Source organism: Uranotaenia lowii, chromosome 2 (genome assembly GCF_029784155.1).
Source record: "Uranotaenia lowii strain MFRU-FL chromosome 2, ASM2978415v1, whole genome shotgun sequence".
Lineage (NCBI taxonomy): Eukaryota > Metazoa > Arthropoda > Insecta > Diptera > Culicidae > Uranotaenia > Uranotaenia lowii.
In genome coordinates this window covers 269,573,841-269,645,929 of record NC_073692.1, presented here as the reverse complement: position 1 = coordinate 269,645,929, position 72,089 = coordinate 269,573,841, and the positions used below count along the sequence as shown (strand labels likewise).

Below are 72,089 nucleotides of genomic sequence, written 5' to 3'. Positions count from 1 at the left end.
TCACGTTTTTCGAGTTTTAAACCACTGTGCACTGGTAACTGAATTATAAAAATATTTATTTAAAAAAATTGAGTGATTTTTCGAAAACTATTATTACATCGATAGTGTTGATATAGGATGAGGAAACCAGTATAAAGTTTGTAGGTGATATTATCAAGCCAATCCTTCATACTGGGTATAGTGTTTTACGGCATCGAAAAATGTTAAAAATTGTACATTTATTGTTCGATTTTTTAAATTTTATATGAAAATCAAAAACTTTAAAAAACTATCTCAGGATGCTAGAAATTATGTCATCATCATGTTGTAATCATTAAAAGATATCTTTATCTCATTACATTAAATTAAAAATTGAATCAGTGTGGTGTTATCTAAATGTTGCATCCAACCCCACTGTTGCATGATGCCCCGTTTGACGGTATGTGAATCTTTTCCTCTTGTAAAGTGGTCTACCACCATCACTGCTATAAAGTGTCAAGATTGAACTTGTAACACATTTTCACCTAGGTTGAGTAGTTAAGGTTACTCGGTCCTTTGCAACGTGGAGACAGGCAGGCTACCAAAGTGCTGCGATACTTTACAAAAATGTAAATTGTGTCTCGTATTTTGACAATCTTAAAACGCATAAATATGCCAATTTACATAAATTTTTCAATTCTATTTTTAAAATTTATCTGGTGTGACTTAAACAATTTTGACCATTCATTGATAAAAGTACGGTTTATACACCACATTGTTATATTTTTTGTGGTCATGGTCTTGCCAAAAATATAATATAATATATCCTTGTGTGCATGGTATAGCTTCTAACTTTCTTGGACACTAAGTGAAATTTTTTTTTGACACTTTCTTAGCTGATCTGCAGTCTTTTTCCAAAGCTTTCCTTTTTTTTAGACTTTGTGCAACGGAAAACTGAAATGTTGTATGCGAATAATGTCTGAAAAACATATTTGAGTTACGAGGTTTCCAAAACTATAAATTTTGTAAAAATCGGTTGGGAAACAAGAAAGATATATTGGTTTTAGTCAGGGGTGCCAAATTGACACTCCAGGGACTGTAACGGGTAAAAAATTCTGGGACGGCTGAGGGTTATCCACGTAGGTAACTCGATTTGAACCATTTGTTTGCTTATGTTCACTTCTATAAATTTTATTAATTTCCAAAAATGCAAAAAAAACTATTGATTTTTCACTCGCATCATTTGGTTACTTTCAATAATAAGAAAATTGTGGTCTCAATTTCCTCTAAATTCATATTTTGTCATTTAATAATGGAAATGAAATAAACTGAAAGGTTTTAAATCAAACTGAAATCATTTCTAACTTTTCTATAAATTATATCTTCAAGGTAAGGTAAAGGTCAAGTCTCTCATGCAAACAAAGTAATTTTCTCATAGGAGCTGGGAATATTCAATCAACGCTGTTATGCAACTTTTCTTGAACCTTTGATTCGATTCCCTTTCAGCAGGGTTTTCTTTACTCTTTGGAGGTATTCGCTAACTCGCTAATGGGGTTCTATGCGTTGATAATTCAAACGTTTACCTTAACCCATGAACTTCACACTCTGTCCGTTAGAATTGTGACAGCCGAATCGGAGTCAAGATCAGAAAACCACCTGGCTGGCTGGCTGGTTGACTGACTGGTTGCAACGACCACATCTCAAACGTGGTCCGTAAAACTGCCCGAATCATCACCTTGAGGCTCGTTTGTCACCTAAACAAGGCGTGCAAATGAAGGGCGCTCCAAGAAGCAAGCGTTCATCTTCGTGTGGTGCAATCTCTATCTCAGCTTAATAGACCGTTGGCAATTTCAGTCATCCGGTGTGCGCACTTGTCAAAAGCCGGTTAATGGCGGTTCTTCATTGAGATGTTAATTGACCGGAAAGACGCCCCGTCACTTTATCTACTGCCCGAACCGACAGTTATCAGACAACTGTGGCTGAGAGTAGAGTACAGGAAAAAAATGTATGCCGATAAATGGATACAATTTGTCTCGTGCTGCAAAACGCACTCCTAAACGGAAGATAAATGTCACATTTTACTCACTGATGGTGGCAAACAACACGCGTTCCATTCGAAGCTCGTTAATGTACACGCCAAAACATTTAGCGTTGTGCCCAAATAAGGGAAACTTTTTATACGAGAGCCACCAGCATGCATGCGCGCATTGATAGGGTCCCATGCGATCTGTAGCGTGACCCCCGACAATCCGACTCCCAGTCCTCGATCATGAATGATTCGGTAGTCAGTCAGTCACAGTTCCATTTATCACCACGACGGAACGAACGATGACGAGACGGCCATGTCAGATGATCGACAATGGCACAAATTACTGCCGTCCGTGAAATATGGCTCAGTGCAATCAACTTTCAGTGAAGCGAATGATAAATTATGAACGCTGCTTCTGCTGAGGCCTCCTCTTGTCGTCAATGCATGCAAATCACTCAAATCTGCATTTTCGAGAGCAGCCAACAGGCGAGGATGAAAAACCAGACAAGTTCCCAGTCAGAGGAAATGTTCTCCACCTACCCGCTTTTTTTTTGTTCAGTTCTGACGCCGGTTGATGTGATCGTAAAGTATCTAGCTAGTTGAATCCTCCACTACCGGCTGCTGGGAGCTGCTGAACTACTACTATTTAAGTATAGGTACTGATCGAGATACAACAGCCAGCCTATTCATGAGGAAACAATAATTCATTCCACCCAGTAGCGTAACTAAGTGATTGCTGGAAACGATCCACTCGGTTTCCGCTCTGGATGGTTGAGATTCTTCGTGTCAGAATTGAACATGTACGAATTAAATTGAGCTTAGTTTGGTCACTATGAATGGGTACCATTCTTGAAACAAGATAGCGATGGATGATAACTACCTTAGGGGGCATCCATAAATTACGTAACGCTCTAAGGGGGGGGAGGGAGTAATCTCGATCGTTACGAATTGTTACATAGGGGAGGGGGGGAGGTATGCTCATCGTTACGTAACGATTTTTTCCTTAAAAGTTTCAGTTTCATTGCAGCTATTTTGATGTCACGCAATTTTGGCAGAATGATATGCAAACCAAAATCAGCTTAAAATATGTGAGCTTCAATATGATTGAAACTGGATTGTAAGCTTTCCTTTTTAAAGATTCTGAGATAGATTCCTTAAAATGTGTATTGGATATCCGTGAAATTACCGTTGGAAAACAGAATATTGGGTACATTTATCCCCAAGAACTCAATTCAATCGTAAGGCGGAAATTTTACTATTTTTTCTCAATTGATTTAAAAAAAATCAATTTTGATTATTCTGACGAATATAACTAAGTGGAGTATATTTTGCAAAACAAGTTATGCACTTTGAACAAAATTAAGTAAACAAGGTAAATCATCAGTTTACAAGCACAGAGCAACTCATTCAATTTATTTTATCCGAGATTTATATCATTAATGAGTACTAAGAAGCGATTCTAATCGATATTAATTCCGTTATAAAGAACGAAAAAAAAAATTAGGTTAAAATCTTTTTTGACCTTCGCAAATCAGTATTTAAAAACATGAGAAAATCGGAGGAGGGGGGGGGGGGGGTAATTATCAGCGTTACGTAATTTTCATAGGGGGGTACGTCGAAGCGTTACGATTTGTGACATACGGGGGGGAGGGGGTAAAAAAAGTGCATTTTTTGTGTTACGTAATTTATGGATGCCGCCTTAGCGAAGATTTCTGCGACACTTTAATGTTGTTTTAAATCCAGTCACTTCGTGTTTTTATGAGACCTATAAAGTTGGATTCCATAAGCGAGTGAATAAAGCACATTTCCGCACTATAAAATCAGAAAAGCATGATTGGTGAAGTTTTTTTTTTTTTTTTATTAAAGGAGTATTCACACCAAAGGTCTACATCACATCAAATAATAAAAATGTGAAATTGTAGACATCAACAATAATTACTCTTTCATCCTTTATTATTTCCCAAAAATGCACCATTTACTACTAAATTTTAGTTTTATAAGCTTTTCGATGAATAATAATACACTGTCTTTTGTGATTATAATTATTTTTACTACATAAACTGCCGTTCTAAGCAAGAAGGTCCCATGTGACTTTTGGGTCATTTTCACTTTTTTGCTGGAAACGGTCTCTTTTAGTGTTAGCTTTAGAATAAAAACACAAACAAGTATACTTTGTTCTGAACTTATACTACTACTTATAGGGTCTACTACTTTCAAAAAATCGATTTTTTTATTTTTTTTATTTTCTTATTGTAAAACATTTCAAGAATGTTGTGTCAAATTTTCAAGTCAATTGAAGCAAAACTGTATAAATTATAGGCCTTTATCACCTCCTATCTAATACTGCAAGAAAGCAAGAGCAGAAACTTCAAACGCGTTTTTCTCGAAAGCACATTTTTAAAGTCCGTGGACATCGTCATTTGAAAACTACTTATCCGATTCTTTTCAAATTTGGAACATATTTTCTACATATAAGATACCAGGTCCCAACGTTTTTCTTTTTTGTTTTTTTTTACTTTGGGGAGATTTAACAGGTGAAAAATGGCGGATTTTTTCGTGAAAAATCGTAGTTTTTACTTCAAACAGCCACAAAAATTTCATAAAAAACTTTTTAAGTTAAATAAAAACGTTGGGGTCCAGAAAAACATCTATTAAAATTATTTTGTTCTGATTTTTTGACTTCAGATGATTCTGTGCTGAGATACAGTGTCCACCGCAAATCCTGTTTTCTAAAAGGCATCCTCGAATATGCTCCGTCACCGGCTCATTTTTCAATATTTTTCTACGAAAAAATTACTAAATGTTATTTTAACAATGCTTTGTATAATGCAAAAAAATTAAATACATTTGTTTGAACGATAGCTCTAGAAAAAAATCGTGAAAATGGTGTTTTTTTTTACCCGTTAGACCCTACCCCCCCCCCCCCCCCCTCCCCCTTAAAACCTTTATATGGTGTTAAAATATATTACTTGAATTTCTTATCATTGATAGCACTGGCTCTTAAATTTAGATTATTATCGATGAAATAGCATTTCAGTTTTTCTGTTGGACTAATGAATAAATACAAATTTCAAGAACTTTTGAATTCGAATTTATATAATGTATTTTAATACGGTAAATTAAGAAGCTCCAAATTTTATAAAAAGCGAGGTATTCTATTCTTCACTCAACATTTGAAATTCGGAACCAAATTATGATAAAAGAGTAAGGTCAATAAAAGTAACAATTCTGCTACACTTTTTCAAAATTTTCTCACTTGTTCATCCACAATTTAGGTCTGAATATTGAATTTCAAATTAAATTAAACCCATTTCGTGGGTTCCGATTCCATATTTCCCATAACCAAAATTGTATTTCTATTTTCGTATTTCGGATTCCGTATCCAATTCAGGATTCTGGATTTCAGTTCGAATAATCATAAGAAGTTGGAAATTAAAGCTGCTTTGAAATCCTTGTTCAAATTAGGTTTTGCATTTCCCATCAAATTTGAATTGACATGATTTTCAAGATAATATGTATTTTCAATTTTTTAGTAATTGTTTTCCGATTTATGAAAAAAGAGAAATTTTGTTTTATATTTAAATTCGAAGTTCTCAAACTTGATTCTTAAACTAAATTCAAACATTTGGAGCTTCGAAATGACGATCCAAAATTAAAAACTCAGATCCAGATTATTGTAAATTATTTTTTTAACTCTGATTCACAATGCAGATTAAAAATAAACAATTAAAATAGTTTATTTAGATCAAACCTGAACTACAGAATACAAATAATAAATTCATGAATCAGGGCTCAAAATCAAGGCTCATTGAATTCTAATCTGGACTTAGATTTGGAAATCGTATTTTTTGTACATTTCAGAAATCGTTTGGAAATTCGGATAGATTCAAAGTGCAATTTTTCAATTACGGTTCAGAATTCAGATTCAGAATGCAGATTTGAAATTCTGGAAAACATTAGTTTGTAAATAAATTTTACAATCAACATAAATTGTAGAGGAATTCAAAAAAATATTAACTTAACACATTGCGGACCAAATATGAGATATCTCGTTGTTTCGCTGCACTTTGAAGTAAAACTTGAATGGACTGAATTTAATTGTTTTTTTTCGCCAAAAATGCTAAATTTGAAAAATTTAATCCATGGTTTTTTAAGACATAGAATGCCGAATTTCGGTGTTTCTCGTCATAGATTTTTTCGCGATCCTTAATGTGTTAAGATTGTTTGTCAATTCAATTTTCAGATTGCAAATTATCAATCAAAATTAGTTAGTAAACACAATTCAGCTGAAAATCACAAATATAAGGTAGAATTTGAGTTTTTTGTTTTATCCAAAAATCCCAAGGATACTTTCTGAAAATATTTGCTGTTAAAAAACATCTTCACCTACAAAATTTGCACAAAATTCTATATTTTCTCGGTGTATTGTTAAGCATTTTTAACACATTAAGGACACCAAAATTCGACATTTTGTGTTTCAGAAACCAAAAGACAAAATTTTGCAAATTTAATATATTTGAGTAACCGGAAGTGTTGTTGAACATACTAGCGGCAACCGAAATAAACGAGATATCTGTGTTAATATTGCAGTTTTTTCAAAGCCATGTTTCATATTAAAATCATTATTTTGGTTCAAGTTTGCATCAAGCAAATTTGATCCCAAAGTCTGATGATTGTTATCATTTATTTTTTTTTTTTTGAAAATTTGATTTATTTTCATCAAAGGTTAAAATCTTTGCATTTGCAAAATAGTTTGGAAGATTGGTCTTATTTGATTTGAGTAAAGAATAGATTTTTTTTAAGAAATGGAAGGCTCTCCTAAAAAAAGCTTTTTTTTATTCTCAAATCAATTATGTTAGATCTTCCAGATTCGTTAACAAATTCAAAGATTTTATCTATCGATGAAAGCGAATTTAGCCCACCTTTTAGATTTAAGAGCAATTTTCTAAAGTTACGATTTAATACGAAATCATTTGTTTAATTTTTTTTGTATTCATGCCTCCATAACGAAATTTTTTGAGCAAGTTTTAGAAAAAATAATCTTGGAAGATTTTTTTTAAGTCGATGAGTTTTGATACAATAAAATATTTTTTTTTCAATTTTTTCTTGATTTTTGTTGAGTAAGTGATAATGCACACCGATTTTGCATACAGCTGTTGATCATAAAATTTACGAGCAGCTTGTTTTATGGAAGCAGCTTGTTTTTGACTCGGCTTCGGCTTCTTTTGCTTCTTATAATATGTCTTTCGACCCAATCTCACCTTGGTACGATGGACGGTGCTACGAGTGGATCCACGTTTTTGGCCACATCCTGAACAGAAGCAGTTTTTTAACTGCCATAAACATGCACGACTTTCCGGTCCAAAGTTTTGTCCACCGAACCCGGTTTCCATCCAGATTTTTTTTTCCGCAAAAATGCTATCCTTTCCATTCTTTCGAATTGAATTTCGGACCGCTCCAGAAGTAAGCACTTCTTCCATTTTCTCCAACTGACTTGTGCGAAATATTTGGAGTAGTACACTTTTTGTGCATGATACTTTTGAAAAAAAGTTATGAAAAGTGGAGCTCTCGAGACACAGAGTTTAAACAAAGATATTCTATTCTAACAAGATACCCGGCTGAATAGTTTTTCGAACAAGTAGTCTGGGACATCAACTCTTTGTTTACAGTGCTGCCACCAGCGAAAAAGTCTTCAAGCTTTCAACTTGCATTCAAGCTTGCAAACACCAATACCAAACAACCAAGGTGTGTATAGGTGACACAAGGTGACACCGTATCGAATTCCCGAATCATGTTGGTTTTGCAACTGTGAACTTTATGGAGTTTGTTTAAAAATTGATCTGTTTAGTTTAAGGCCGATAATCATAGAATCTCAGATTCAAAAAGGAGTACGGTCAGACAAGCGGCCATCAGAGCAAAACTAACTAATTTAGAATTATTATCATGTTTTAAAGCAGTCATTGGTCATAGCATACACCGCAGAATTTGTGTGACTACAATTAACTAAAATAAAAATTCTTATTGAGGGTCCTTTCAACTAAACAAATATAATTGAAGAACCAAGGAAGAAGTTCTTGGGATCATTCCGACCGGATGTTCCTGCAGATGGTTTTTCATTGATGATTGATCATGTTGATGTAGGCAGCTCCAATTTGCAAACTAAATTCAAATTAATAAGAATGGAATAAATGGAAATGCTGCATCGTCAGCTGCAGTTCGGCAGAGAACGAATCCTTTGGTGGCTTATCACAGATAAGCTCTTGTAGGTGTTTTATAATATTTTTTTTAAGGTTCTTTATACCGGCGACGGCATATAGGTTTCCGAGAATTTGAACGAATGATGTCCGTGAGCAAATACATTCGGAAGCAGTCCTGCATTTGGAACGATGTTCCAGGTAAGGGTCGTCGTCACGTTCTAGTGGTCCCTGAAAAACAAAATTAAATTTTCCGATCATAAACCAAAATTTTTTTAAAAGTTCAAATTTCACCTGAACCATTGCCATCGTCCCAGAAGTAGTACCTGGTGATCATGTTCTTGAAGTCCAGCAGAGCGTTTTCGCCTCGCAAAATGATTTTGTTCCACAGGACCACCTGATTGAGCTCCTTCTGTTCCGTCTGAGACTCGGCCGTCAGATAAAGGAATCGCTGCTTCTCACTTTAGTTGAACAATCTATTTAGAACGGTATTGAGATCGAACGTCAGGAAGCCCAGATCATTATTTTCCCGGGAAGCGCTGATCTGCCAGATCTAATCGACACTCGAATCACTCCCACACGAAGAAACGAATCACGACACGGAGCTTTCATCGATTGTGGTGTAAACAAAAAATCCAAAGCATGCTGTTAAAATTTTCGAATTAATGGTTAAAGTCTTATTCGTCCATACTATTTTGGCGCTAGTGTTTTGTCCCAAAAATTTGTCAGAAGTAGTACCTGGTTTAAAGTAAAACTGTAAACACTAACAAACATTAGGAATCAGCTGATTAAACGTCATACGGAATGAGAAAAGCTGTATCAAAATCGTGCTTAGACATAATGGGACACCCATTGACGTATTGAAACCTAGATGTTTGTTTATGTGTTTATAGTTTTCATTTAATTATTTATTTTAGTATTATCTAGGTAAAATAAGTGTTCTTCTTAATAGGCGCTTGCAGCCAGCAACTTCTATCCTTTTTTTTACAAACCCTTAGGCTGAAACAAATATCAATTTCTTCTTTTGTCCCCACCCCCCTTCGAAATTTCCAAAATCCCGAAGGGGGGAATAAATAAAGTTTGAAATATTTTAAGTAAATTTCAAATTAAAATTCAAATATCCGAAAGATTACAAGACTAAGACCAAATTTTGGAAGATGGATGTTAATTCACATTTTGTATTCTTGATTTTATTGAATTTTTCGATAAAAAAAAACTTGATTTATAGGTTTTATACAATAATATAGTATGTAATTTGGTTGTATACAAGCTTTCGTGCAATTTATTCCAATTTATTTGTTTTTCGCATTATTTTTTATTGTACCCCCCCTTGCGATGTTCCAACTCCGAGTGACAAAAGAACGATTTTAAATTTGTTCCGGCCTTATGAGGAAGATTAAATTGTGTATTTTAAACGCAGTTGTAGCTGTTCTATACTTTATACATGATTTCTATTGAAATACGCTTTATAACAACGAATACTCTCACCATTAACGGATGAAAAACCCTATTTTTCTTGATAGAAGACTTGATATGAAGACATATTGAATTGCAATATTCATTGCTTTTTAAGGCAATCATTTTAAACAATCGAATTAAAATTCACAGATACCTTAAACAAGGTAAATATGTCGATCATTGACACAATTCTCAAATTGCTTAGTCTACACCCTAAAATTAATTCTAGATTGAGCAAAATTTTCGCCTTGCGTGGACTTTAACAGTGTGAATCGCGATCTCGAACCTGGCTGGAATGTCTTTCCTGTCTTCGTCACGGAAATAAGCTACTGCATCAGATTCGCGCAACCTAACGGGGATCAGGTGATGGACCGAAAAGATCCAGCCAAAATTAGCGATCAACTCGTTTGTTAGGTCAGTTAAAGCCGGCTCAACTCGAGAAACATACCGATGGAAAATTCTTCTCGAGGTTGTTTCTTTTTTCTCCTCTTTACTGAGGGTGCCCATCGCCAAATCTCATTTTGGGGCGGTAAATACCGTGTTCTCAGCTTTCAGGTTAATGGCTCAATTGGCGCAGGAATTTCATCGTGATTCCCGGACTTGATTGTTGTCTTCTTCCGAGAGCAACAAGCCGCGAGGCTACGATGAATGAAACGTATTTTTTTTCGGGTTTGGGGGCTTTTCCTTTGAATTGTTTTGCCGAAATGAATGAAACACGAGCCGCGATGAATCGGACGCTTAGCAGCGAGCGAAGAAAAACGAAAGAAAAACCAACCCACCAACAGCAATGAAAGATGTATTGTGTGAATATTTTGGCCAACGAAATTGACAGCGCATGAAAGGTGCGACCGAAAAGTTTTTTTTCGGGGGTGAGCCGAACGTTTATGGGTTTTTTTTCTTGGGCTCGTTTCTCCTATTTGCCGCAAATTATACGCAACGTAAAGTCGCGCTACTGTTAGATCAAGATCAATTGAGCGGCGAACCGGGGCCATTTAGCGCTTGAATCTATTGTAACGGGAAGCGCAAGAAATTTCATGCTTCATAAAGTTTTCAGTAACATATTAGCCCATTTTACGGGCTACAGAAACTTGATGGTTTGTTACAATGTTGGTGGAACATTTCCTGTTTTATTGAGACAAAAAAATCACGCTTGTAAACCAAATCTGTCTATGGAAAAAGGATATCAAAAGTCTCAATATTTTGAAAACTTATTTTCATAGAAATTTCAAGTATGAGCAGAGCATAAACAGGGTGTCGGCCAAAATGGCCATGTCGAATTTCAAAATCCAATTTTGTAAATTGGTCGACCAAAATAAATTGGAAAAATCTTAATTATAAATTAAGTGCCAAATGACTTAATCATGTCTAAAAAGTTAAGAACAAATGTTACAATCAAGCTAAGCTGTGCTCTAAAAAGTCGAGATCTGGTGTCATCTCCGTATTTTGAAAAACTTGTAGATATCTAGAATTAGCCTGTGTTATTTATTTTACAGGCCAATTCTAGAGTTGGCAGTCGCTCACATTTTCATGTATCTTAGACTGCACTAGGATGGTCCTTAAATAGTTAAAAATCTTAAAAAATAAGAGATATTAAATTGATTTTAAATAACAAATTACACCAAGTTTTCAACATGAATGACAAAAAAAAAAGAAACAAAAATCATGAAAAAGACAAAAATGATAAAAATGCAAAAAAAGGAATTTTTGCAAAATCGGTATGAAATCAGTTATGTTTTGCCAAAAATCGATATTCGATATATACCAATTCTTGGTCGAAAATCTCCTTAAAAAATCGATATAAATACCGAAAAATCGGTATATGTGGCATGGCTAGTGGTGATAGACAAACAACAGAGAGTTCAATAGTGGGCAAAGAACACATGCGAGATATACTTGAGTGTATCGATTCTTCAATCGACCGATGTATCTCGACATGTACGCATGCTAGAGCCTATTGCGTCACGTTCACAGTGTATTTTAATGTTTTTATAATTTTCATCTGTTTTGTTAATTTCGTCTGTTTTTTTTATATTTTTCTTTCCATTCTTTATCATTTTTTCCATTTTTTTGTATTTTTTTCATTTCTGGTCATTATTCTAAGCTTGATGTAATTTGTAATTGAGGCTTTCAGAATCAGAGGGAGAAAGTTGCCAAAATCATCGATTTTGAGTTAAATGAACACATCAGTTCTTCTTATTTTAATCTACATCTGGTGCAAAACACAGATAAAAAAAAACACTTTCGATTTTATTAAAACTGCTCGTATTAAAAAAAATAAAAATCAATTACCTTCACAACTTTTAAGCACATTTTCGCAAAACTATCATTTGGGCTCTTATCTCCCTATGATTCTAAGCGTCCTAATTAAAATTTAATTTTAGGTTTTGTTTTCTTTTTCTTAGGTTATGTCTCTGTATGTGTAAATATATATGGTCGGATTTTAAAGTTCGATGATGAAATTTTTCTCATGCAATACAAACATTAGACCCAGTCGATTTTGTGTCGTTTTCGAATTTCTCTAACCCTGAGCTCTAAACAGCTCTGTTTTGATTAAAACATCCATGATTGTTAGCAGAATTTAAATAATATTTTTACTTTTAAGTTTTTATAGAAAAAAAGAACACAAATACAGACCCCGTTGCAAATTTCAAACATCCGTGCAAAACTGTTCGTTTTTGGCAACATCTGAAAAGACGGTATTTTGTCCTTTTGTTTTGTTTTTTTTTTATTTTTATTTCAAATTAATCAAAATTAATGTTAAACATAATAGTGGCATGATTTTTTTTTAGTTTGACCACATTATATTACTTTCAAACAGTAAAACAATGTTTTTTTTCATTTTTTACTACTTAAAACTAATATAAATAAGCCAGTATTTTGTTCTGAAAAACGAACATTTTTGCTCTATTTTGATGTATAATTTATAGAGGAAGTTTCTGCTCAATAACTTTGTCGGAGACCGTAACTTAATATCTCTTCAGATAACCAAAGTCTGTTTTGGCATTGAAGTCAATTCAATTAAATCCGCAACGTTGCCAGGTAGAAACGAGACATTGTCTGACGAATTCCCTCAAAGATGTTTTCCATCAAATTTCAGTTTTGCGGGCAAAATTTAACTGCTTTTACATGCTTTATTAAAGTACGCAGTGAATAATTTTAAAAGTAAAAAAAAAAATTGTAACAATTTTCGATCAAGAAGCAAAACTAGGACATACTCTATTTAGATTTCACACATTTTTAATCGAATTCACATTTTTACACATTTTGGAAAATTTTATGGGTGGTTTTTTCGGATCTCTCGACAAGTAGAATTCAAAATTGCTCGTTGTTATTTTTTAAAACTGTTTATCATTGAAAATCGCATAAAATCCTTACAAAATGGGTGTTGGCTGACGCCATCTTGAAATCCGAAATCTCTGTTTCCATTTAACTATTAAATGTAGTAAATAACCAAAAGATAATTGGAAATCTCTGAAATAGATGTAGGTTTGGATAGTTTGTAATGAACTTATCCGGGCCGGGCCAATCTGGACATTCGGCATCCCAAGTAACCATAAGCACTAAAACATAGCCCTTAGTCAACACTATATTCCCATATATAACTCTGAATTAATGCATGTTTTGCACTATATGCGTATACAATGCAGATTTAATGCTAAAAAGCGAAATAGCGGACTGAATAAATGCTATCAATGCCTTTAATAAGCATTCCAAATGCTGAATTAGAGCACCATCAAAACGTCATTTTTCGCCAGCCGTATAAAAGCATTAACAATGCATACTTAGAACACCTTTTAATTTTTTAATTGATTGATCATGATTGATGTGAAACGGAAATTCAAAATAGGGAATTATTCTTTGATTTATTAAAATGAACAAAAATTAAAAAATAAAATCATTATCTACAACATCAATCAACCTGCTTAATGAAGGATTATGCTTGCTTAATGAAGTATTCTATGAAATGAGAAGTGAGTATAATTGAATTATGAATTACTAAGTGAAAAAACCCGTACTTCAAGTACTGTTCGGGTCACACAACTTCATAGACAATGTATGCATGAGAAATGTATTGGAAAATTTTGGGAGAAGACAACTGCAAATGCCCGTTCTGTTTGTTTTCGTTTGCTGTCTTGCTTACTCACACGCAGCAAATGAGAAAATCACTCTTTTTTACATTCGCGGGTTTGACGTTTCTACGCTTTATAAAAGCTTTATATAAGCATTAACAGGAAGTTGATTTAATGCTGATTAAGGGCTATGTCTTAATGCTTATGGTTACTTGGGATATTTACCCAAAAACCAACTCAAAAATCGGGCAGTATCTGGACAAATCCTCTCAAAATCCAGGCATTGCTCATATGCATTCAAGAAAAATGCTGAAAAACGAACTTATGAAAAAAATCATCCTCATCCAGGCACATCAGCGGCGTTCAAATTTTATTTTACAATTCCAAAAATCTTTGCAAGTTTATTTTGATTAAACCAGCTCAAAAAAATAAATTCGTATTTGAGTTTTTTCTTTGAATTTTAATAATATTGTGGATAAATCAGGGTTTTTTTTCTTTGATATCCCATCTTTTTCAGTGAAAATCCGGGCGATTCCGGATAAACCAGGCCACCTGGTATGCTTACTTAAAACTTTTACAATCTAAGTATTGGAAAGCTGACAATGAAATTCGACTTCACCTCGTTTGGCCCTTCGGTCATCGGTCAGTCATGGCCAATCCCACGTTTTTTTTTTCTATTTCAAGGACTGTCTCCATTTACCGTTCCAGTGGACAATAAGTCAAAAAATAAGAATCGTATCTTTCGTGTGTAATTGTTTGGCTTGCGAGAGAAACGACAACATGATGGCTTTTCATTGCTCTCTTAAAACTGGTTCAAAACTATCTGTTTTAATTTGGTTATAACTTCATTAAAAGTTTCTATACCGTTTTTTAACCCATAATTTTATTAAGATGCTTAATTGACGAAAAATTACGCCATGTTGATAGATTCACAATGTGAGTTTTACAATTTGAAAATATTTTTCCAACCTTTTTTTCAATGAATTCCGTTCTGTTTGCGATGTCATTATGTCACGTATGACGATAATACATGTTAAAAATATTTTTTCCTCAGAATTTTTAAATTTCCTTTAATCCCGTGAAAACAAATATGAGCGCCTCAGAGCCAAAGGGGTATAAGTGACAAAATGGTCTGTTAATGATGCCCAACGATTCTTCATATTTTAAACTGGGTGGTTCAGCAGTTGGTCGGCAGAGCTCGATTGCTCGTGTTCGCCGATTTCATCACGTTCAAGGTGGTGAAATTGGCTAACGCGCCGTTGTACTGAAGCGGAGATTGCAGGTTCAAGTCCTGCCGGTGAGCCGTTGTATCTTTTTGTGAAAAATTCATGATATTTACGGCTTATGTTCTTTCGTTCTTTTATACCTCATGTTTCTCTATTTCTTTCCATCACCTACGAAAATGTGATTACTTTTAGGTACAAAGTTGTACCAAGAGATTTTAAAATATCAGTATTGACAAATTTTCGAAAAATGTATGGAAAACGTCAAACACAACAATTTGAAAGCATGTTATCTCGAAATAAGTTTTTGTGCACTTATACTATGGTTGCTAGAATTTTTTCCACTCCCATCCGGGCCTAGCAATTCCGGGCATTTTTTCAAAAAAACCTGGCAAAATCCGGGCATGGATTTCAATTTTTCAAATCCAAAAACCGGGCAATAACCGGGCTAAACTTAGGTGTTATTATATAAATGTCCATACCGTTAATCGATTTTGCTGAAACTTACTTTAAAACTTTGATTTTTTTTTTTTTGGTTTCTTTGTGAAAATTGTGAAAAAATCCGGGCAATATCCGGACTTTTTTTACGATATCCGGGCAACCGGGCCGGATTGGACTTTCTCGAAATTTTGCATCAAATATCCGGGCAAACCCGGATAAAACCGAGCAATCTGGCAAGCTTAACTTATACCCCTTAGGGTCCAAGGGCCTCATATGACATTCAACTTTCCTTATTATTTGTGAGATACTACTTCATTCACATTTCACCTAAAATCGTGAGTGGCACTAAAAAATAGGTTTAATATGGTTAGCAAAGAACTTTTGTAACAAATCAACCTCAATGCATTCAGCAAATATCATGGTTGCTGGAACTACATATAAAAAATCGGAGTAAACTAGCGGCGTCGAAAATTGAAAAAAAAAATGCTTAAGGTTATGAAAGCTTTGATGAATTATTTTTAAAAAATGCTGATGATAGATTGACTATATTATATATTATAGAATGCCCAGGTGACCCGGTAAACTACGGTTTACTTTTAACTCAAAAATCGTTGAAAATGTTTAACATCATCTCGTGAATCAATTTTTATAGAAATAGTCTTAAAATTGTTCGAGTTGTGTCCCATTTTAAGTTTATTTAGAATAGGGGCCACTCTTCTATAAAATGTGTGGTTCTTGAAACTAATATACTAACTACTTCTGACCAAAAAACCCTCGGATACCAAATTAACTTCATTCGTACCATCCTTTTTATGTGATGGTGTTACATAGAAAACGCCTTTATTTTTTATTTATAAAGTCTTAAAGCCGTTGCGCTGACCGTAATAGAACTTTTTTCATGGACTTTGGAAAACTTCAACGACACAGTCAATCGTCTGGTTAACAGAAATTATGGTAAAAGAAGACATATCAAGTACATATCTATTTATAGAAAAATCATTTTGCATCCCATTAAGATTCCATTGGATTTTCTATCTTTTTCAACTTCCTTCAAACATCATTATAAAAAATCAAGTGATTTCCCCAATTACGAGTAACAAATAAATTCCCATCTTAAAAGTAGTGTAAAATAAACGCAGTGAAAGGCAAAACTAATTGACAGTAAAAAAATGCAATAGCGAGCGGTAAACGTAGCGTTACAAAGCCAATCTTGTGCGCACGCATTCTTCACTCCACAAACTGCAGTGAGGAGGAATCCGGTGAACCAATAACGGACAGGTTTCTTTAACGGAAAATAATCGTTACATATGAATTAACAGACAAAAAATATTACCACACCATGGGATACATCGTAAAGTTCACTCAAGGAGGACAGACACTTAAAGAAGCACAAGTCCCTAGGGTCACATCGAAAGCTGTTGCTGTTTTTTTTTGTTAATCCAATTCTATTGCGGTGGTCTTAAGTTAGGTATGCAGGTTTGAAGGAAAAAAAAAACTACCAACAGTAGAGGAAGTTATCATGCGCGGCAGCCAGATAAGATGGAGGTTTTTTTTCTGTGTTATATCATCCATGAATGAACTCCGAGAAGAAAAAAAAAGGCGAAAGCCTTTCGTTCGGGCAATAATTTGCACAGGTATCACACAAAAAAACGTCGTTATCTCGTCTCAGATGAAAGATTACATCCAATGATGGTATGAGATCCAGTAGATATAGAGTTGGAATTTTAAGGAAATCGAATTAGAGTCTCAACAAAATTCAAAAGTCTAAGGCCACTTAAAGTATTAAAATTAATTTAAAAACAGTTTTATGTTTTTCTGGGTAGATTTCCAGTTTAAATTTAAGCAATAAAACATTCTCGAGCCCCTACAGCCGGTAAATATTTACTTACACGCAACGATCACGAAACGTTAGTAGATATTCTTAAAAAAACGACGTTTTTGTTTTTTTTTTGCTATCGTCTCATATCTCAAATTTCTTCGCTCCGACGACGGTCTAGAATGCACTTTGCATTAATGCTCCCGCTTCGGTTTTAAAAGTATGGCATTCTGTTTACGTCCTACGAACGTTTTCTCAACCGTATCTCGCAGTTGGAAAAGTGCGCCCTTGCCTTCCCAAAATGCCCCAGGGCGTATAATTAAAAGCGATGGGGTACATCGGTACAAATCGCCCACTTTTGTTGCTGCCCATCAATGTAAACACAGCCATAATAAATAATCAAGATCTTTATCTTCTGTTAGTCATTTTACTTGGTAATGACAACTACTAGTGGAGAAAGAGCTTACTTTTTAATCGTACTGACTACGACCATTTCTAATGAAAACAAATCAACATTGAACATCCGTCTTCATCTGAATTGTGCAGCTTTGTTAAAAAATACAACCAAAGATTCATATATCTACTGTTTAAAAAAGGGCACTTTATACCAGAATACCCCAAAATTTTATTTTGGTACCTCTCTATTCATTTCTCGAAAGCATTATCGTGCGAAGTCAAATTGCGCATTCCGTGGTTAGCCGAGGGCAGCTAAGCTCTCTCTCGTCTCAAATATGTGAATACAAGACAGCATAAAACATCCGACCTCTGAGTTCAGATTAATCATTGGCCACATATGAGTTAATTCGGAACCGTAGCAATGATATGCGCTAGCTACTATTTTATAAACAAGCCTAGGTAGTAGCTAGCATGTTTGGGGTGACGACAAAGTTGAATGCCAGCTGAGTGCAGTCAAGAGTTTATGTGATTTTAATGATTTTATGATACGGTTTTTGTAAGCGACTAAGGCTTACATGTATAGGCTTAGATGCATTAATTGACACAATCACGCAGGGGTTCTGTTTTTCAAACCTTTGAAAAGTTACCATGACCAATAGGGCACTTTTCATAGGTTGACACGGGAAGTGAGTGTTGCACAATGCTTAATTGTAAATCTCACACATAAGCGCTCGTTAGAAGTGACACGAATGACTTGGCAATTTAAAAAGCGTTCGCAAGTACTCACTAAAATCATTCATAATCACATTAAGTCAATGAATTATTATAAGTTGGTCTGATGGATGCTCAGGTAAGGGTTTTGCTTGTGTCCCTACTGTACGGTTAGTTTCTTTCGTCTTCTTCTTTCTGTTTCCTTAGAGCTGGGCACTGTCCTCCGTCTTTGTTTTCGCTGGGTTTGTCTCCAGATGCCTGAGAGTTGCTACAGTGAAGTACACACTTAATCTTTTCTCCTGTGGTCGGGAAGATTTCGTCCTGTATTTTCAACAGCTGAAATTACAGGACGATTTCAGGACAACAAAACAGCTCAGGAAAACAACTGTCAAATTCGCCTGTATGTTTTAAACGGTTTTCCCCTGTGACTTGCAGGGACTTTTGAAATTTTTCCTGTGAGCTCGAAAAGGTTTCCTACTGTGATTTGTAGTGAATTCTGCTACCCTTTCCCCTGGTTCAATTATTTTATTTTGAAAAAAGTTTCAATGCAATGTTTAAAAAGTGAAACACGCTGTTGTTTAAACAAGTTCAATATATTTCAAACAACTTTTTCTTCTTTTGAACATTTCACCTTTTTTTGCACATTTCACCTTTTTTTGCACATTTCACCATTCTTCACATGCGTAACACCATACATTTTTTTCTATAAGTAGAAAAAGAAAAGATTTACATTATTTTCACTACCCAAACGCTAAATGGCAAAGAAACTTACCGATGCGCCTTTCGAGCCATGGAATGTAAATCCTTGCGCTCCGAGTCCATGTCCATGTCAGCTATCTTAATGGATAGACTAAAGCTCCCAAACCGAGGCGAAAGAATACCGCAACAGCCGAGCCGTAGAGTTTCTCCACGCAGTTCTGCGGTTCTAAAGGTGAAAAGTTCCGGTTGCACATGATGATGAGTCGTTCTCAGCAGGCCACAACAAAATGTTTAACAATATGAAAAATGACAAGTTGAAACGTTTGGCGGTTTTAATTATCATGCACATGTGGAAAAGAGAGAAAAAAAAACCCCGTATACAGGAGAGCAAGAGAAAGAAAATTTGACAAGAATTGGGTCTTCCGTGATTCCGGAGAACACTGACCTGCATTCACGGGGATACGTTTAGTTTCTGTGCTCTCGTAGCAAGTTTGTCTCGGATTTCAGGAAAGATGAAGCGTCCTGAGATTCGGGTGAGTTCCCTTCTGAACTTCGTTTAAATTGAACAGCTTTCCCGTGACACGGAGATTCATGGTCCCGAGCGGGATAAATGCCATCTTAGTGTGTATGATTGTTTCCGAATCAACAAGGTTCTCCGAATGTTCTCACCTTCCAGAAGCCTCCAGAATCTGCTGATGCTACTTCGAATCAGCTGGAGAAGAGGGTCTGGTACAGCAATGGAACGACGACTTTCGGTTGCCACTCTAACTGTTGTTGTCTTTCTGTTTACGTTGTTAGCTGTGTTTTCGATTGACATCTTACACTTTAAACTATAAATACTCGAGTTTGGCTTGATTTGACTCAATCACTAGACTCTCAAAATTAAAAAAACCACAAATACTTAATTATATCTCTACAGCGTTCTGAAAGCTGAAAACTTGGGTTCCTCATTTTTTCTTTCCCACTTAGTATTTTTTTTGTTTCGATTGTAGTTTTTTTTTTTTGTTTCGATTATAGTCGTTTTACCATCATTATGGCATTCGCGACTTTATCAACGTTGCAGTTGGCGGAAAGTTATTGAAAAACTTATCCGGTACAACTGTGTTCGATGTTTACTCTCGGGCTCGAACTCACGGACATCTGCTCAGGAAGCAACTGACTTCCCAACTGAGCTATATCTCAAGCCCGACTTAGTGTCTTTTTTTTATTAGTTGTTAACCCAGGTGGTAAATCCAATTTACGGATTGCATTCCAAGGGGCGGCGAGCCACCGCGTCCCCCCAGTTTGCTACTCTGGGTCCATGGGTGCAATTGGACGACTCATGATACAATGCTAAGGAACACTGTAGCCCCTACGCCATAAAGTCCACCCAAAGTACTTCAATAGTGGCAGGTCCATTCGCGCTAATGCGCTCCAAGGCAATACTCGTTTCCGAATCCTCTATCAGCATACCTCATTTTAACAAAAATCGATGCGCAATCCCTCCTCTGACGAGTTAGGACCCGACATCTCATCGTGTGAATGAGGTCCCCACACAGCGCAACTTCTAACTTTGTGAATCCAGTCCAAGATCCAGAAACACAAAGCGAGTTGTCGACGACACTTTCTCTGTTCAAACACGCGGGTAGGAGAGGTAAGCCCCCTAAGCCACGTGTAGGACTCAGACTCCTCCGAACTCACAAATAGTGTTGACTTAAGTCACCACTCAGCGCAACTACCCGATCTTCAAGTCGGGCGCTTGACCACCCGAAGCGCAGATCGAGCTATAGAACGCCCTCATCAGGTCACACTCGCGGTTCAGGCGCAACAATTCCCGAAACGCGTGTCGAACCCTGATACCTCCGGCAGAATGTGCCTCTCGGACACTGACGTGTAAACACGTCCCTAAGTGATCGGCCACCACTTTGCGCATCTACTCATTTTGTGAATCGGGTCTATACCCACCGAAGCGCAAAACGAGTTGGCAATCGCTCTCCCTCCGGTCACGTCCGCATATCAGGGCCATGACCCCCCGAAAGCGTGTTGGACCATCACGCACACACCCAAGTACTGGTACCTAAGTACCCGGGTGCACCACTTCTTCCGCGCGGGTTTGGCAGACCCGTCGACAGCCTCTAGTGGGTTTGGTGTAGTTCTCTTGGCCGTACATCTGCAATACGCCGGACTTGCAGACACGTTTCCACTCTGCACCACGGGGAGGTGGAACTACGTCGCAGAGCCCGACTTAGTGTCTGATACATAATACATGCATTGCAGATACTACTAGGACCAGGCCAACCATGTAGGGGAAAGTTGGGTAAGACGGACACCCTGAGGTAGAATCGCAATACAAAATCAGGTATTGCTATTTTCATCGCAGTTTTCATGCAGATGGGCAGTTTTGTAACAATCCCTTGTGTTACTCCCGTTCAGTCACAAGGACTCTTTAAAGATCACTCAGGGTCGGCTTGCAAGAACAATACGAGAACTGTAATGGTTTTGGCCACATGCAAATCATTCTATTAAAATGTCGAAACTGTTAATTTGGCACTTTCCCTAGTTTCCTAACTGTCCTCAGTTCCCTATTCTAAAATTTTTACAGAGGTACTTACGCAACCTACGGTGGTGTGTGGTGTGACGGTATGGGCCCAACGATGTTCGCTCCGCTTCTAGGACTCGTCTTCTAGCCAAGTCACCGTGCTCGTGGCCACCGTGCTTCGGATCGTCGTTCGTACCAGTCTTGGAAACCCCTCTACCGTCTTGTACCGTGGGAGCAGTTCCCGCCCGTAATAAACGTTCTAGTTGGTCAAAGGATATTGGGGAAAATCCTTCCGTTCAACGATTGCCTTCCTCCTTAACCCAGTCTTGCCAGTGACTGTGCCCGATATATGTTGGCGATATCGCGGCTTCAGTCCCGATCTTGGATTCCTTTTGGCAGTGCCCGATATGAATGGCTTCTCGTGGCCTCAGCCTGAATTCGTTCGACACTTGAATTACTTGAAGAACCACCCGCGAACTCTTAAAAATGCTTCTGAGAGGCGTATTTTTGGGAGATAATAAAAATTTGATACCAGATATACTGTCTAGGTGTTCCTCCTTCCAGGGTTCAGATCCAAGTGGAAGAGGAAATGTCCCTTGTTTTTCCTCTTCGGCATGGTTTTCCCAGAACTCGTCTAAATTGCGTATTAGACGTGTTCAGGCGTCGTTAGGGGTGTGTTGTAAGTGTAGTGTTGTAAAACGGCTGATTACAATTCCTAGAGTGTTGTGTATTTCTGATAAATGTGATCAATGTGCCATTTCTCCTCATATTTGTACTAGCTTTTTCTAAGAGTTTCACTTATTCATTTTAATTTTAAAAGTTTCAATAAGGCCGGAAAAAATTTCCAATTCTTGTTTTGTCACTCGAAGTTGCAACAGCGCGAGGAGGGGGACATTAAAAAATAATGCGAAAAACAAATGAATTGCACGGAAGCTTGTATGCAACAAAATTACATACTATATCGTTGCACAAAACTTATAATCAAGTAATGTTGCATCGAATAATTCAATGAAATTAAGAAAAAAAAGGTGAAATAACTCCATCTTCTTAAATTTTGTTTTTGATCTTGTAATTTTTCAAATATTGGAATTTTTTTATCAAAATTTACGTAAAATACTTCAAACTTTATTTATTTCCCCGTTCGGGTTGCTGACAAAAGAAGAAATTTATATTTGTTCCAGCCTAATATTTAGTGAAATTTTATTTATTCTACCCTATTCTGCTAATTATTTTATTAAAATGATTTTCTTAGCTTCCCCCGATGTGACTTTAGATTTGTGGCCGTAACTCAGTGAACGGTCACAGTTTATGTTAGGGATGCCAGATCACAAAGAACTATATTTCTGGATCTTTAGTCTTTTTATTCGATGGTTAATCTCCTAAAATTATTAATTTTAGTTAATTTCAGAAAACTATTAACGCGGGAAGAAAGGCTTACATTTAGTGTTCGCAATAGTTAACAATAACACGAAATCAGTTAATTAATGCGTTATCTATACGTTGTGATAACAATCTTACCAGATAAGAACTATAGACCTATTATGTAAAAACCCAATTTCCACGTTTTACGGTATTTGTAAACCTGACTACAAAGTTAATAGTTCGTTATTTCCCATTTATCGTACAAAATATCAATATGAATCTTACCATTCGGAAAACATTAGTTCGATCACTATTTTCCAACGTAAATAGAAAAACTTTAGTAATTGTATAAATTATTTCACTCTACTACCGCCTTATCAACCTTTTTCCACGTTTTCACTTGCACTCTGCCGATACTCGATCTGACGTCTATCCGCCGCTGTCATCAGGAGTTGATCGTCGATGTATCCCCAACCAAATCGATCAAGCCGAGGGGCTCAAGTTGGCGCTACTAACAGTTTAGGTTGTTTGCTATCGCATTAACCACTGGAATTAGTAAATTTCATTAATCAAGACTGTTTTTATAGTTATCTAAAAAATGCTTGCAAATTACACTTTTCGAAAATGGTCGAGTAAAACGGACACTGTTCACAATAGGGTACATTTTGCCACAAAAATTACTGTAAATGTAGATATTTTTGTGAGTTAAGTATAAGAAAACGTTTTTAAACGAAAATGGATCTAACTAGTCCGAGTCCGGAAGCGAAACAGTGTGGTTTCGGAATTCCATATTTAATAGGCGCTTTCTTCATTGGAGATCCTGTTTTTACAGTTTTTATGGCCTGTTTGAGATGTTGAGTGCTTTTCGACCGGCAATTGCTCTTGCCAAGGTCTTCTGAAGGAGGATCAAACCAATGAAAAATTTAAAATACCTGAAGAAACTTAGGAGTGCGTTTTTCCCGACCTTGATGTGTCCGTCTTACCCGCCTTAGCAACTTTTTTTTCAAAACGTTTGATGTTCAAACCCCTTGACCAAAACTCGCTGATTTTCCTCCAGATGGTTAGGGACAAGCCTAATAAACACTCTTCCTTTGAAAATGGTTGACATTTTCGATAATTTTGCGAGTTTTGAACTATTTTATGAGGAGAGAAAATTACATCGAATAATGGATCCTCGAAGTTTTTGTTTGTTTTGTTTACTATTATGGGACCTTGCTTGCCATAAATAAACAAAGGGTCTCGAAAGTGTTAATACATTTAGGTGAACATATTCCTATCATTAGATTAGTGCCAAACATTGAAATTCTCGAAATATTGATGTCCGTCTTACCCGACTTTCCCCTAATGATAAACGCAAAAGATTCAGGAACAAGAGAGGCATGAAGCGTGGAGTTCCCTGCCAAACGCTTCATATGATTATACAGAGTTTTGGCTATAAAGTTTAAATGCAATATAAATGAATAAACAGATTAAAAATAATACAGAACGGGCTCACCAAATCAGAGGGAAACTATAATTACGGACGCAGGAATAGCTTTAATTGCGGTAAAAATTTCTGCGAACTCGGACTGACTGGATCAGGGGATGTTGGAAAACTGCTGAATTTGCTTCTTTGCATGAACCGAGGCTAACTTGTAGGTCTTCTTATGGGTGGGTCACTATTTCAGAGTCCGGTCGGTTCTATTTCTCAAACTTTAACCACCAAAAGCTTCCTTTGCGAATATTCCACATATATCACAAAGTGCAGAAAATTTTCCTGCCAAAACTCGTCCACTTTCTTCACCCGCAGCCTACTCATCAAGTGAACCAATAAACTTATGTTACGAATCAAAACTGATTTTGAATCATCTTATTATCATTCTTTCTATCAAGGATATTGATTCTTCCGAGTTGTTCTAGTTTCAGAGATTCAACGCTTTTTAGAAAAAAAAATTATACAATTAAAAAAATCAACAGGAAAAGTTTTAACTATTTCTGACATTTATGCAGGATGTTGGTTTATATAAGATACTAGCTGATTATACCAAGCGTTGCTCGGATTCACATAAAATATTAATCACAATTTTTGAAAAAGAAATATTTGCGAATGAGCAGCCTGTTTTTTGGATTCAAATTAAGCCCAGAATCTATGTTTCATAATTTTCCGCCATTTGAATGAAGAAACTAAAGGAAAATCTCTTTAAAACCCTTTAAAACCTATTGGAATTCTAGAAATCGCTTGAGAATGCAGTGGTCTATTCAAAAAGCTCATAAAAGCATTACTATTCACTTTTAATTGGAAAATTTTTAGATATAATCTGGATATTGAAGTTAAACATAAAGTGGTACTATTCTTATTTCGTATAACTTTTACTATTTTTCGGTCCTCAACGCCAATTGTTTCGTCCGATAAAAGTAAACTTATGCTTGATTTATCCGTTAACCATTTTAAAGCAAATTGTAGAAGAAAATTTTGACGATTGTCAATTATTTATATTTTAAAAAGCAAAACACATAATGGTACTATTCTTGTTTCACTCACTGCATGAGCATCAGAAGTAAGTAAAATTCTCCCTCATTTTTGAATTAAGAGTTAGAGATACAACAAATTCGAATGAAGAGTTGAGGAAAAGACAAAATTGCATCTGAAGAAAAGAATCAATAATTAATTAGGGAAGATTGCATATGTTCATATAAATCGAATGGATTCTCTCATCACAACGTAAACTTCACAGTGGACAGCCATGAACCGAGTTGAATTTTACGGTGGCGTTGATTGCAGAAATCCTACGATACATGTATGTAGGTAACTAAAGTAATGAAGTGTTGTCGGCATTCAATTCCATTCACGCCATCAACGTACATAGTTGTTGTGAATCATCTTCTTTAGCATGAATGAGTTAAAGCCTACACGACGAACGGCTGGCTGGGAATTCGAACGCCACATTTTTCCATTCTCGTTATAGCACTTGTCTAGGCTTCAGAAGCTAATCTGCCTAGAAAGGTGTACCGGAAGGTTTGTAGAGAATGATAATCAAACGAAAGATACAGCTATCAGGCATCAGAGCCTGACGCAAAACGATGTTGTGCTGTATGTTGATCAATGTCAGTTGTAATCCGATTTTTGCATTGTTCAAAATTCAGCACTTCTTGTTTGAAAAAAATAGCGATTAGCTTTGAAGATATTTTTCCATTATGCAACATGACTTCTACAACGATTTTCTTGAAACATGCCAAACAGTTCATACAACCTGTTCAAAACTGACCAAAATTTTGTTTTTTTTTCTCAGTTTGGTTTTGACAGTGCTCTTTGGTGTGTTTGGAGACATATGGTGGCCCAGCCAAATAACAAAAATCGGTTGCAATCGGCTTCTTGACTTCATAAAATCAAAATTTGGTGATATTTTTGACTTAAAGGTCACCTTTTTCTTGTGCGATTTGAATAAAAACTCAAACAAATTTACTTGTCATCACAAATGCATGCATGCTTCCAACAAAGAGGGACGACGCTGAAAATGTCTTTGGAATGTTCATTATTACTGGTCCAGATACCAAAATCCAATGCAAAACATATTTACGATTAGACCGAAGAGTCAATTTTAAGCACTTTTTAAAAAAATCAAATGGCTGTCGACAGAGAAACTAATAATTTTGACTGACAAATTTTCATAACTATTTTTGTTGGTATGCAAGCATGCTGTGTAGATACACGGAGCTTTCAAGTGAAATTAAGCGTAATGGCCTACTTGTTATTTTTCCTGTACTATAATACGGATAGGAGGTTAAATATAAGAAATGACAACTCGTTGAAAATAAGTGAAGATATCGCATTTTCATTACGTGCAATTTCCTTGAAAAAATGGTGTTCACAGATCTCCGTTTAAAGATTCAACTGGTGAAAACAAAAAGGAAAATTTCTCATGATCTTTCGCGAAAAATACACTAACAAGTGGTTCGCAAAGAGGAAAAACCTTAAGATATCGTATCATTGACGAAATCAGCTTAACTATCGCCAGCGGGGCGTTTGATTTTTTTTTCCATCGGGCCGGCGAATGCAATGCAGGACAGGTATGGCATTTTGATTTTTTGTTTCGAAAGTGAGATAAAATTCACCATCCACCAAGTGCTTCCCATTCATTGTCGTCCACATTCGATTAGATTTACCATCAAGCGTAGTGGTACTTTTAATGTTTCCAATGTTTCTAAACAGCGAAAGAAAAGCCATTTCTATGGAAGGTATCTGATATAACGGCGCGTTCGTCCCATAGCGTGCTACAAATTACTCTGCGAAGAGAAAGGCCTTAAGTATTAAGTACCAAGTAGATTCCTACAACCGAACGACTAACTGAACTGGTAATGATCATTTGGTGGACTTAGTTGTTTTCGTTTCTGACAAAAGCGACCTAACTGGTGCGCCAAGTAAGTCCCAAAGAAAGGTTGTATTTTGTTTTGTGGTTAAAGGAAGGAGAGCAAACATAAGTGATTGAGTACGGTGGCTAATTTAGCGATGATGCGGTGGAGGCCGCTAATAGTCAGTGCAGTGCATGGGATGTAATGCAGGTCCTCAATTTTAATGCTTCATTTTCGGTAACAATCGGTGAAGTTTCGCAATTACTAGTGGCGTTTGTGTGAAGCGAATTCTTCAGTATATATGGCTTAGTTAGGGGACCTATCAAATATCTGTTGGTTGGGTTTGTACATATTTGTACATATTCGAGTTTCAAGAACACATCCCCGACAATTGAAACTACTCGTTAAGTTATACTATTTTATTTTTTACGAGATCTCGAGTGTTCAGTCCGACAAGCGGACTGAGAATGGACGCGAGAGTGCCGCACCGAGAGAGCAAAACGGTTGCTCTCACTGAAAGCGAGATGTTTGCGCCTGGAATGTTCTAGGCCAGCGGTCGGCAACCTTTTGAGACAGATGAGCCAAAAATTGCAAATTAAGAAAATGGCGAAGTTTCAAAGAGCCGCACTTCATTTTTTCCTTACTTCAAATAATGGCGATCGCTAAGATACATTGCATCCTGATGTTAACTCATTTTTATTATTTTTTTTGTTTTTTTTAAAAAAAATTCCACAGATTTTCGTAGTCTTATTGGCAACCGGAGGCGATTTACTCTCTTCTTAATCAATACATTTTCATAACGAGTAAGGCTTAGTAACGTTCAAATTTTGGCGATTTACCCTTGTGACCTGATAAAATTTATCATTTTAAACTTTGGTGCAATATATCATGGATTCAGATTGTTCCTTCTGTCAAAGTTGAATTCTAATCACAAATTCATATTTTAAATTTTTGACCAATTAGTGATTTGGAATTTAATCTTTTTGATTTTTTCAAACAAATATTTCAATTTGTTGGATGAACTCTCAGTTTTCGCTTGCGAATTTAAAATGTGAATAATTATAGTTTGTTGGCGGTTCCCTGGCCGAAAATGTTAACAAATTTTAATGATATAAGACTCGTTGTGTGAATAATTTATTTTTATTTTTCAATATTTCAAAACAAAACAATTTCAAATATTTCAAATAGTCAAAAAAAATATTTTTAAAATTCTTTTAATTCTTGATAGATTTGCTGTATTCCAAAAATATAACTTGGATTTTTGGAATCGTCAATAATAAATTCAACCGATGATGTAGAAATATGCTAGGGTCCAATGACAGTTTTGATAGCTATCTCGGATCTTCCGGTAAAATAATAAATCTTACATAATAATAGACATCTAACTTTGGCGTTGCTTCGCTGTATTTTATTTTTCAACGAACCGAGTTTTTAAACTCAAATTTTAATTTTTTGACGTTATTTTCATCAAAACCAAAATTCTGATTAAGACTCTGAAATCAAAATCAACTTTTAAAACAGTCATAACGTTTTAAAAATAATTGCAGAAACATGATAAAGGAATTAAGTTTAGAATCAAAAAAGGATGTAAAAGTTGTAAGAAGATATATTAAAGTTTATGGAAGAGAATGCTTCTTTAGCAAATAAAGTTTCTCCTTCGAATATATATAATATAAAAGTATTCATATTAAGTATATATGAAATTCTAAAATTAGATCCATATATATATGGACATATATATCCATATATATGGAAATTTTTCCTTTTTTGTTAGCAATTAAATAATTTGAAGAATGTTTCAACTAAGAAGGCACACAATTCTAGAAATATTATTGTTCTTCAAGACTTATACTAAACAAATTGAATGTAGTAGTTGTTTTGCTTTAATTCAGACGATTGAAGTTGCTGAGGTATCCTAACTCAAATTTACTAAACTTGATAATTAGTTCAAAATTTTGCTTATAAATGTTCAAATCAGTTAGGTTTGAATCGTTGATAAAATAAAATAACCAAAAATAGTATTTTTCGAATCCAACCACAATCTTTTATTGGAATTTAGTAAACCAAAGTTGCAATGGTTTTATTGGGGTTAATTGTTCTAAATTAGAAATTCATATGGTACACCATGTTATATTCAAATCATGACGATGAGGTGCACTGCCATAAACTACCAATCAGACCTTTTGAAAGGGGAAAATTATTATTTCTGCTCGTTTCACATAGAGCATGAATGTGCATTCAATAACAAATTCAAGAATAATACACACTGCAGTCTATTAAACATAAAGAAACCTCATAGCACAATCAACTAGTGGCCTTACAACATAATCCGAATCAAATTGGATTTTAATTTAGTTCTTTAATGTGTTTAACTTTGAAATTTGAGTTCTACCAGTATAAACCTTCGACAGCTTGGCAGCAGTGACGTCACGAAAAAATCCATTATGGCTCTCGGCACTACCTTCTTTCAATATTCCTTGAGATGGAATTCAATATTTGAAAAATTTAGAAACAAAATGTTTTAAAAAAGAAATTTTTATGCACAAAACAATTTTTATAAGTATTCAAAGCATTATTAAAATCATCATCTGATGTTCATATTTGATCAGAACGGTAGTAAAGCAAATTTATTTTAAAAATTTTCAATTCAAGAAAAACAAACTCAATTTCATAATTTCAATGCTATCAGACTTTTATGAAAAACGTTAACTGATTTCTTATTCTTAACTTGGTTGCAAACTGACAAGATGCTGTTAATTTGTTCAATGGTAGTTTTTTGGTTTCTTTTTGAATCCTGGGAAATATTATCTGAACTGAAAGAAAGCTTATGTTGCGTCCGTTTACTCTAGAAAATTGGAAAGTTTTGAAATATTGAGCTAAAGAGCCGCAGTTATACATCCAAAGAGCCGTATGCGGCTCGCGAGCCGCAGGTTGCCGACCTACGTTCTAGGCGGTTCCATCTGGCGCGAGCACGTGTTTGTGTGTTTGCTCGTCAGCCTATTTAAGGGCGCATTCTTTATGCGCCTAGGAGTCAGTCATTATCAAACCGTCAGACCGTCAAGATGGGACGGTAGTGAATAGTGTATATAGTGTAAATAGTTAAGTTATAGAGAAAATAAATAGTATGTAAGCCGAGCTAGCTTCTTTCTTCTGGTGCTTCGCTCCGACGCCTTGCTCCCGGGTCCAGCTGCCACAATCGGCTCTTTTCAGAGCCCCCATCCAGAAAGAGTTTTGGATCTCGGTCAACCAGGCGATCGAGATCCCTCCGAGCCTCGGCCGCCAGGCAGCGTCATGAGGACCTGCCTCCACTGATGGGACAACCATGCGTGGTTGTCTCTTCAGGTCCAATCCCACGAGGGGAGCGGACCATCAGTGGTAGTTTTCCCGAGCGCTCACATTGTCCCGGCCTTGGCCCCCAGGCAGACAGTCTGCGGACCTGCCTCCACTGTTTGGCAACCATCAGGGGTTGTCAAAGCCCAATCCCAGGAGGGGAAAGGGCAAGCAGTGGTAGTTTTACCAAGCGCCGCACCCACAGTCCAGCAATGGCTTTTCATGGCCACATCATCGAGGTTTATTTTGAGCAGGGTTGGACGGCTCCTCGCAACAACACTGTTTCACTGTTTTCTGTTTGTGCTTCCGAGCAATGATGCCACATTCAAATCGGTTTTTTCAAGCCCGAAAAATTCGGTACTTGGTATGAAAATTTGATAAAATTAATCACTTTTTTCGATATTTTTTGATTATTTGTTCTGTTAAGGGGAATGTGGCATGTTTCATATTTTAAAAACCAGTACTGGATTCCTATGAACGTGAAACATGGTTGCAAAAATTTATTAGTCTACTTTAAATTTGATTTAAAAATCGATTTCGTCTTTGTTGTGAATTTGATGCTTTGGGGTGATCAGTCTCTATTTTGACGGTTTTAGCTATTTTTCTTGATTATAAAGGATACAAAACACCTTCATAATATTTACAAATGCTAGTTAATCAATTGCTAAGGCAGTTCGAAACAAACTCAAATGATATAAAATTAATCATGAAACTGTACAAAGTGAAAGTTTAGTGGAATTTGAGATACATACCTATAGGGTAAGAGCACTATATATTGAACACCATCTTTGGGATTCAACACATTTGTGGCCAATAAATAATAACGAAAGGTTTTTCTGATAAAATTTTGATAGCGTAGCTTAAGCTTATTTCTAAGCTTTGAATCGATATATTTTTTTCGCGGGGATATGTTTTGAAATTATTATTTAAGCCTTTTTATTCAAAATTACTTTTGTCCCAAATGGTTAAACACAATGATTCAAATATTGAACAGGCAATGTTCTAATTATTGAACACGTAAACATTGAATATTATTGCATATATTAAGGGGTATTTCGCTTGATAGTATGCCTTGCAGGGGCGATTATGGTTGAACTAGCAACCAAGAAACAGTTTGTTTACATTTCCAAACACCAATCGATGTTTGTTCAATAACTGGTACATGCATTTCTTTACGAATCGAGTACTGCAAGATTGAACGTTCAATAATTGAAACATTGGCGTTTTCTGTGATCCAATGATTGAACACTTTAATTTGTTAAATTTTAAGAAAATAAGGATAAAAAAGGCTGTTACTCTTCCAGAAATCATTCAAAAAGACTTAGTTGAAAACACTTATATCATTATCTTAGACGTTTATTTGTCTTTTATCCAATTTCCCCCCAATCAAAAATAGGCTGTTTTTTTCATCCAGTCGAAAAACTAAGACAAAATTTGAACACATATTCAAGTTTCGGGGATTGTGGCTTTAAGAGTCCGAGATTCTGGATAAAAATTTGAACAGAGGTAGAAAATGCTTCAACAGTGGAACAACGAATTTTGATTCATTTTTCTACTGTATATTATTGTTTTAATTGGTACATGTTTTACTAGTGTTCAATATCTGGTTCCTGTTCAATAACTAGTGCTTCTACCCTACAATGCTCAATTCGGTGTTTCTTGGTTCAGATTTCTATGCGGTCCAAAAAAAATACGGTCCTCAATGTGTTAAGGCCGAACAACAATCGAAAAATTTTAACTAAAAAAAATTAAATATTCCATAATTAAATTGCCCAGGCCCTCACACTATTCCGCTTTAATGTTCTATTTCAAACTTTACCATTTGATAGGGTTACTGGTTTACTCTTAGAAAATGGGGACTGGTTTACTCTTAGAAAATGAAATGGTTTTTTAAATATCAAAAATTTACCTCAAAATACAACAAAAACTACACCCAAACAATATTTACTAAGAAAATAAGTTGAACTGTCACATAAATCAACCTGCTGCATCTAAACGCTTTGATTTCATCAGGAACGGGGTTTGTTTGCGAGCCTTCGAAAAAAATAAATATTTCAAGATTTTGAAATAACATTTCTACTTACATTCGACATTTTCTAAAATAAACCAAGTTTTTCCCAATTTGAAACTCAACAAATAGGTTTTGAAACGTAGAAAAAAGTTTTAAGATATATTTACTGTAGACTTAGTTATTGATGATTATGTGGAAAAATTTCATGTTGATCAAAGTTACCCCGGTAATCAATGTAACTCCGTTTTACGTTATAAATACCACTTTTTTCAAGCTTTTAAAACCAAGTTTCTTGGAAGAATATATAAAAAAGTTGTTATTTTGCCAGTATCGTGATTTTAAAATATTACATTTTCGGTTGCAGAGACAGTGAAAAGATTTGTCAAACTGTGACTATCACCTCTAGGTTTGGTGATATGGCGATTGAAAATTTAAAAATTGGCAGTTTTGGGTTAATTCGATTTTTGATTACTGATAAACTGATAAGTCTATATGATCTAAAAGCATATTCAGAATCAATTCATTATTCTTCATTCAATCATGAATACAGATTTTACCTAGATGTCCTTGTTTCAGAGGTACAATATTGTGAACAAAATAAATCCTACAATTTTTAGAAATTGGAATAGATAAAGTAACAACTATTTATAACATCATTCAAGAAAGTCATTGAGTATTCGATATTCATTTAACAACTTTACCGAAGACTGCGAAACGGTTTAACTTATGGTTTTAAAAATATCAAAAATTCAATGTAGTTGTAATTGTAGAAATTTCCAGATTTTGATAAAAACGAAAAGAAAACTTCAAGATTTTCAATCAGAAATCAAAATTACTCGCGGTCTACTGAAATGTTGATTATTGAGTATAAAACATTATTTTCAAAATACACCAAGGATTGTTTTTACAAGGTATGAAATCCGCCGTTAACACATGGGACATAAAATATTTGCTTTTAGAAACCATGCTGATTCGTGAGAACCGTGTAAAGAAAACGTTATAATGACGAAACATCGTGTAAATAAAAGCCGTGTTTGGAATGAGGAGCAAAACCAACTCTTGTAAAAAAGATCTTAGTGTAAAGTATAATAGTTTTGCCAAGGAAGTGCACAAATTTATTCATTTTAGTTATATTTTGGAAATAATTTTTCTATCTTCGAATTTTTCAAAAGTCAATATGAAATCCGTATGTTTTACTGAAAATTGGAATTCTTGGTTGAAAATTTCCTTAAAAATCGGTATACATAAATACCGGAAAACCGGTATACAATGTCGTATCGCAGCTTGTAAGCGCAATCCTCTTTCGCTGATCATGCTCACCTCATTATCCGAGCTTACACGAGCTGTAAGCGACTCGGAGAGCAAGTGTGAGAGGGAGAGCTCTTGCATCTCGGTGAGGGAAAGAGAATTCTAGCCAAGAGCGCCCAAGTGTTTGAATCAGTAGTTACAGTCAGGGTTGCCAACTGTTTTTCGTGAAAGTCTGAGATTTTTAAAAAATGTCTGGAAAAGTCTCGAAATGTCTGGATAGCTTACTCTTGAAGATGGTGACCTTTTTTTTGGTCACCAGATCTCAATGCTGCAGATAGCCACTAATCGTTTGTTTCTGTCAGCATCAGTTACATGCTCTGTTGTTTGACTCTCAATTTAACACTTCGAAGCCATTATTAATAGCTTTTAACCACTTTTGAATTCATAATCAATAAATTCTAATCATTTTCTACCATTTTTACCATGACCATTTTGAATCTTCATAGTTTCTTTGAATCATTCATGTCCTTACCCAAAAGTCTGGAATTGTCTGGAAGAAATGACAAAAGTTTGGAAGTCTGGAAGTCTGGAAACCTGAATAAATGTCTGTCAGAAGTCCAAAAAGTCTGGAAGATCCAGACAAAATCTGGAAGGTTGACATCACTGGTTACAGTAGGCTGATACACAAGGTACAACTAATCATCAAGCCCAACACAAGATGCCAAAATTTGTACCTGGATTCATTTCTCATTCAAACCCAGAAACATTTTTTTTGGCTATATTCTTATACTGTTTTGATATACGTCTTATATACATTATAGAATGATCGTATGAAACATGAAAAAAAAAGCATTTACCTACCAAAGTGGAGACAATATACATGCATAAATATCATTCCTTTCTAAAGCGACGAAAACTACACCAATCAGGCATTATCCCACACCATATTCGTACCTATCGGAAGGATGCAAGAGAGCGCAAGATTTAGCTTTTATAGCCTTCCAAGCGTTGCCAGCGAAAATATTTTCCAGTTCTGCCATTGCTCAATATTGCTCAATAATATACTCAATTTCCATCTGATTTTTAACTATCTGAATGCACTGCTGGCTGCAAAGAGAACATGACGATGATTTACAAACATTGCGAATTTTCTATCATATCCGATTGCAACTGACTTAAAACGACATTTTAAACGACAATTTCACTACGCAGTTGGAATTGCGATTCGCAACACCATTGTAAACGACATAAATTATCATTTTTGGTACAATTACATGTTTGCTGGGAAGTGTTACTATTGAGGATGAGTATGGTGCCATAATGCACACCATGTCAAGTCAACCTAATCAAGTAAGGATGGCCTGAAACTGCAAAATTAACTTTTCAGGTACAGAGAACTCATACGACCATCCATATAAAGATGCTGTTTCAGATAGGTAAAGGAGAGGGTTTATTTTTATAGGAAATCCTACTTGGCAGATAGGATTGATAAATAAAAGATTTTTCAAAATTACCTTAGACACAAACCAAAAAGGGAAAGAGCTCACTGATATTTTGTGCCAGCTCATGGATATCTTGAAATGATGGAGTCGATGTTGCAACATCAGTCACAATACTTAAATTGTGTCAGCACTATTTCACCATAGAAATCTCCAGGCAGACCTAAAAGTTTCACAATCCTGGGCCCTGGACACGTGCGAAACTCAATCAAAAACACTTCCGGGCGTCCACTGTATTATAAGTGTCACACTTTGTTCGATCCTATCAATCCGGTGGTGACATCTACGTGGGAACATGCTACATTAAACATCCACAAGTTTATCGCAAAAACGCAATATTTCGACCAACTGAACATTTTATGCGAACTGTGGTATCCGGCTAGGTCGAAAGTGATAAAAGGCCTTCGTAAGAAGAATTTCGCCCCTGTTTTTGGTTGTGACACCGACCCGTCAAGTTGACAGCAGTTGAGATTAACACAATTTGTAGATTTTAAGAAGAAAATTTAGTGGATTAAGTTAAATTTTGTAGAAATAAGAATAAAAGTGAATTGATAGAGAGAAATCGTAGAGAAAAGTAAATATAGTGCATGAAAAACCGTAAAAGAAGAGAAGAATTAATAATAAACTGAAGTGCATACCCACCTGAACTTACCTGAATCGTGATTACTTACCTGGTGAACCCCATCCATAACTCCTAAGAGTGTTTTCTGCTGGTTCCTGAAAGCTGAGGTATCGTCACACTTTTTTTTTATTTTAAAGTATAAATACCTATTTGAATTAAAAAAAGAGAAAATTTTCCTGCTTCGAAAAAATTGCGTCTGACCACTTGCGCGTAAATAAGATTGATAAAGTGTCCTTCTTTTTGAAGTTCAATATGCATAAGACTGAAAAAAATACTCAGATTCCGGTCGACGTAGTCCAAATTGGCGAGCCTCTCATTTGTCGCTTACCATCAGATTTTTTACAGTTAGGTACCTTATCTGCTTACTTCGCCGCAGAACCCCAGTTTGCTTTGAACCGCTTCTCGCTGCCAACAGTTTTTTGGGTTTCCTTAAGGCTTTGCTGTACTGCTCAATATTTTTCGATTGGACGAACCTCTAATGTGTTAAGAGGGTTCTAATCCTTGGTCACAACCTGAATGTTGTTAGCGGCTTACGACTCCATGGTCGAAATAATGATGTTCTTTTGGATGTAGCTCGATTGACCAGATAACTAGCAGCATAATCAATATGATTTGCAATTGACTTCGAAGTTGAGATGAGAGGAATGTTTGGCGGTGGTATATTCTTGGGCTGATGAGTTTTTGCAAATCCAGAAATATTTTCTGCGGCGTGAACTTCAAAAAAACTATGTTGGAAAACTACGTCGAAATGATAAAGATGGGCTTAATTAAACCTGGCAAATCAATATTGAAGCTGGTTCAACTGTAATAGAGTGCTGTCATTTACTATTTGAAACTGAAAAAGAGTGGTTTACTGAAAAAAATCGAAGTTTTTGAATACCTGCCTGTTTTCTCTATTTACTTTAGTACTTATGTCGAAATATTGCCTTTTAAAAATAAATTTAAAACATTACTACCACGATACATTAGTAGGCCAACCGTGATTCGCCCAGACCCATGTAAACTTATAGAAGCCGTGTACAGAACATCTCCCAGAATTTGGTCAGATTTAAGCTTTTTATTATCATATTTAAGGTTCCATCTTCAATGCTATCAAGGCAAAAAAAGCTTTAATCTGATAAAAAACGAGATTCACTAACACTTAGGAAATAGATGTTGGTCACACGTTCCATAGAGAAATCGTATAAGGTTGCATCGGTCTGGGTTTGCCCGCGCTGATAACAAACTGAGAAGTCTACTTACACATCGATGGAGTCGGTCTGAGCTAAAGGGAGCTTATCTGAGCGATCACGTATACGCTGGGCCTACTAATGTGTTGTGGTAGATGCAACTCTATCTGTATCTACCACTTTATAATAGTTGGCCAGTGCTAAACAAAAATTGGGTATGTGATGATATTTCATAGCTCTTATTAAAATTCTATCCGTCTATAAAATTTCATAACCTGAAAATGTACTTTAATTAAAAGGATATCACTTTCACCGATAAGCCCGATAAATTAACTAACAAAAAAAAAACGGTAATGCATTACACTGAAGCTGCATCAATCTGAGCTCAAAGTCCTACCTAGATCGAAAAAGCCCCGGTCGTGCCAAAATCGTCAGCAAATTGGTTACAACAATCCACCAAACTACATTAAAACTAAGTCTTGGCTATAGGTAATGCGGCTGTCACGGGCTTAATAGTGGCACTTCTTATGCGCGTTCGGGAGATTAACCCAAATTTATAAAACCGCGAGCGCGCGTACTCTCGGAACATTACCGTCCAAAAGATACCTACATAGAAACCTAGATGGAAATGAATTGTTCATCGCGGTAATTTTTTACGCTCCAAAACCAACCTGGGCTTCTCGATTGAAGGCGTTGTTGAGTTACATTTTTTTCCCTCCTGTTTCATAGTTCAACTTTTTCCAAACGACAACAGCAGCTAGAAACGGCAGATTGCACGTGGTGACAATATGCGAAATTGGTGTCATTTCAACGCGAGAGTAGAACAGTTTGGTTTGGATGTAGCGATAAATGTAAATGAGCAACAGCACGCCATGACTTGGAAGTTGGAAGTTATAGACCAATTTCCATTCTCTCTCTCCTACAAGCGGAAGTTGTGGGTGTTTTGCGATGAAATTGTGGTTTCAGGTGGAAACATAAATTATTTTTTATGACGGTAGCACTCTTCATTTGGGATGATCATTAAGTTACGATATAAGCGTTTCCAAATAACATTCTGTTATGAAACTTTTGTTTTCAAAATAACTCATTTTAAATTTTGTTTTTTTTTCTTTCCAGGTGAGTACACAATACGGATTCCATAAAAAAGGACAATTTTCCAAACTTAAGCTTAAGGTAATTGACATTTAGAGGAAATAAAAATATAGAGCGATATCTAGAGTCGGTAATCAACTTCATAACTTAACCTGCCTTGATATTGGAATTCGAAACTCACTTCAACGAAGCAAAATGATTTGAAAATCTATCTGAACAAGAAACAGCAGTAACATAAACATTCCGAAGCTAATGATTTCCATAGATAACAAAATTATGAGTGAAATCGAGCTTCAAACATATACTTTTCGTAGAGATGAAAGACATTTACAATCGATTTTTATATTTATGGTAATATCTTAGAAGCTATAAATTTTTGGTTTCACTATTGTTGGTAGAACATGGCATTTTTCCTCATTGTTATGCACATTACATCGAATAATTTATTTCGTATTATTTTAATGATGAACTTTCCACCCCTTTTCTTCAACTTACTGGTAGTTGATCGAAGGCAATAAATTTGTTCAACGTAATAGCAAACCTCGCCACAATTTACGACTTGCCCGATTTCGGGAAACCAAAAAGAGTTTCACACCCATTTTGATTTCATTATGTCATGAGTGAACAGTAATTGTTTGGACTGTAAAAGGCGATCAATAACTCCCTAAACGGTCCTGTTTCATTTTTTTTTATACTTTTCATCATTTGCAAATTAAACAAAAACAAACGCAACACGTTCAAGGTTATAGTTATAGAGTTTGAACAGTAGATTACAGTCCAGTCATATGTCACGTAGTGTATCAAATGGCATGACTCGGCTTGAATTACACCTGTCATTTTCCTGTTGAAAGAAGAAAAAAAAACAGCTAGGCTGCAGAATCGAACAACAAAGAGTTCCAGAACTTGTTAACCTTAATGGTGCAGCAATCGTGGGATGTTACAACGAAAAGTCGTTCCTACAACTGAAACAGTTTGAACAGATTCCGTCGTTTGTAGCATGGCTCTGCTGCTGTCGATCCGAGCTGAGAAGTCTACGTTGTGGATACAATCATTTGCCTTTTATAATAATTATTTAATACCTCCCATGCATGCATAAATTGACAAGTTCCACTGCCCACTGCATCCGACGACGAGTTGTCTCGGGTATCGGTCGATTCAGATATTTCGACTCGAGAAACGCAATACAGTAGGGCGTTTTAAGCTCTTTTTAAAACTGAAAATATTTAGTACGATCAAATATTTGAATGAAACTGTAGATTGGATTTTTTTCTTTAAAAATCGAAATATTAACCAGTGTAATTTACAAAGTTATATGCATTTTTGTTGTTATTGCATATGCTAAATCTACCCAAACAGAAAAAGATTAATAAATATATTTATGGAATGTACAATTAATTTTAAATAATATTTCCGTCAAAAACTAAAGGGCTTTCAAAATAGATGTTCAAAAATGAATAAAGCTACTACTATAATAAGAATAAGTCTGTAAAATAGTTCTGTTTTCGAAGACAATAAATAAAGGGTGGCAACGTGAAAGTGATAAACTTTGTTAATTGCATAAAACTTAAATCATTTGTTATTTCTCTTTGAAAACAATTCCAATATCATCTATAAGTAGTAAAATAACAAACAGATTCTCAGTTTATGCTAAATATGCGTCGTTCACAACTTTTTTTTTTTGAACGAAAAGTATTTTACTCTGGAGGCAACATTAAACAAGCAAAATGGCCGTGTTTATAGAGCAAGTTTTCCTGATATACCAGCCATTAAAAAACAGTCGAGTGATCACGTCATTTGTGATGGTTTCGGGAAGAATATCGACGAAAGGGAAATTACTTTAGCTATAAATTGATAATATTGTATGTATGTTTCCACCATGGGTGCAGAGATTCGGTGCAGATTCTGCCTTAGTTAGGAATGTATTCGAAAAAAATGCAACACTCTGTTTCGTGAATAACTTTTGAAAGCATGGATGGAAATTGATGAAATTTTCAGTGTGGATACTTAGTTATATAATGTGTAGGTGCACAAAATTTGGTGATAATCTGTCAAGTGGTTTTAGAGATAGCGTCCAATACTGAAGTCCTTTGACAAAATTTTTTGAGCAGGATCGACAAAAATCCAGTAAAAACCCAGTTGGAGACCCAAAAACTGCTAGAATCAACTATTCGTCCAAATTTCACAAGGTAAATCGTTTAAGAAGTCCTAAAAACTCAATAGTGAGTTAAAATTTGAATAAAAGTGAAGATTGTTGATTTCATGAAGTGAGAGGTTTTTCAAGCTCAATCCGAAAATATTAATGAGGTAGTGATAAAAACAGTCCAATTTTTCTGACTGCTTCGTCTAGCTGACTTATACATAGGCTAGACTTACTTTTTTTACAAGGTAGAAAAGCTGACCACCGGTAAAATGAACAAAATACGGTGGTAAAATCGTGCGCAAAATCTTGTACTGCTTGTGGAGGGATATTTTGAAAAATTTCATAAAAGACAGAAAAACGAACTCTATAGCGATCACCTCACAGGTTTCCAACCAAAATTGTCGTTGACAAGTCTCGCCTGTATTTTTAGAAAATAAACACGGATAAAAAATTTAAAAAAATCATGTCGAGTATTTGAGGAGGCTAACAATCTGCGGAAACTGCCAATTACCCATTCTTTCATAACGATTGACAGGATGAACGACTAAAATACAAAGAAGACTGCCTCCAATTGCGACCGTATCACTTCAATAAGCCCCACAAAGTTTAAACTCTGTGTTGGATCTGGAATCGTGACATTACGCAAAAACAGTAGTGGAGTGATAAAAAATCAAATATGTTGTTTTGTGCCAAAGGAGAACAATCGACTAAATTTGTTATAACTTGGAACAAATTTAAAATTTTGAGTTATTTTGAAGGAAACAGCAAACGTTATCAAAAATTGCCTTGATTTAATAAAAAGGAGGATCCTAGTATGCATTACAGATGGTGCACGTGTTGCCCAAAAATTAAAGTCGATAAATTTCTTCATCGGATGCTATTTCACCAACAACACGACAGAACATCACAAAAATTTTCATATGTAAACATTATTTTACTAGGTAATTTCGCTGAAAATTTCATCAATTTCCAGCCATGCATTCGAAAGTTCTTCACAAAAGTTCTTCATAAATCCATGCATTCGAAAGTTCTTAAGTTCTTCACAAGACAAAGTGTTGTATTATTTTACCCTCTTTATTTATGTGCGCACTTGCATTACTTAGATTCATTTGTTCGGCAATTCTCCAATGCAACTTACACTATACCCGTACCCTATGGCTTCGTATGAACTGTTATGGAGTGAATGTATTGCGTGTGTTAATGTAAGTATATTTCGGAAGCACTAGTCAATCAGGGGTGGGCTAGTTTACTTACAGGTATTCCGGCATCCGTGTCCTGGCCAGCTGGCAATTGATGAAACATTTTTATTGTATAGTCAGTTAAAGGGAGACACAAATCTTACCTGTCGGTCACTTATTGGATTCGAACCCAAATGTTTTCTCGCCGAAACCGTAAATCGAACCTAGTACGCCTAGCATACCAAAAAAAACTCGGCGTTTGAAGCCATCGACACAAAAGATGTACAATAAACCAATATATGTATGTATTCTAATGAAATTTGAAAGAGTTAAACCTTGAATTAAAAAAAAATCCGCATCTTACACCTTATTTCAAATTTTCGTTCTGGGAATTAACCCAAGTAACATTTTTAGCTTTATTATGGTCAGCACAATTTTGTTAGAGCTATAGTAAGGTTGCTAGATTGCCTGGTTTTATCCGGGTTTGCCTGGATATTTAATACAAATTCGGAAATAGCCCAGTCCGGTCCGGTTACCCGGATTTAATTAAAATATGCCCGGTTTTTGCCCGGATTTATTTACTTTTTTTGGCAAATTAAAAAATGGGATATATTTTTTTTTATTAATGCGTCCAAAACAAAATATTTTGCTCAATTTTTATAAACATAGTCATGAAAGGGTTATTTGGAAGCCTAAAATTGGATTTAAAATCTATCCACATTTGACGAAATATGTTTTTTCAAGTTTTTTTTTATTTTTGCTGAGTAATTTATGGGTTTTGACTAGAGATGTACCGAATATTCGATCGGCCGAATAATCGGCGCCGAATATCGCCGAGAAACCGTTAAGCCGAATATTCGGCTCACCGAATAGTTGAGCTAACTATTCGGCCGAATAGGCCGAATATCTACTACAGACTTGTAAATTTTTCAAATAATTTTTGATAATGTATGAAATATCCAGAAGTAATGTTGTAAAAGCTACACAATCATTAAAAAATTATGGTTTCAGCAAAACATCTAAGGTGTATCCGCATATATTTCACTGTAGATCGTACTGGAGAATGCTGAACGGTATCGCTTTATACTGTGATAAAAGTTTATTCCAAATTTTCTGGATAGATTCAGACTTGCCCATAAATCCCGTAAAGAACCCAGTCAAATATAATCAAATATAAAGAATAAGTCAAATCTGGACGGGATGTCCAGATATTGTTTAATACTTCCCGAGGTTTGCTCGGGTTTATTCAGATTATTTGCTAAATCAAATAGAAAACTCAAATTCCTCTTTAAAATTATTTAGATTTTGTGTTCAATTTTTCAAAAATGTCAAAATAAACATAAATGTTTTGCCCTTTTTAATTTTAATTTTTTCAAAAATCGTTCTGTTTACCTGGCCGTCTGGATACATGTGGTTGACATATGGTATGCTTAAGGTTAAAGATAATCAATCTTTTCAACAACTACTTTAAAGATATCATGCTCAAATTCGACTTTCATCTAATTCAATATCAGAGAAGCAAATCCAAATAGCTGGGCACCTGTTGCGACATGTTTTATGCCAGATTTCACAGGCGCAATTGCTTTGGTGATAAACGCCCTCGATACGACTAGTCATCTGATGTCAGTTATTGGTGACATTTTAAAAATCAGAAAGACCCCTACTTAAAAAATATATTGTAATACTTCATCCGATAATACTATCTGATTGAAAAAAAAAACGACTAAAACATTAGGGGCATTAAAATGGAAGAAATAAAAAGCATTTAAATAATCTCTTAAGGTTTTTTCATTGAAAACTCTATAGAATATTCGTTTGGCCGAATAGTTGAAAAGGTCAATATTCGGTATTCGGCCGTTCGCCGAATACCACTATTCGGTACATCTCTAGTTTTGACCAAATTTACCCGAGTATTGCCCGGATTTATGGTTATCAACTTAGAAATCAAATGCCCGGATTTTGCTTTTATAAAACATGACATTATGACATCACAAACATGGAATTAATTGATAATAGGCCTGAGAAATACTTTCAAATACTTAACATTGAGAATCCATCAACATGGCGTAATTTTGTGTCCTTGAATTTTGCAATCAACATGGCGTTAGTTAATTCAATGCTTAATAGCTTTATTATTGTCATATAAATGGTTAATGGATTTCATAACGCTTTTATAAGAGCCATATAAATAGCTAAAATTTTACGTTTATCTCGCAAGACAACCAATTGCACGCGTAGGATGAGTTCATCATTTCTGATTTGATAATCATCAGTACAGTAAATGACGCCAGACTTTTTAAATGAACTATATAAGTGATTGGTAGTGAATGTCCGGTGGAATGATACCAAGATGGCGGCCCTCGCTTATCTTTAAAATGTTCTAAAGGACCTTAAGATCGCATGAAACCTCCACAACAATTTTCGGAAAATCGCTCAAGAAAAGCAATCAGGATTGGTTTCTAGCTAGAATACTCATATTCCGAGTGCTGTGATACGCACGTGGTAAAAGTACCCATAGAATATATGTCGAAAATCAACAATAACACATGCTGGACAGTTCATTGCGGTTACCTAGTCATGGTTTAGTTCTTTTACGCAAGGCAAAAAATTAAAAAATCATCTGATAGCCTACATAGATCGCTCAAAACTGAACATACCAGTTATGATCCTAAAGGTTGAAAGTCGTCAAGGAAGGAAATCAGTATCGAGTTGTTCGATAGCTTATAGTCTGCGTCCTTCTTTACCACATCATGTATCGCAAAAGTGTTTCAAATACAGAAGCGTCGTTGTCATGCATGATTGTTTGTGTGATTTGGTTGAAGAAGGAAAAATTGACTGCTTTGATTTTGTGGCTTGGAATGTATTCAAGCATGGCTCAGTGAAAATGATTGATTTTCGGAACATTGCTCCACAATATGGGTATTGGGTGAAAGAGCTCAACTAGAAAAGGTCAATTTTCGCTTTTTGACGCCATCTTTAACTCCAAGATGGCGGTCTCCACTAAACTTTAAAATGCTGTAAATGATTAAAACCGCTTGAAACTCTCACAATATGAGATTGGGTGAAAGGGCTAAACTAGAAGAAGTCAATCATAGCGTCAAAATTACGCTATCAGACAGTATCTTGAAATCCAAGTTGGCGGCTTCCACTTAAATTTAAAATGATGTTAACCACTGAAAATCCCATTTCGCTACCTGATGCCATATTGAAATCCAAAATAGCAGCTTCCACTGAACTTTAAATTGCTGTAAATGACACATGAAACCCTTACAATTTTGTGGCAGGGATGAAGGAAGCCGAATTTCGCTATCTTGCGCCATATAAAAATCTAAGATGACGACTTCCGCTTAAGTTTAAAACGCTGTTTATCACTAAAAATATCTTTGAACACCCATATGGGTGTTGGTTAAAGGGCTGAATTAGAAGAAGGCGAAATTCGACTTGTACTCGTTTAGTCCTATGAACTAATATCCATGTTCCGTGGGTTTCATGCGAATTTCAGCCATTTACAGCATTTTCAAGTTGAGCGGACGAAACCATCTCGGATTTTAAGATGTCATCGGACAGCGAAATTCGACTTCTAACGGTTTAGCCCTTTCACTCAATATCCATATTGAGGGTGTTTCATGAGAGTGTCAGTCATTTAAAGCTTTAAAAAGAATACCGGATAATGCCATCTTGGATTATTGATGGCGTCAAGCAACAATTTTTTCTCCTACTAGTTGGGCCTTTCATTCAATATTTTATAGATATTCATACCACTTCCGGTTATTTGAAGTATTTAAATATTTTTTTATATTTTTATATTCAGCTCAAAAATATCACACATGACTTATCAAAAATGTGTAAAAATGGAGGCTCCAATTCAAATATGTACAATCTAGCCTGAACGTGTCCTTTTCTGACATATTGATCGAAACTGTCACCTAATTTAAAAAAAAAAAAAGCTTGAAACAAACTTCTTAATGTATGTTCTATTGGAATTTTGATAAAGCATTCAGAACTCTTTCTAAACAACTTAATCAGTATATTTAGTGAAAGCTTTTTTAGCGTTTTAGGACATATGGTTAAATCACTAATCTTAACATTTTTCATGACCATAAAAAACAGTTATAAAACTAGCTAGGGGAGGAGCGGGCTATATGCGCCTATTAAGCAGAACACTGATTTAATCAAATATCACGTCGAATATGTGTACAAAAACTATACGCACGTGTGCAGGCATCTGTTTTCTATACATTGGAGTAATTTTCATGTTAAAATTTTCTTCTGTTTCCAAGAAAATGATTTTATTGTAAGTGTTGTCTAAAACGTCGAAACTCAAACCGTGCGGGCTAAATGCGCCTATTTGTGTTTTGAACAAAATTTCAGTTTTTGGGCAATATTTCCGTATAATTTCATTGAAACTGCTAGAAAGTAATAATTTCCGTACGACAAAGCTGAAGTTTTATAAAAATCTATGTATATTATAATTTTATGGAATAAAACAAAAGTTAGGGTTGCCATACTATGGAGGCAGTTCATCCATGAGAAAAACTTTATCAAATCTGTTTTTAGATATTCAATTCTCTCTTAAGATGTTATTCAGAGCTTATATTTGAAGGTTCAATGATAAAAATCATTTATTTATTCTATTTAACCTGTTATTTTAGGATGGGGGCATTTTACAAACATGATGGGGGCATACACAAACACTCTATTATTCCACTATATAATCATTATTTAACCTCCACAAAAGCTGAAATATGTTTAATTTCTAAAGTTCATTTCAGTAAGAAACAAAAACCATACTAGTTTTTGTTTTAAGCTTTTTTATGTATAATTTTTACAAGTCGAAATATTACATCAAAATGTATCAAAACCTTGTATGATTTTTTAAATTTTTTCGAGTTTGTAAATTCATAAAATTCTTTCTTGCCTTATGTTCTAAGCGTATCACCCTCAAAATGCATTGGTCAGATAAGCTGTCTAGTCAGCCATTTCATCAAACAGCCATAGGGTCATTTAACCCGATAGGCCCATTTAGGAAACCTTTCCCCTACATATGAAATGCCATAATAAATCCATAAGAAATGATGATGATAGTTGACTTAATCTATGTAACCTGGGAAGCTATCCATCTTCTTAAATTTAATTCTAAGCTTAAATTTGAAGTAATTTCAGTCACAGGTGAGACATTTCATGCAGTAATACAAAAAGTCATATTTACGAGAAATAAAATCGTTCGTTCGGTTCCGTTCCACAAACGCACGCTAGCCTGGAAGCAAAAAGTCATCAAGCTAATTCACAACAAAACATTTGTGCCACTTGGCAGTGCCGGTCGGATTCGCCGAGCGAAGGTGTGAGTAACTTAATCCGGCCAGCTAGCGCAAAACCGCTTCGGTACATACGGATACTTTTTTCCCTTTCTGCATCAGCATAAAACTTGATCGATGCCAACCAACTAACATTGCACTGTGAATGGAGGACGGGGGACGGACTCACTCCGTTGAGAAAGGTTCCATTGAGGCTTAGTGTAGGTATTGCTTTCAGTGCCTAGTGGTTTATGAATATGCAAAAGGGTCCGGTTCGGTTTGTTGCGTTTATTGAGAATTTTATTCTATTCGAACTCAGTCAGATACACCTGGGAAGGTTCGGAGGAAAACCACATGTTTGTTCACAAAATTGAGGTTTACGAAAACAGGGTGGGAACTTCCGGATATGATGGAATCCATAATGAAGTGCGAAGTATTTTGAGATCATTTTTTAATTATGCTTATTATAAATGGCAACGACCTCTAAAATACTGAAATAAGTTCCAGCCACGAGTACAAACAACCCGAAAGCAAATATAAACAAAGTTTTCACAAATCGCCATTTCATCCAACCAAAATTGTTGGGCCAACGGAATGCCAAATCTAAAGTTACTGGGAAAAGGACCACCAAAGTTCCACAGCCAATGGATCCCATCAAACCCGCGAAGGGTTCTATTTCCGGTGCTCCACTAGCGATTCCTGCCATCAGTAGGAGTAAAATTACCCGAAAGCTTATCTGGAATAAGTTTACTCGCTTTGAAGGAATTTTATGCTGAACTCGCTTCCAGATGATTTCCATAGGAACGTAATAAGTTAATCCCAGTGAGAGCATAACGGCAAGTGCTGCCAGTAGACGAGTTGCTTCCGCTAATCTGTAATAAAAGGAATATGAAATCATGCAATCCAATGTATCCCTTTTACACATATTATTACTGGCTATCAGTCGGTAAATTTAGCGTTATCACACTCGCAGTGTCGGGACCATATTGGGCGTAGCCGAAAAATCCGGTGAGACCGACGACAACCATCGTGAAGGCTATCGTTGCACTGTTGACTCCGAACCATCCGAGAAAGTGTTCCGGGTGTTTCATCTGGTTCTCGATTGGCAACACTGTTTTCATACCCTGAATGGCCAAGAGCACCACGCTGAAGATGAGAATAACATTTTTTTTGAGAAATTTTCATTGTTTTTATAACGCATGGTTTACCATTTTTGAAATAAATATTTTTCAAAAATACATCTTTCAACAAAATAATGTTTCTTCTGAACAGCTGCAGTGCCACTGCAGCCAGTGATTTTATTGAGTGATTTTGTGCAATTAACCCATCACCCAAACCTCAAAAAAGTACCTACATACCTCATGAACGACGGCACAGCGCTCCATTCAGGCCAATATTTTCGCTCCTCCATCGTAATGGGTTCACTGAGTATGAAGTACAGTACAATTCCGACGGCCGTCATCATCATTGCGTTGGACACGGTCGAAAATGGTACCAGGTACTTGAGCTCTCGAATTTGGATGATGGGCGCTATTGGCAGCAGGATGATGGAGATATAGCACTGACCATACTGACTGGACACTCGATTTCGATTTTTGGATAATTTTTCCAGAAAAAAAAAAACAAAAAAAAATCATATTTTCAACAGTACGCAATGTCGATTCCAGAGTGCGCATCGATCGATTTGAAGAAATGCTATCCCAGTTAGGAAATGCCACCCAACTTTAAAAAAAAACACGCAATTTCTACGATAAAATCGGGCTAAACAGGACCATTTTTCCTACAGGGCATTTTTTGTCAAATTTTTCAGGTTCGCCACCTGCCGTCGGTATTGCGATCCTGCAAAAGCTGACAACAAAAAATTAGACAGAAAATGGTTGAATTTTTGTTCTAAGAGTCAAGTCAGTGTGGTCCAACCCCCTGGCAACTTGACGTTTCCCATACTAATCGCGTGTGCCAGTTTTTCTGGTTCTCTGGTTCTGTCAAAATCTCATTTTCACTCAACAAACATATAGAAAGGGTGGATAATGAAATGTTCGACAAATTAAGGTTTCAAAAATATTTTTTTTTATTGAAAAAAAAAGTTTTTAAAAACAATTATTAAGAATCACCAGCGGAAAAGGAATTGATGTTTAAAGAAAAACACGATAATATGGGCAAAAAAGTCAGCGTTTCAAATGGCTTTTATTTATGAAATACACAAGCTAATTTTAATTCAAAAATCTTTGTAATTGGTTTTTGGTTTGGTAAATTTTAAAACAACATTTTATTCATTTCTAAACAATATTAACTTTGTAAGTTTTTTTCGAAGAGATTCTTTAGAATCATTATGTTGCTTAGCGAAGGACTCCATCCGAAACTTCAAATAAAAATCAACACATAATTTCAACAACAAGTTTCGATAGTTAACTAAAGCATCCAAAATGTGTTCGGCTAATCCTCTAAAAACATCCCGTGCATCATTCGAAATCCGTGTCAGAGTTCTAATTATTATGATATCATAATAGTATGCTAAGTTTATACTTTGATGATTTTGTTCTACAATTTTTACCTCCAACTCGGTTATTCTGCACACCTTTAACACATCGGCATTAACTTCTAATCTGCCAATAAAACTATAGAAAAGTTCATTTCTGCAATCTTAACATTTGATGCTACGTACTTATTTTTTTTAATTAAACTTGCCGAAATTTCACTTGTGCAAATGCAAAGCCATCACCTCAACTCGTTTCCGCTTTCATTCTCAGTGTTTACTATCTCAACATTTTTGTTAAACTAATATTTCATAACATTCAGCTGGATAAAATTTTACCGTAATAAACTTAAGGAAATAGCGGAACTATTTTAAACCGCGTTATGTTTAACGAAAGAAATTCATAACTCTATCTGGTGACGCCTTGTAACAAAAACACAACGGATTCGGATGAAAGATGGCCATTTTGTAATCTTTGCTATAAACAGAAATTTTAGTAAGTTGGAATCGAGAATGGAACACAAATAGATTGAAATAAAATTACTAATTTCATTGACAACTATTTTAAAATTTAATTATAAAGTTATTTATTTTTCTTTTTTGCACCACTTTTGATTATGTGCCCTTTTAAAATGGTATTTCGTCAGTTGAATTGCATCCAAGGATGCCGAAACAAAATCAAGTGGTTTCAATGGAAAATGAACGTTGCCGCTGCTAGGGACGACCCAGGATGCCTGTAAACAAACGCGACTAGTGCGACATCTACAATTTTTAAGACGACACAGCAAACTCGACTTAACTGTCAAGTTGCCAGGGGGTTGGTGTGGTCAGTGGATATAGATTCGAACGTCCCAATCCAACTCCAGCTGATTGTAGAGCACATCTTTGAAAGTTTTTGACATAAATATCAGGAACACGCAGAAGGTCAAAAAATAATCGAGTAGCATAAATCCATCGATGAATCCTCTTTAATAAGAAAAGTGTGAAATTAAATGAAATTTTGTCATGTCACTAATCTTACGAGACATGACTGGCGAACTGTCTTATCGATACTGGTCCAGTATCAATCACATTATAAGCCGTTTCAGAGTATCCCATCACAGGTATTCGACATTTTTCGCGGACTTTTTGCGAAGTACTCACCTAAGATTGAATTATTCTCATCAATCAATTTTCTTCAAAAGTACTGGTATTTACCAAAAGTTGTACACAATGTGCGTAGATGAGGCATAGAAACGCTGTACCGATGATTCCGAAAAATAAACCTCCATTTTTGAAGGCAAGTGGTATCGACCAAAGCACGGGCCCAACCGATCCTTTCAGCATGTGCATCAACGTCCCAACGGTTCTTGAATTAGCAGAAATGGAATTATCCAATTATCGAACTTTTTTTTATCAAATTACAACTTACGTATTAGGTTTCGCGATATTCCTATGTTTCGTGGGATCATATTTATCGGTGTTGGTTCTGTGAATCAAGATTTGTGGTCACTAGTTTACACATATCTTAATTAAATCAATATCCTTTCGGTGCTTAAATTTCTCACTGGTCCAAATTTGTTGACATTATATGCGCGCGAGCACCTTCCCCAAGCGATTACGTTGTTTTGACCGGCAATTCAAATGATAGTTGGTGTGATTACGTAAAACGCCCAATCATGAATGAAAATTGATAAAGCCGTTTCTCCGTATTATCTATGAAACGACACAAATAGCACAGAATCAGATGCAGTGCTGTACTCTTATTCGTAGAGATTGCCAAAAATAAAACAGAGGTAATTGTTAACACTGGGTTTACGCGCATTTTCGGAATTTCTATAGGGTGATACGGTCAAAATTTGGTCAAGGGAAAACGCGTGTAAATCGGTGAAATCGTTTATTTAAAAAATCAAATTAAATTTCTTTTTCAAGTTTAATTAGTATTAAATTCAGGAAAAATATTCAGAGAGGCTTCAGCTTTTCCAAATCCGAACTGCCAGGCCTTACGCTTAACCCCTACCATCAAATTTTGTACAGCCACCTTGTCCACCTTCTTCGCCGCAGAAAGCCAGTTTGCCTTGAACTGCTGCTCGTCCTTAGCAGTTTTTTTGGTCTTCTTTAGGTTCCGCTTGACAATTGCCCAGTATTTCTCAATTGGGCGGAGCTCTGGCGTGTTGAAAGGGTTCTTGTCCTTGGGAACCACCTGCACGTTGTTGGCGGCGTACCACTCCATGGCCTTTTTACCGTAATGGCAAGATGCTAAATCCGGCCAAAACAGTGCAGAACAACCGTGTTTCTTCGGGAAGGGCAGCAGACGTTTATTCAAACACTCTTTCACGTAAATTTCTTGGTTGACAGTCCCGGAAGCTATGAAAATGCTACTTTTCAAGCCACAGGTACAGATGGCTTACCAAACCAGTTATTTCTTCGCGAACTTTGACAGTTTCATGTGCTTGAAAATATCTGCTACCTTTCCCCTTCCTTTTGCCGTATAAAACTCCTGTCTCGGAAGCTGCTTGTAGTCGGCTTTTACGTAGGTTTCGTCGTCCATTACCACGCAGTCAAACTTCGTCAGCATCGTCGTGTACAGCCTCCGGGATCGCTTATTTGCGGCATCTCGGAGAGAGAGGTTAGGGTCAGAGCTGCAAATTATCAGTGTCAGACAGAAAATATCAGACGACTTTGATAATGCTTAGCATGTCTATGTCACGCGATACTGATTTTTGGTCAGCGACATAAGCTTGCAATGTCATGACCAAGTTGAATGAACGACATCAAGCTTGCTATGATTTTATTCTTCTTACAGCCAACAACTACATTTTTTCAACTGTTGCGAAACTTATAACGTTAAATCCATCCCAACAGAGTCAGAAAATGAAATAGAAAGACGATCGTATGTGTGATGCGAGTGGAGTGCAAAAATGTCATTCAATATTGATCATGCTGCCTGACTGTCATTGTAGCTTGGTCATTCATCTGGTAAACGACTTTGATATTCTTTCGATAACATTGACTACTAAACGTTGGTCAGGAGAAAAGATATTTACTGAAATTTATCAGCCTTGGTTAGGGTTTCGCTTGAAACCACCGGCGACTCTCTTGTCGTCTCAGCGGCTTCCGGTTTCCGATTTCCCCCCGACCCAGACTTCTTGGCTGTCGACAAACGTGTCCCAAACACTTCAATTACATTTGTAACGGTTGATTTGGCAACTTTTAGTGATTTTGCCAGCTTTGCGTGCAAGTAGCTCGGATTTTCGCGGTGCGCGAGCAAAATTTTGATACGCTGCTCTTCTTCCTTGGACGGAATTTTGACAACTGAAGAGTGAATTTCAAAATCAAAATAGGAGCAACATTCTAAACACACACACACACTTTTAAAATGAGGGGTGTCCAGATTTTTTAAATGCAAAATTGAAAGAAATACGTCAAGTTGATATTGACCTAATTTCGAATTATCACCCTTTAACTAAGGAACCCGTCAATGGCGGATGGGTGGGATGGGTGAAGAAGCAATAATATTTAATATCACTGTAGTACTAAAGTATTTCAAATAACTAATCAATTTTCTTTAGACGACGAGTATTCAGAAACATGATGCGATATTCCTCGGTATATCAACAAAATAATGGAGTCTTGGATTGACATCATATTCACAATGTCCAAAACTGATGCTCTCTCTTTGAACCGTTAATAATGGCGCCCACCACGTCCTAGAAGTCTAAAGATAGTTTGAAAAAGGTAGTCCTCGCGCTTTAGGACCGAGGTTACCTCTGCACTCTAGCAAAGAATTTTTTGAGGAAAGGAAGAAAGGATTTAATTAGGAGACACTTTTGACTAGTGCGAAGTTTTTAGCAAATCCTGCCCTGAATGTCAAACAGTCTGAAAAAAAATAGTACAAAATAACCCAAAACATCACATAAACCGGCTTAAAAAATTTCAATATTCAATGTCTGTCGAAAATAATTACAGAAAACAATATCTGATTAGGACAATCAGAAATCATATTACTCTTCCTGTTCAAACATATAAAAAATTACTTCTAGAGATCTTAAAAAGCTTCAGTCCCACAAAGTAAAGATTTCAATTCGATTTTGCATACCCTAAACGTAGCTCTTATTTAAAATTTAAAAGTTGAACTGTTCAGTTCAACTTTCTGTCAAGACTCAAAATCATCAACCTAACTTGCTTCGAGGAGGAATTACTCTAATCGGTTAATTAATATATAAAGAGAAAAAAAAACCCTAACTCGTCTTCGGCAATGCCATTCAATTGACAATTAAAAAAAATAGCATTACCTGCTCGGAGGCAACGAGTTTTAATAGAGAAATTCTAAACGGTCTTTATTTGAATACAATCTACTTCTTCAAAAATAAACAAAATCTAAAATCACATAAGTTCACAATTAAAAACCTTATTCCAATTCTTTTTTAAATACGCTGAATTTATAATATTTAAAACTCGGTTTAACTTAATGGTCAATTTTCTACAGCAAACATCAACAAACCTGCTTGTCCTTTGAGGCAAGTAGTCCGCGGAGCATCCAAAATCTAAAATAATGTCTAAATTTTAATTTCGTTTAAGGAACTGCTTCTTATCGCATTTTATTCTGAAAAAATCTCATCTCATGCCATTTTAGGATAGATTAAATTCCAGAATAATTTTCAAGTCAAACTTTTATGAAAATAAAAACAATAAGAAATGGGGGGATCTCACCAATAACAGGCTCACAAGCAGGCTTCGGACGACTCCTGAGGTGTCACTCATAAGTGCAAGAGCAAAGCTTCACAAAGAGGAGTGGAACCCACGCTCTTCTGAGCGCTAAACCGCACACACTCTGCTCATGCTTCCCGAAAAATAAATGTTCGACACTCACTTACATGAGTGATGTGTGCTCCGTCAGTGTAGCTCTTAGAGCGTGCTCTTAGGGAAATTAAGTGTGTTTTTAGGAAACCGTCCTTCCCATCATCTGCATAGCTTTGCATAGCAGCGCTTTGAAAGCAAAGCGTGCAAGCGCTTGGTGCCGAGGTTCAAATTCCAATGGTTTAATGAAATTTATGTAATGTAAAGTAATCGTTTACAAATACTCAATTACATATATCTACATTATTATGACAATAGATAAATGGGGAAAATTTCATTATCAAATTAAAAAAAAAACTTGTACGTAGGTACATTTTGATGACTGTTTGATGTCACTTGACTTGAAATTACATAAAATATCTGGCATTGCCATTTTTTTAGATCTCTGGGAGATTTATATGGAATATTTAAGAATTTCACAACTCGCTGAAAATCACATGTTAATCATTTGAATATTCATAATGCATATTAAACTATGTTTCGGAAAACCGACAAAGTCCCACAAAGTCAATTTTTGGCTAAAAATCTTGAACTACGGTCTCCCCACAATCATTAGTCACTTTACGTTTCTTTTTCCCACTAATTTTTCGTTTATTCGGGTGTAAGTAGACCAAATATCTAGTTTTGCGTGAATTTTAGTCAATAATTACTTCCTCTTTTAGTTCAAGTACCGCCAAACGGGGCATCATGTTATTTCGAGGTTAGATGCAACATTTGATTACTACAGCCCGGTTTTATTTTTAATTTTATATAATGCAATCAAGTTAGCATTTAATGCCTACAAAACGATGATGAAATAATTTCTCACATCTTAAGTTAGTATTTTAAAGTTTTTCATTTTCATTCAAATTTTTAAAAAATCTCCAATACATGTACAAATTTTCTGTCTGGGGTAACATGCAACAAAATGTAAACCGAAGAGACCTTGTAAATCTCGTTTCCATGAAAAAAATGATTGTTTTGCATCACGCGTTTTTCAGCATTGAAATTTCATTCATCCAAACATTTAATTTTATGATTTCAGCTAGTAGATTTTTTTTTTAGTTTTTTTACCCCTAAATGTATGCAGCATCTTTATGTTCACAAAAAAAATCAAAAATTAGTTTCAACAGTTCCTAAATTTACTGCAATGGTGTGTTTATGCGTAATGGTTTTTATGGCATCAAAAATTTATCAAAAACAATACATTTATATACTTTTTCATAAGATTTTTCATTTAAAACTAAGTTTGTTGCAAGTTACCCCTTTTTCTTAGTATAGTGAAAATCGGATGTTTTTTGAAAATTAACAATAACTGAAAAAACCAATAATTTTTCTCACTACGCCAATTTGATATCCCATCAACCTTAAAACTTTTGATGCATAAAGGTCATTATAATCTGTGGACGTGGGTTATTTAGAAGCCATTTTAGTTGAAAAGTGTTGCATGTTGCCTTAGTTAACGGTATTTTATTATTCAAAATTTTGTTAAAAAATAACATAATTTACCGAAACAATTAAGCGTTTTTCAAAAACGCATATATTGGTCAAAATTGTAGCCCGTAACAATTGTTAGTCACATAGAAGTTCATGACAACGACTTGTTTCTAGCAAACATTTAGGGGCATTCTTTGCTAGTGTATGCTAGTAGGTATTGATTTTATTTCTATCTAAATCCAAAAAAAATTTGTTGATAACACCCTCGACACTAGCAAGCGGACTATAAAATTAACTTTCAATGTTCAATCAGCACCACTATACAGCAGATGACTTATGCTAACCTTACCACCGTGGGGGAGCAATTTAGTTTTACCGGTAAAAAAGTTTCGGATCGGTTCTAAGCGTCACTTGTTTGGTTTGTTGTTTGATAGAAACTTATATTTAACCAAAGTGTATTAGAATATATTGTTCTCATCTGTCCGGCTTGATGTTATTATCTTTTGATCCATCTTCCAAAAAAACAGCTAGATGCGAACCAAAGCGAACAGCACCATCAATTAATTAATTTGACGCACATTGTGTAAACCTTAAGAGTACTCTTTAGGAGACGCTCTTATAGAGCGCTCATTTCAATTTTGAGTGTTTTGTGAGTGGCGAAAAACGCTCCCTGTGTGTATTGTCACTCCGCTCCAATCGACCACTCTTGCTCCGCTCACAACAAAATTCAAAGAGCGGAGCTGATTTTCACACCGCTCTTGTTGGGCTCTGAAAAGAGTCCGAAGCCTGCTCACAAGGAACCCGTTTCAGCTTAGCAGTATCATCATTGAAACTTCTTCCAGTAGCCGCTCTATCGCCTCTTGTTTATCTGCTACACACTTAATATTTTCTCCTGTGGTCGTGACGTCAACTGCTGAAATTACAGGACGATATCAGGACACAAAACACTACAGGAAAAAAAACTGTCAAAATCACTTGTAGGTTCGAAACAGTTTTTTTTTCTGTGGTGTGCAGGAACGTTTCGCAATTCTTCTGTAGGCTTGAGATCATTTTTCTTCTGGGATGTAGGAATTTATTTTGAAGAAAATAACACCTTTTCTATGAAAAGCACATTTATTTATACCTAAGTTTAATCAGGTATTCTAAAAAATAATGCTGCTGGTCCTGATGATTGTTTTCATTTGCCCGATATTTTGTCTGAAATAAAATGATTAGATGCTTACTATTTTTCCAGTTCGTCAAGCATTATTTAAAGAAAAAAAAACCTGATTCAATAACACCATAATGCTGCTGATTCCAGCGGTTCTTTCGATGGTTCCAGTGGTTCACCAGGTTATTTGAAATCATGCTCTTGGTGTTCAGCTCCAGCAACCTGGTTAGATTTGAATGCTGCGTGCGAGTGCCAGTTTCTCGACCTGGTTGATTTTAGCTTGACGACTATTGATCTACCGCACAAGCAGAAACTAAACGTGACATCACGCACAAGATAGAAAAGGATAAACTTTAAAAAGCGCGACAGGAAACTGAAGCTAAAGTTCCCCCGTGATGCAGGACGATTGTTAGAGTACCTGAGTGTTCGTAGAAAATTCTTTCCAGATTTCAGCGTCTCGAGATTAAAGGGGATTCCCATTCGAATTTCGTATAAATTCAACAATTACCCTGTGGCTCGGAAAGCCATTATTTCGAGGAGAAAATTGCATTCTTAGTGTGCACTAAGTATCCTCCGGAATAGCAGTAGAAGATTCTTCGTTTCGATAATATTTTGGATGTAAAGCAACTTTATCTAGCTTTTTATATTTTTGCTTATTAAATTGGCACGAAAAAAACTCCTATCTTGCAAGTCCACATCCAATTTCCTTGATTCTCATCATTTATACAAATAATGCAAATAAATTTAAGTTAATGTTGGTGGCATAAATAAAGACCAAATAAGATCCAGCTTTCATTTGAAAATACAGAGAACAATGTGCGGTACTCATCTGTTTGTTTTGTAGTTTGCTTATTCTTCTTAGCCTAGTCATTCATGTACTCCTGAAGATGTGTAAAGTTGATGATCTTGCCTATTGTGGTCTTAATTGTTCATTCTTAAATTTGCTTTGGACACAATTTGAATTTCCATTTCATGACCATATATGCGTTTCCGGGAATCGAGAAATCTGACAATCCTTCTCCCGGGAGTTCCGGGATCCCGGGAAAAATTTAAATGAAGTTTTTAACACTCTACTGCATACAAAACCTTATCTATACCTATATGGTATTTTTTAATTTTTAATCAGTAGTATTGCAAAACCCTTCAAACTTTTTCAATGCCTCAAAAATTCAATATGCAATTATAAAATCCAAGACAAAAACAAAGTACTTTAACCGAGGGATTGCAGTGGAGAGAGAATTCTTTGCAATAGGAATGGTAATGATCAAAATTCAACAACTGCTTAACAAATCGCAACAATTTGCATTACAATTAGCACATTTTCACTCTCTCTGAGCACCGGTTTCTCTCATTTTAACTTAACACGATCGTCGCCACGTCACCCATATTCGGCAGACGGGTGTATTTCCTGGGGGGCCCGTCACATCAAAAAGCAGGTGACGCTCTCTTACTCAAGTAAGCCGCTCAGTTTAGCCACGCGTTGCAAATCTGGGAACTCTCCCTCTTTTCTTTCTCGCTCCCAGAATTTCTTTGGAACTGGCTGGTAAAACTACTAAAATGAGCGTGGCGACGAACGTGTTAAAACTTCAAAATCTCTCTAACAAATTGCCAAAATCTATCTACTGATTTTTCACTATGGATAGAAGTTGGTATGCTTTACTTCAGGTTATTCATCAAATCTTGTAAATTTTAAGATAATTATCCTTTTGTCTCAAAGTATGTCATTCCTTTGCCGATGATTTAGCTACTTCTAACAGTTAGAAAAACGGAAGTTCTAGATAATGAGTGTTGCAAAGCAGAAATTAGAAACTTTAATAGCGTTTCTTTATTGGAATTGTTTGCTTTTATGGATTCTTTGTCACTTAGTATAGGAACAAAAAAAACTTTGTTTATCAAATTCAATTTATTAACCAGTTCCTAGAAGAAAAAAAAAAGTTTAAGTCTAAGCCATAAATCAAGGTAGAACTATAATAATCCTTCCTCAATCTGATACATTTTTCCAATTTTAGATCGAGTATAATTTTAGTGATTTAGCACTTTTTATTGCATGCGAGAATTCTCGGGATTTTTGGCGTTTCTCGAGATTTGAGAATTCCCGATTTTTTTTAGTCCCAGGAATTCTTGGTCGAAAATTCCCGGGTAGAACACTCTAGACACAATTACCAAAAAAATTGAGAAATTATCTTATTTCACGATTTTAAAATTTTGCTGTCAAAAACTTGCATCTGATTTTCTTGGGCACAACCTAATCCAAATCATGAATTGCAAATCGGGAGCTGTAAGACCTGAATTTTACAGAAATATTACGAAAATGGTCTGAAAACTGTTTGGATTAATCCCGTTACATTGTATTAGTTTTCGAATACTGAGGGTCTTCAGATCGATGCAAGAGAGGAGAAGACAAAAAGCTTGAACCGGATAAAACGAGCTTTAAACACATCCCGGCAACGCTACACGATTTGTCAATGTATCGTGTGACCAACATCTTTTAAATATGTGCTCGTGAATCTCGTTTTTAAGCTTTTTTCCTCAGATTTGAGCTTTTTTTGCCGTGAGAGCACAGGAGATGAAAACGTAAATCTGAGGAAAAAAGCTTAAATCTGTCAAAAAAAGGGGAAAAAGGGGAAATCTGAGAGATGTGCTCCACACGGTTTGAATAACATTCCCGGGCTCTGTGTTGTTGACACGATACATAGACAAACCATGTGTTGTGGCAGGGATCTGGGTACAGTATACTTTTCAGCGTATTTTCGGCACAGAAATTTGCTATAAAGGCATTGGATTCTTGCAACCTTTTCAATGGGTGTAGGGTGTAGTTTTTTTTTTATTAAATTCGAAGGCATAAGGATTGAAGTGTGCTACACGCATGTTTATGTTAACGATTATTTTTATTTGTAAATTGCAACAATATCCAGTATACTAAAATAGGTCCCGACTACACACACGAATGTTCCAAATAGTAGAAGTATGGTATCTTTAAACAGGCGCCACTTGAGCAAACCAAGGCCATTAGGCCATCGGAAGACGAGGTCAATCGTTGCCGGAACAATAACACCCAAAATCGACGAACTAAGTGATCCCACAAGCCCTACGAAGGGTTCGATTTCCGGCGCACCAATGGCGATACCAGCCAGAACGATCACAATCACAAATCGCAAGCAAATTTGTGCCAAATTATGATGCTTGGGAGAAAATCTCTGCTTCACCTGCTCCCAAACGATCTGCATCGGGACGTAGAAGCTCAGGCCGAGAGTAACGATCATTGCCGTGGCGGACAAAACTCGAGTTGATTCGGCCAGTGTGCTGTTACTCGGCAGATTCAGAGTGACAGAACCCTTCACCTCTTCACCGTACTGAGCGTAACCGACGAATCCCATAATCGAGTAAAGAATCGTAAGGAACGATATGGCGCTGTTGATAACCCCCAGTGGGCTACGCATATGCTCAGGATGTTTCATATCGTTCTCGACCGGAAGAATGTACTTGATGCCTTGAATGGCAAACAGTGCGCCGCTAAAAGAGAAGAGGATAAGACGGTGTTCTATTTGCGTAGTTTAAATGCTGTTAAAGTTTATACCTTGAAAAGGCAGGTAAAGTACTCCACTGGGGCCATAAATTTCTACCCTTTAAGGAAATGGGCTCACTAAAGATGAAATAGAAAGTGATTCCAATCGATGCCATTATTAGAGTTGAAGATACTACCGAGAAGGGTACCAAATATTTCAATACTCTAACCTGCGTAATAAAAATAACGGGAACCAGTATCATAAGGATGTAGATTCGGGTATCCCAGTCGATTCCCTGCTGGTTAAAAATCACATCTTGGAATGACTTGGCACTAAATATGAGGTATAAGCTGAAGGACAGCATACTGTGCACCAGGATCATAACATCGATCATCCGTCTGAAGCAAATTATACAGTAATCAGATTAAAAATAATGAGACTATATAAATTAAACTCACGAAAAATATTTTGCAAATGGTCTCACTGCTGGAGGACCCTTCGAGAAAACGTCGACTGCGGTTTCGGAAAATCCCAACTTCGGAATACGACTTCGCCTGCAAGCCTTTTGGGAAACATTCACCTGTTAAAGGATAGTAATTCGAATAACTATAGATATTTTTCCCAGTTGACTAAATTTTACCAGTAAGTGAACACAATGAGCGTACAAGCCACAAATGACGATTGTCCCAACGGTTCCGAAGATAAGTCCACCGTTCTTTATTATCATTGGCATAGCCATTATTCCCGTTCCCAGCGATCCTTTAATGACGTGCATCAACGTTCCCAAAGTTCTGAAAGGATTTTAATTGATTTACTTTCTAAATCCAATTTTCCATATTATTAAAAAAATTTAAAACTTCCACAGAAGAAAACATGGGGCATACTCACGAATTTGGTTTCTCTACGTCGCGATGCTCAAATGGATTGTAATCTTCTTCATCATCTTTTCTGTATGAAAAATATCGAATATAGAATTTCAACAGTTGATCTTAAATATTTTTAAGCTGTAAATCTATCGTACCTGTGCAATGATTCCACTGAAGCACTCATTTCGGCGCAAGACTTAAGAAACCAATCGCATCCGTTCAGCAGTCCAAACTGGCTATGGTCGCAACCTGCAAATCAACTCAGACAAAAAAACTGGCATTGGTTTGAATAATTTTTCCCCCACTTTACCTGAACTGTCTTGAAACGAGTTGATATTCAACAAGTTGACCAACGGGAGAGATAGTACCTGTTTCGAGTCCACTTCACAGCTTCTCCACTAACAAAAATTTTGACTGCAGGAGCCATCAACGGAATGCTGGAAACCACCCGTCTTTTTCAATCGATTAATTATCAGCTACCAGAATTGTGCCCGTGCAATATCACTGACATGATCTTATCTGTGATGCCTATTGAGGTACCTATTCTATCACAGAGAAAAATTACTGTTCAATCGTGTTTTCACTCTCGGACAGATGCAACTGGTATCAAAATATCAATAACAAGGGTAGCGGCACATTCTGATAAACTAAATTCAATCTGTATCCGAGATACCAGATGAATCTTTGACGTTTTGTAATTAGGAAAAAATGTAAACAAAAGGGTGAGAAAACTTACGAACTTATTTTACTATCACTTTTTCCTTCAGATATCTCTTAAGAAGTAAGTAGAATCAATTTTCAGGTCTTCTTCCCAGCAAACATAAAATCCCATTAAAAATGATAACACAAGTAATTAAAAACGTTACTGTGAATCGTAATTCCTACTAACGCAAGTAAAAGGTTTTAAAAATCGTTACTCGAAGTCGGTTTAAATGGTTTGAATCGGATATGATAAAAAAGTCCGCCATTTTTGCAGATTTTGAAGACGATTTCGTTCCATTTTTTTCTCCCGCATGGGTCAACAGCTTTGTTATTCTCTCTGCGACCATCAGTGCAACCAGACTGCTAAAAATCAGATAGTGTATTTGCAAGAATTGCCCAATGACAGAGGCAGCAAATATTGTCGCTGGTCTATGAATATGGTGTCGAGTATCGTCCAAATCGTATACTCTTATCGCTTTAGCCAGAAATTGGAAATATGTACATAAAGGGTGATACGGTCAAAATTTGGTCATCTGCACGTTGTTGGCGGCGTACCACTCCATGGCCTTTTTACCGTAATGGCAAGATGCCGAATCCGGCCAAAACAGTACGGAACAACCGTGTTTCTTCAGGAAAGGCAGCAGACGTTTATTCAAACACTCTTTCACGTACATTTCTTGGTTGACAGTCCCGGGAGCTATGAAAACGCTGCTTTTCAAGTCACAGGTACAGATGGCTTGCCAAACCAGATATTTCTTCGCAAACTTTGACAGTTTCATGTCCTTGAAAATATCTGCTACCTTTCCCCTTCCTTTTGACGTATACAACTCCTGTCCCGGAAGCTGCTTGTAGTCGGCTTTGACGTAGGTTTCGTCGTCCATTACCGCGCAGTCAAACTTCGTCAGCATCGTCGTGTACAGCCTCCAGGATCGCACTTTGGCCGTCGAATTTCGTTTATTATCGCGGTTTGGATCGCGATTGTAAGTCGATAGTCCGGCTCGTTTTTTTGGCTCGATGCACGGTTGTAGACGATACATCCAGCTTATTTGCGGCATCTCGGAGAAAGAGGTTAGGGTTTCGCTTGAAACTACCGACAATTCTCTTTTTCGTCTCAGCGGCTTCCGGTTTTCGATATCCCCCCGATCCAGACTTCCTGGCTGTCGAAAAACGTTCCTCAAACACTTTAATTACATTTGTAACGGTTGATTTGGCAACTTTTAGCGATTTTGCCAGCCTTGCCTGCGACTATCTCGGATTTTCGCGATACACGAGCAAAATTTTGATACGCTGCTCTTCTTCCTTGGACGGCATTTTGACAACTAAAGAATGAATTCCAAAATCAAAATAAGAGCAACATTTTCCTCTCCGTGGGATTTTATTCATCAAAAAAATATATTTAAATATCACTTAAATGCTCAAGATTGTAAAAAATTAGTCCACCCACGCAGCTGTAACTTGCAATTCCGTGGACCAAATTTCATCAATAATTTTGTCGAGTTTCTTAGAGTATTGACTTTGAATTTACTGAATTTATCTACTAAGCAATTGAGATAGGTAATGAAATGTAACGTCAACTTTTGTCTAATTGTCACTAGTTTCGCTTATAAGCTTAAATACTAAATAAATTTAAAATTTGCTTCAAATTTTCGCTTCTAAATTTTTCATTTTGTTTTGAATTTCAATAGAATCACAAACTGGAAAAAGTCAATGGGTGAGTATGGTTATAAGACTAAAATACTTGATATATTTTTTAAGCTGACGTCATACATTTATTGCTTTCACCATGCAGTTTCTTTCTTTTAGCTCAAATGGAAGAAAACAAAAAAATCCCTAATCTACGGAATCATGGGATTTGTAATTTACTTTAAGTTTCAGAAACAGATCTTGATCGTTCCAAAAAGGGAAAAAAGACCTTTGGCCTTCAAGTGCTAAATAACCTTTATCGTGAAAATTAAAATTTTAGTCAAATTCTCCAGTGATAAGTTTTCCAGTAGGCGCTTAAGAAACGTATGACATCAATTCGCAGTCTAAATTTCTCATCTTTCTTTCGTGATATACAACGAGTGTTGATGCCGCTTGAAATCCATTTTTAATGAAGTTTAGGGCAACGGAAGTTTCCTCATAAGGATTTTTTTTTTGTATTTCAAAATATTTTCAAATTGAAAGAAAATCATCAACTTTGGCAGAATCAGGACAAAATATTCTAATAAAACTTTATTTTAAAGACGTGAAGCCAATACGTATCTGAAATTTAAATATATACCTATTAGAATTTCAATTTTTTTTTCTTTTATATACAATTGGATTATTGAGAATTTTTAAACATTACAAAGTCATGTCAGATGTCTAAAGCTAAACTCATTCCAAAATCTAAAGCAGTGCTTTTTTCACTTGCGTTTACTAGGAATACATGATAAGATTGCAAAAGAAGAGTTGAGGTCCTCGTGCACTTATTTATTTCACCCTCAATTTTCCATTAACAAATATGAATTTTGAAACTTAAAATTAATAACGTATATTATAATATTATTAAATCAAAATTTAAATTTTAGATCCGTGTAAATTTCATTCTGTTCGAAATCTATCCCATCAAACATACATATTATGGATGACCGTGAAAAGAAATGCAAGTACACACTGCCAAACAGAAATCGAATATAAAATATTCATAGGATGATTTAAAATTTAAAAAATCCACTCAAGATTTCTAAATTCAAGTTAATGCGCTAAAACACAAGAGATTCAAGCAACAATAAACCAAAAGAAGAGATTGTGTGTTATAACTTATAACTTTTGCATTACCTATAAGTTTTCAGAGCCAAAAAGGAATAAAAAATATTATTAGAACCTGTTTCAATACGAAGGAATTGGTGTTGTGCGATAGAGATTTAAATTCATCTCCAGAACTCAAAATCTTCATTTACATTTATATCAAAAGGAAACCAAATTCACTTTTTCCGAGGTGCAAAAATTTGAAAACTCTTCAGCTCCAGTTTTCGGTATATGTATACCTTTTGAAATAAAAGGTTAAATTTCATGAAAAAAATTTGTGCACTTTTTAGCAAAAGTATAAAATATCAAAAAGATTTAGTAAAAATGGCGATTTATTCCATTCTTCTCTATAATCTGTATCGGTAAATGAATAAAGGATAATGCATAGATTTATAATAATTTTTTGTTGTTCATATAGGTTGTTACTTCATCAGTTATCATTAGATAATTGATTTAGCTCATCCACACAATAATATTGAAATTTTATATTAAAATCCAGCTTAAGAATTGCTTATTTAAACATGAAAGTTTGGCTATTTCAATAGCAATCGATTAAGATTTTCAACTTAAAAAATTGTATTAACTATTAGAATTAACTCTTCATTTCATGCTTTTTTATAATAATTCAAAATCCTTCTTAAAAAAATTGGAGTTATGTGTACAGAAACTGGATTTGATAATCTTATTTTCAACTAATTCAACTTTATAGAGAGTTTTGATTTTTATATTAGGAAATTGAAAATCCAAATCCAAAATTTTCAACGAGAATTGTGCTTCAAAATCGAAAATAATAATATGAAATTGCCAAATCACGATTCAGTAAAATACTCCAATGAACATTTAAATCATCGTTAGTTATGTTTGTTAATTAGCTTATCGATTTAATCGGTGAAAACTGAAAAACTGAAAAACGGTTACTTTACCATAAGAGTAATTTTTGCATTTTTAAATAATTTAACGAACCGCAGTATATTAATCATAGTATTGGAAGAATTAAACATGGTAAATCTCACTCGCTCCAAGTCAAAATTATTTATTAGCTAACCAGAAGGTCACATGCCAAATTTCAGAAAGATCTGACCATAGGGAGGTGTTGCTTGAGTCTCAAACGTGTATTCATTAATAACTTTTTTCTTCACAGTCCGATTGTTTTTTTATGACCAATTTTATCAAAGCTTAAGTAAGCAAATATTTCGCTCGAGGACTGTAATACGATTGGACTTGAAACAAAAAAGTTATTGCTGATCAAAGACCGCGAATTTTGTCTATCACGCCATGAGTACTTTTTACGCATTGCGATTTATACGAGAATTTTCGGCCGAAATACAATCTTTGAATCGCAATAACTTTTTGTTTCAATTCCAATCGTGTTACAGCCTTCGAGTGAAATATTTCTATCAACTTAGGTTTAGTAAAAATTAGTCATAAAAAACAATCGACTAGTGAAAAAAAAACAAAATAGTGAAAAACCAGATTTTTTTGTTCCTTCCGAGCAGAATATCTAAAAATCCTATTCAACGTTTGAGACTAAAGCAACCCCTCCCCATGGTCAGATCTTTCTGAAATTTGGCATCTGACCTTCTGGTTAGCTAATAAATAATTTTGACTTGGAGCGAGTGAGATTTACCATGTTTAATTCTTCCTATACTATGATTAATACACCGCGATTCGTTAAATTATTGAAAAAACGCAAAAATAACTGTCATGGTAAAGGGACCATAACTTTTTCAATTTTCAACCGATTATGATATATAACAACTTGAAATCTTTGTTTTGAATTCATATCTAGGGTCAAAAGAAAATCAGATTTTTGCAAAATTACCTTCGAGTCTAAAACTTTCGCTGAAACAAAATTTTCTCAATAAATATGCGTTTTTTTCAAATAATTTTTTCTATCATAAAGCCACTAATATCAACTAAAGCTTAGTTCTTTTAGAAATGGGACACTTTCTTTTGCTAATAGTTCACTTACTGGTAATCGGAAATTCAAACATTTGACAGCATTTTGCTGCCTGTAAAAAGAACTTTCAATCCTATTTTTTCCAAAATTTAGAATTTACGCGTTTTTGAGATATTTACGATGTAAGAGAAAATGAAAAAAATAGTTTTGCACAGTTTCCTTCAAAATCCGTCATTATTAAATCGATAGCTGACAAAACCGTTCATTATTCAAAGAATAACTGTATGTGAGTGTTGAAAAAGTATGCAAACACTGGCGAAAATGTCTACAAAGTTCAAATCAAGCATTGGAGTGAAGCACATGATCGGCAACTACGGTTAAGGGTCATCAGGGAAATCAAGTCACATACCAGCATTTTTCATATTGAATAAGCGAAAAACTAAGTGTAGACAGTTGAAATGTCCAAAAAATATTTTTCTTATTAGCTGAAAGTGTTGACTAGTTATGAGTCATTCAAACCTAACCTCTAACAACAAGTTTTTTGCTAGTTCCAGAGCTCGTAAGCTGTGTAGCCAGTACCGAGGTTATGAGACAGATTTCTGATGAACGACAAAACTTATGAAAAACCCTGTTTAAAAAAAATCCAGCGTATGAATCCTATGCCATGTTTGCTCGTGGCAAGGTCCCTAGCATATTGAAGAATGTATTTCTGGTTGTTTTATTTAAAATTTCATGATTTGCCAAGATTCCACTTCTGTGGAAAAAAAAATCAAAAAAAAAAGTCAAAACAAAAATTTTGGTTTTCTCTGTTATTAAAGCCCTAAAAGAGTTATCTTGTATGTACCCTTCGCAACCTATGATCAATACTAACCGATTATACTTTTAGTTTAATCTAAAAATGGTTTTACTTCGTTATTGTTAGATTTTACCAGCAGAAATTTCATTGAAAACGCTTTAAAGGGGCTCAAAAATAATCAAGTTTCGTTAATTTAGAAACATCTGTATCCACTGAATTGCCCACAGTTTCTTTGAAAAGAGAAGTATTGGACCGAATAGTAGCAGAAATTGAAGGAGGAGGAGGTAGCCACCCAAAATACAGATTAGACGAAGTAAAAGTTTGAAAAACTGATCAAAATCATGACTGAAAAAAGTGTGCGCAGGCCGATAGGAGGTACACAGAGTAAAGTAAAGAAATTTCCAACAAAAAACGATAAATATTTTTTTTCAAATTTTTTGATAAATTATCATAAATTTACCTTTATTTCTTTCATAGAAAGTATTCCGATCAAACAAATAGTTTTTGAGATACACGCATTTGTAACTGTCCCATTTCTAAAAGAACTAAGCTTTATACTGTTTATCATACATAAAAATGAAGTTCAGCTGATCAATAGTAAATTTGTTCACTTGTAATATGCAAAAAAGAGATTTCAAATTACTGTTATGCAGTCCGAGATATTCCAATCTAAGTACAAGTACTTTTTTATTTTTTTCCAATATTTCACTTTTGGAGCATAACTAAAAACTGTTCTACTGAGATTTTTTTGAATTTCATTTTCGGATTCAGAGTCCGATTTCACATTATTTTTCGTTAGTATTATTTTCATTTGTAAAATAACATATATAACGAGAAAATCTTTGTGTGTGACGGAGAGTTGTGAGTGAGACGGAACACCATGTAAATAAAAATAATAAAACGAGAAATTCTTTAAAGAGGCTTTCAAGTGACAATCTTAAGCTACCAGATATACAAATTACGGCAGTTTTCTGGTCATTTTCTCACAGTAAATATTATAGTTGTGTGAAATGATATTTAAATGAGTATATTGAGATTTTTTTTTAAGTTTTCATTATTCTTCTCTTATTTCATATTTCTCGGAATACATCTGATTATGTCCAGTGAAATTCAAGTGGAGAAAGAGGAGCAGTGTGCAGCTTATTTTTGAGACTTATTCATCAACTGACTTCCCTTCCCTCCGAAAATCTCTAAAAACCCTCCTGCCTCCTTGAGCCAGCTCTAAAACCGTGTTTGTTAAAATGTTACTTATTTGCGAAAAAAATGTATAAGTTTTGAACTAAGACGAAGATTTTAAGGCTTCAGGTTTCGAGAAATTTAAAAATGATCCCAAATCGACTCAGTCTACTGTTCAGCCTTTCTGTAAAACTGTCAAACAACTGAAAAACTCCTGATATTCCTGTTTCAACTTCGAAATTTCTGGGATCATTAGAAAATATGTATTTCCTTACCTTGTTCTAAATTTTGCGAACTTTGGGATTTGAACGGTAGCCTTCAAATCGCAGTTGCATAAGCAAAATGTAAATTTTGAATGCTACTTCAGTTGAAGTAGTAATTTGATGTTTGCTTCTTGGTATATACGGTATAAAAAGTAGGACGTTTACTATCAATAAAAAGGAACAATCTACAACGTACCTTCTGATACTTTGACTGCAATAGTACAATACAGAAACTTCTACTGACACATTTAACAAATCATACTCAATAACTGCAGTGTTATTATAGTTTGCTTGGGGCGTGATTTCACTTTATTGTCTGCAAAAATTCTGAAGCGATAAAATGTTACCGAGATTGAACTTTGGCTACTGTTCAACACTTTGAAGCAGTTTCAATGAACAGCTTCCATTCTTAGACTCAACTCCCCGCTAAGCTCAAGGATAGTCAAAATGCAGAAAATTGATTCTGATTATAAAGACTGTCCAAATCGTTTTGACCATGAATTCGATGCAGGCGAATCAATTCCTCGACGCCCCGCTAAACTTCCAGTAGCGCGGCGCTGAAAATGAAGCAATCCAACCTCCTTCTGACAGCGGCAGAGGCCACGATCGGTTTGGTTCCGTTGACCAGGAGCTGGAGCAGCATGATCGACTCGCAGCGTGTATTCAATTGAGGTTTAATCAAGAAGATGACTTCATCATCGGATTGCCACACGTATTTCATTCATACCATACCACAACCATTCCATTCGGGCGGGCAGCATTCGTGCCAGGCAAATAAATGAATTGTCGGTGAAATGAAAAAAAATGCAGATCGCCAATTTCCAGAGACTCCATTCCGGTAATGAATCATCTTAGTTGGTAGGGCTTCTCATGGAAAAAATCACACTTGTGGATTCGATGAGAAGATTGGCTAGGTTTGGTTCAAGGTTTAATTTAAACGAATTTGAATAGATAACTTCATTACGCCTATTAGAGGCCGGTGAACCATAAAACAATTATCCATGTTCATTCATTGGATTTTTATTTATTGAGTTGGAAACTTAATCAAAGGAATTTTCCTTGTACAAATCGTGTGAAATAGATGTTGATCTGAACTATATTTTAATGTACAGAATAAAATTTGCCGTTAACTCCGAAAATTTGTTTCTATCTGTCAAAAATTCAAAGAGCAAATCGGTAGTGAATTTTGAATAGCACGAATGCGCCAAATGTAAACAAATGGAGTTATCAGCTGGGTGTTAAAATACGTTCGGAGACCTACGTTTTGAGTGTACAACGTTAACCGAAGACTATTTCGTCTTCGAGAAATAAAGAAAACAAAATAAAATTTTGGCTGGGAGCTTATTGAGCTGTCAAACTTTGAACGCGTTTTTCTCGAAACAGTGATGTTGGCGCATTCGCCGTATTCAAAATTCGATACCAAAATAATTTACAAATGCTTGAAATGATAGTTGATATTTGTATAACTTTTTGGTTGAAAAGAAGTATTCAAAGTGAAATATGAATTTAACAAATATGAAAAATGTTTTTGTCTTGTTATCTTTGAAATTGAAGTTAACGCGATTTTTCTAACATGTAAATTTATTCAGTCAAAGTTTTATGTACATGTGGAGCTTTATCAGGCATAATGACTTAGCAGGATAGCTGGCGTTTTGATTGCACATTTCATACCAATTTCAAAAATTGCATAAATCAATACCACACCTTGCACGTCACTTTTTTGTACATTTCATTCCTCTCGAGGATACAAAAAAAAACTCTCATTGCCAGTTTTGGACACATGTAACCCGCGAAAAAAAAATCATTTGATTTCAGTTCCTTTGAATCTAATGAGCGCTCTATTATTAAAACAATTTCGCATCTCACCCTCGGCTGGCTCGGAGGCTGGCTGACTGCAATTACTTTGCAGCACCGCCACTGGTTGAAAGTTTGCGCAAAATCTCTGCAGACTTTACATTGCCTGTGAAAAAAAACCCTGCTACAAGTCCGTTTATGTGAGTGATAGAAATATACAAGATGCTGTTAACACTATAAAAAAGCGAATGAGAAAGGTCATGGTGTTAAAATTGACAGGCTGTGCCGAGCCATGCTTTTTTAATGGGCGGAAAAGCTGCCGAGCTTCCCCGTTTATGGTTGTGGCTTGGTTTAAAAGATTTTTTTTATGTTGGCGTAAAACTTATCCAATAGTTTATCGAAATAAACATAGTCTTGTATTAATTATCACTTGTATGATGTTGAATCATATTAATCTAATAAGAAAAAAAATAAATTTATTTATAAATTATGGCAACAAATGAAAGTATTACGCCACAGGTTTAGTAAAATTTTACGACATTGCAGAGCCGGATTAAGCAATCGGGGGGCCCGGGGCAATTTTTCTCGGGGGGCCCCTATAATTCGATTTTTTTTTTCAAATGCTACCCAGAAAATACAAAACCTTTTAAACGTGTAAAAAACTGGAGATGAGTTCAGTATACTATCTTCAAATAGCCTTATTGTCTGCGTTGAAAATAGTTTCTGGTATCTTCAAAAAAAAATTGTTAATCAATCACGTGCAAAAATTTCGGAAGAGTTTATAAGCTTTTTATAAATGAAAACTCTGATTTAAGCTGCAAAATGCAAAGTTTAATCCTCTTTTTTTAAACGCTTATCACCAACTAAAAGTCTCTAATTTTAAAAAAATGATCGCATAGAAATTTTAAATGATTTTCATATCATCATTGATAGTTTGGTATGTGCTTATTCCAAAAATATTTACCTAGTGACAATATGGAAGTAGCATAAAGATTTGAAACATAGAAAAAAAAATTAAGAAAAAAAAAAACAAAATAATAAAATCCACATTCCATGGAGATACAGATATAAAAGTTTAAAAATTCAAAAGTTTTAATCACGTTATATTCAGAACCAAAATTCACTGTCTCAAATCTAGATCATAATTTAAATCAAGTTTTGAGAAACAAAATATGAATATATTTATAAAAAGAGATACAAAGTTACAATCAGAGCTAAAGCTGAAATCGCTCCAAATGTGAATTTCAATTCTATGTCTTTGACAAACAAAAAAAAAATCTTTTTATGAGATGTTTTTGAAAATGATTCTCACCAGATAATTTTTTTTATCAAATTTTTATTCTAAATGTGACGAAAGTTTCATTCGATGCCTTCAAAGCCAAAGGAGTATTAGTGCAAAAATAATCGATTGAAAAAAAAATGAGAATAAAGATTACATTTTTTAAGCACAGAATCAGTTATCATTGAAATAAATCAGGTAAGCAATCCAAATGAGTTTAGTACCTTAAACAAAGATCCTAAATTCCAATGATACTAGCAACTCAACTAATTTTTATGATAATTTGAGAATGATCACTTGGAAAATAATATGATAAATTCGAGATATTCACTTCAGTAGATGATAAAATTTTGCTTAAATCAGTTGAAAA

The 72,089-nt window shown here is 35.4% G+C and overlaps 2 protein-coding genes across 2 annotated transcripts; both read right to left on the bottom strand.

Annotated features, from left to right (window-relative positions):
* Positions 1-21,643: 21,643 nt before the first annotated feature.
* LOC129742628 (proton-coupled amino acid transporter-like protein pathetic) lies at positions 21,644-48,255 on the bottom strand. The gene is made up of 4 exons (XM_055734555.1): positions 48,146-48,255; positions 47,721-47,933; positions 47,401-47,659; positions 21,644-21,772 (listed from the first exon to the last, which is right to left on the bottom strand). The coding sequence occupies exons 1-4, from the start codon at positions 48,253-48,255 to the stop codon at positions 21,644-21,646; spliced, it is 711 nt and encodes a 236-aa protein (XP_055590530.1).
* Positions 48,256-59,553: 11,298 nt separating this feature from the next.
* On the bottom strand, positions 59,554-61,260 carry LOC129744166 (proton-coupled amino acid transporter-like protein CG1139). The gene is made up of 6 exons (XM_055736580.1): positions 61,193-61,260; positions 61,060-61,119; positions 60,812-60,962; positions 60,630-60,751; positions 60,243-60,569; positions 59,554-60,178 (listed from the first exon to the last, which is right to left on the bottom strand). The coding sequence occupies exons 1-6, from the start codon at positions 61,219-61,221 to the stop codon at positions 59,554-59,556; spliced, it is 1,314 nt and encodes a 437-aa protein (XP_055592555.1). The 5' UTR covers positions 61,222-61,260.
* Between the last annotated feature and the right edge of the window lie 10,829 nt (positions 61,261-72,089).

Excerpts from the sequence above, each read along its gene's own strand:
- LOC129742628 (XM_055734555.1), bottom strand. The coding sequence starts at position 48,255 with ATGATGATGACGGCCGTCGGAATTGTACTGTACTTCATACTCAGTGAA. Across the intron at positions 47,934-48,145 it reads GCTGTGCCGTCGTTCATGAG|CGTGGTGCTCTTGGCCATTC; the intron begins GTATGTAGGTAC and ends TCTCATCTTCAG. Across the intron at positions 21,773-47,400 it reads CTTTGGTGGTCCTTTTCCCA|AACGTTTATTACGGGCGGGA; the intron begins GTAACTTTAGAT and ends TTGACCAACTAG.
- LOC129744166 (XM_055736580.1), bottom strand. The coding sequence starts at position 61,221 with ATGAGTGCTTCAGTGGAATCATTGCACAG. Across the intron at positions 61,120-61,192 it reads TCAGTGGAATCATTGCACAG|AAAAGATGATGAAGAAGATT; the intron begins GTACGATAGATT and ends TTTTTCATACAG. Across the intron at positions 60,752-60,811 it reads CTCATTGTGTTCACTTACTG|GTGAATGTTTCCCAAAAGGC; the intron begins GTAAAATTTAGT and ends ATCCTTTAACAG.